Source organism: Amblyomma americanum, chromosome 1 (genome assembly GCF_052857255.1).
Source record: "Amblyomma americanum isolate KBUSLIRL-KWMA chromosome 1, ASM5285725v1, whole genome shotgun sequence".
NCBI classification, from domain to species: domain Eukaryota; kingdom Metazoa; phylum Arthropoda; class Arachnida; order Ixodida; family Ixodidae; genus Amblyomma; species Amblyomma americanum.
In genome coordinates, this window is record NC_135497.1 from 173,706,787 (window position 1) to 173,767,734 (window position 60,948).

The window sequence follows — 60,948 nt, forward strand, 5'->3', positions numbered from 1 at the left end:
ACCTTCGTTTTTAATCAGCATAGTTTGAACAAATTTTTGGTAGCTTAATAGTTTGAAGTATCGAGGTGTCGAATGCCTGACCAGAGCCGCCGCTGTGGCTGAGTGGTTATGGCGCTCGGCTGCTGGCCCGAAAGACGCGGGTTCGATCCCGGCCGCGGTGGTCGAATTTCGATGGAGGCGAAATTCTAGAGGCCTGTGTACTGTGCGATGTCAGTGCACGTTAAACAACCCCAGGTGGTTGAAATTCCCGGAGCCCTTCACTACGGCGTCTCTCATAGCCTGAGTCGCTTTGGGACGTTAAACTCCCATAAACCATAGACCAAACCAATACCTGACCATTGGTACGTGGCCATATATATATTTCCCGTTCATGGCGCGCGCACAATTTGTCCCTAAACGTAATGACCGTTGGATATATTGTCTTCATCTTCAAAAGACGTCGCAAATCTCAAAAGTTTATTATAGCGACAAATTTATATATAAGACTGCTCAAAGGGAGCACGGCTACAAAACCACCGCCGCACACACGCGCTCACTCTTGGCGCTCTTAATTCAGTTCCAATTATAGGCTGACCGAAAGTTTGAGCTATAAAAGCGAGCGCGAAACAACGAGAATTCACTGTGTGAGCATGTGTTTGAGGAAGGATCGCGCATAAAAGGTTTTGCCACTAAACACACTGATCATAGTGCTTGCATGCGGCACAGCGAAACGGTGATATCGATATGAGATGGAATTCCGCATCTGGTGCTTCTAGCCCTCGCAATGAAAAGAGGCAGGATTAATTTTTCCCTTTTCAAAACAAACATCCAGTAGAACCCGCTGTTACGTTCGCAGTTGCTGCGTTTTTCCCGGTACGTTTTTTTTTTTCTTCGTATGAGCCAGATCGATAGTCCAGCTACCACAAAAGCCCCTACAACTGAAACTCGATCGCCTATATCTGTTACATAATGCAATTGTTGCATAATTCCCTTGTCGTACGTCGCGAAAGTCATCTCACGATGGTAGTTTACACCGTCCCGGAATTCGTTCAATGCGCGCGTAATGGCGACGCCGGCCAGAAAAAGCGAGGTTATACACGTACTCTATATAGGCACTTGTTCGCCGCTGCGTTCGGCGACTTCTGGAAGCACCTAGGCCAACGCCAACACACTTACAGACCATGTGATTTTTTGTGCGTCTGTTGGCACAGTTACATCGACGCTAGCGCGAACGACAGCACAAAAACGAAACTATGCCGCGGCAGACGGCACAAACAGCGCTGTACGAAATACACTTGCGTGGGTTTGCTCCGACAATTTTGTTTTTGCCATCCGCTTTATTCTTGTCGCCTGCACCTTAAAATACACAATTTCTAGATTCCAATATAGCGATCATTCTATGGGATTAATGCAGCCAGCGCGATAGCAGCGAAGAAGTGCACGCGTACCGCATCTTCGCATGCTCCAGGCATGCTCCCTCTTCACTGCTAAATCCCTTCCACAGACAGCTGCTCAGGCTAACCGAGACTCATCGCAGTGCGTTTCTGAAGGACGGTATTTGCTTATGTCAGCTTTGGCTCCCTTTCCCTTATATATATCATGTTCATTCTATTTGATCGCCATTCATTGGGGGCTTTGCCATCCACTACCATTTTGTTCACTACCTCTATTAATGTTTGCTTGGATTTTGGTCCAAGCTTCTTTATTAATATAATTGGAATACCATCTGGTCCTGTCGAGGTGTCACTAGCAACCTTCTTCCCTTGTCGTAACGCGAGCGCATGGTTGCGCTCTCTGGAGGGCCACTGCGTCCGACACGGCCACGCATCGAAGCGAAGTGGCAGATGACGCGAAGCGCCACGCCCAGGTCCAACTTCTGCGCCACTCGGCTGCGATGAGTGGCCGTGTCGGACGCAGTAGCCCTCCAGTGAGTGCAGCCACGCACTCGCGTGTTCAAGGTGGACGACCCTGTACGTATGGGACCGCTGCTCGCTTCGACCGACGAATGCCTTGGGGACTGCAGAACCACGTACTGTGCCTGATCGTATTTCTGACCATTGCCACACGATGTAAAGAATTCACATTACTAACTTGCCTATCCTCTGCGCAAATCAAGGCGAAAGCTCGGAACGGATGAGCGCACATATGCCCACTCGACTAGCCCATAAATTACGCGAAATGAAAGCGTATTTTCATACGGTCAATTACGACAAGATTTTCCTGAGAAAGCTTCGAAAAGACTCATTTTTCTGGAGCACCTTCGAAGGCACAGGCACTACACAAGTGCGAGCACACAAACCACACAAGCGTCCTTTCACAACGAATGTGCCACACCACACGTCCAGAGCATCCAGAGGCCGACCAAACAAGCAAGTGATGCAAAACGCCCGCACGACCGCAATGCACAAATCACAAATGACGCCAAGCCAATCTATAATCCATGGGTGAAAATAACGCTTTCGTTATTACGACCAGGTCGGAATAGCGATCTGGCTTGGCTTTCCGTTATTTTCACCTGGTCGAAATAACGCCGGCCCCCTTTAAATCGGGCGGTGGCTCAAGCCACCTAGCCATGACTTATGAAATTTTACTCGTCTTGCTTTTAGCCTCCATTCATATAACCTTCGTTTGGTTACTTCTACCCGCTTAAAATCTACTTTCCCTTCACTGTCCTTAAACCCCGATGCCTTGGGTAAACAGTCCCGCTGCTTTCCACTGTAGGGTGAAGCCATTTATAGAAAAGTATCAGATGTTCAGCCGTTTCCTCCTCCTCTCCGCACGCAATGCACAATGTGTCTATCTCGTGGTACCTGACTCTATATGTCTTAGTCCGCAAAACTCCCGTCCTGGCCTCAAACAACAAAGAGCTTCCCCTACAATTATCGTAGATATTTTCTTTGGCAATTTCCTGCTTCAAGATCCTGTATGTTCCCAGTGCCGGTTTCGTCAGCATTCCTTTTTTTCCGCAGAGCTCTCTCTGTTTCTTTAACCTTTTTCTTAACCGATAATTGCTGATTTGCCCCCCGACTGCTGTCCAGATATTTGCTTATCAATTTTCTAGTTCGCTTTCTCCATTTCGTATCAACATTCTTTATATACAGGTATCTGAAAACTTTCCTAGCCCACTGCTTTTCCCCCATTTTTCTCAATCGTTCCTCAAATGCTATCTTACTGCTAGCCTCTCTGCTCTCGAACGACACCCATCCCATATCACCCTGTACTCCCTGATTTGTTGTATTGGCTTGTGCTCCCAAAGCTAGCCTCCCTACTCCCCGTTGTTTAATTTCTAGCCTTGCTTGAATATCTGGTCTCATGCTCAGGACCGCATTACCAAAAGTCAGGCTAAGAACCATCACCCCTTTCCAGATCCCTCTTACCACTTCATACCTATTGTAATTCCACAGTGCCCATTTTTCATGACAGCTGCATTCCGACTAGCTTTATTCATTACATATTTTTCATGCTCTGTTAGATATTCAGCACTGTTATTTATCCACACCCCAAGATACTTGTACTCATTCACTACTTTTACCACGAACTCCTGTATTCTATGCTCGCAGCCCTCTTCATTAAATATCATGACTGCAGATTTTTCCCTACTAAACTTGAAACCTAATCTACCTCCCTCTGTACCACAAATATCTATCAAATTTTGCAAATCTTCCTTGTTGTCAGCCATTGGCACTATATCATCGGCGTATATTAGTCCCGGTAATGACTGTTTAATCCATTCCCCTTGCTTAAAAAAAAAAAGGTTGAAGCCTAGTCCGCTCCTCTCTAGCTTGGTCTCGAACCCTTGCAGGTACAACATGAACAACAAAGGAGACAGAGGACATCCTTGCCTAATCGATCCCCCGCTGTATCTCTACAGGCTCTGATACATTTTTTTCCCATTTTATGAGCACTCTGGTACCTTTATATATATCTTTTAAAATATTAATTACACCATCTTCCAAATCCAATGTGCCCAGTATGTCCCACAGATACTCTTGAATAACGTTGTCGTAGGCCTCCCTTAATATCCAGAAATGCTAGCCATAGGAGCCTGTGTTCTTTTTCAGCAACTCTATACACTGCGTCAATGAAAACAGATTGTCCTCCAACCTCCTTTGTTTCCGGGACCCATTCTGTAGTTCCCCTAGCACCCCCTCGTTCTCCACCCAAGCCTGCAATCTGTCCTTTATAATCTGCATCACCACCCTGTAAACCATAATAGTCACTGTTATGGGACGGTAGTTACTTACGTCAGCTTTGTCCCCCTTTCCCTTATATATCATGTTCATTCTACTTAATCGCCATTCATCGGGGACTTTCCCATCCACTATCATTTTGTTCACTACCTGTATTAATGTTTGCTTGGATTTTGGTCCTAGCTTCTTTCCAGCAGCAGCGCCACCAAACACCTGAAGTACGAGTTACTACCCGAGTAACTCTGGTTGCTAGGCGACGGCACAAGATCATACGCTGAACATACGTATGGTGACATAATACTTGGTCGGTGTTGGTGACCGTATTGCTTTCCCACTAAATCCCACATATCTTTACGTTTCAACAACAGTTCTGAAGTTCAATATAGCCGGAGTTGCTGCTGTTTTTGCAAGATATATACCAACATTTAGTTCTGCTTTTATACTACAGCACAATAGTTCAAATACATGGCAAGGTTTGATGTTTTGCACTCACCTGGAACAGAGTTCCATATAAACAAAAAGCATTACAACACCAGGCTTTGGCATCTCTTCTATGCATTCACCATGTCTATATACTAAACTCATTGGCATACACCCAAATGCAGCCATGCAGCTACAAAGGAAAGCTATACAGCTTCCATGGAAACTTTGTAGTCAAAGAAAAAAAAAGTTTAGAATATTAGAAACTATGCTTCTATGGAAGCATAAGCTACAACTCTATGCCACAACAAGCTGAAAAGCCAAGCCCAACACAACCCCAGGCATGTGCTTCACTGTTGTATAGTGACTACAGATAAGCGATGACAAGCTGCACCTGACAACAACAAGCGAACAGTAGCAGCAATGGAAACATCGCATTTCATTCTGAGCAGTTTTTTTTTTTTTTTTTTCAAAAAGGTGCTCACAGACATGTACAGGTCCACAAGAGCCTTCGTGCAATAATTAGAAGTTCACTTAGCCTGCTAACAGTTTGATGGAAATGTTAACACGTGATTGCTAAGTAGACATCATCATCTTAGCATATGTCTACTGTCAAGAAATCGAATGGCGTAAAAAAGAAGGCTCACCAAGCAACAATAATGAGGCACAAGTTTTGTTTGCAGAAACTACGTTCGGATTACGCTCATCACTGTTCCTTTACTGCACAATGGAGAGTATGAGCAGTAGTCGCATAGAGTATTTCTCTACTTTACAGCAGATAGCAATTCTAGACAATTTAAACAAAGATAACATCCTTTCAAGGTGTTCCTTGTTTCCCTACCTCAGAGCCAATTTGCATGAACACATTTCCTTAGTGCTGTACATCTTCTGCTGAATTACATCAAGATCAAAGATGACATCCACAAAACAATGCCAGGAACAGGAATTAGCACATAAGTATGTTAACAAACAATGCCTACTTCCATGTCTTCCAAATACTGAGAAGAACCACTGCACGCTTCTGTATAGTGATAATGGAGTTTATTTTCAAAAACAAAGGGAAAAAAGACATCACAAAACAGAGACGTGGTTGACCAATATAAAAAGAAAAGACCCTAACAGCGCCAGATATTCGCAGTGCGCATGGCAAATTAAGGAAACAAAAAAACTTACAAGTGAACACACTTCAGTTGAAAGAGCAAACAAGTGCTAACTAGAGATGTGCAAATGTTCTACATTTCAGAATTTGCCAATAGTAGGTGCTTGATCTGCCTCATCAGATGCACCAAAAGGAGATGCCAGCCATTGTGAGCTGCCACTAATTTAGGCTTGGCACTCTCAGCTCGGAAGCAAAGTGGAGCACTGGAAAACGCACTGGAGAAAGCAAAGAACACCCAAACAAGCAATCAGGCACAAGTGCACAAGTGCTCCTACTGCACTTCTACCAAGGTGATTGAAAAATGTGTGGAAGATGCTGCATGCATGGAAATGAAGCTTCTAGACCCCACCGTAGTGAACAGTAGTGGGGCAGGCAGAGCTACAGCACGTGTGAAATCCTGCAGTGTTTTCATGTGGACACACTTCAAACTGTGCAGTTTATATCTGTTAGAATCTAGAAAGCACCTCTTTTCATCTACAAGAGACAAAGGAAAATTGGACGGGACACTCAAGCTCTGCCGTAAGGTTATGACAATATCGTAATGGGTTAATTCCCATATATGCAGATGGTCATTATCTACTTTACATTCATATATCCCTGGGAGTCCTCGTACCCCTCCTGGCTCAGTGGTGCAGCAGTTAAGCGATGCTCCACTGCCCTGAGATAGCAGGAGCTTCCAGCAATGGGCCTTGTGCGGCCCGAGTTGCTCTTCCCAAGCAACAAATGATTAATTTAACTGCTACCTGCAGTTAGTGAGGCAGGTGGCCCACCTGCCTCCTACGTTGCTCTCTGGGGACCACCTACCAGAGCCATGCTCGCAATTTTTCGCTCACAATGCTGAAGCCGACGACACCGACACCAGATTTCCTGGACAATAGGGCCTTTAAGACTACCACGTTAGAACTGCTGCGAAAAATAACACGGGCGAAACGTTATAGACAGCCTCCATTTCATCATGAGGTGATGCGAGAAAGTGCAGAAGGGAAACTCTTCTTCAGGTGGTTGCCAAAGCTGCTGCTCTTTGAGAATTTTGCAAGCCATCTTGATGCATTTCGCCTGCAAGGCAGCATGCCATATCCCTTTGTTAGCAACCACTGTCATCACGCCTCCAGTCTAGAAAACTCTTTTCAATGTCTGGAAGAGTTATGATGAGCAGAAAAGAATGTCAGCTTGCAGAACATACTAAGCAGGTGGTGATATACTCCAGCAAGCACACTTGTCACTCCACCATGTCAATGTGCGATACTAGTCTAGTCTTCAGAGAACACACTAATGTAAAGGCAAATGAATAAAATATTTTAAATGCATGCAGTAAATGTGCTTCTGATGGCTGCATTTTGTGAAGAAAAACAAACTATAATTTAAATTCATGCCTGAGAACATTTAATTTGATTTGACCAATTAGAATTTAATATTTGCTTTGTAACCAAAAATATATTTGCACACCTCTAGTGTAGGCTAATGTTGATGGCGCCTTCATGTAAACAGAAAAACAGTCAGAATGAAAAACAAAAATTTCTAAAAAAAAATAACAGGAAAGCCCTTAGTAGAAATGACCCCTCCCCCTGTGAAGAAATCAAGCTTGTTGCACACAGTAACCTCAGTGTGACTGCATGCAGTTATGTCTTACTGCTATCTGCCACAGTCTATACTCATAACAGTATTATGACATGCACAACTTTCTGAAAAGAGCAACAGACACAGTAAAAAAAATGTACAGACAACACAGCCTCTTCTCATGTAATTGCGGTTCCCTGTGCTTGCTTATCTCAAGCACATTTTCTGTGGCAATTCATTGACTAAGCAGTTGCTCAGTTTTCAGGCATACAGTGGTGGGAATGGTCATAAGCATTTTGGAACAAACTTTGCAGCAGGCAAATTGTCAAGTTGGCAAAGTTTCCTTGTATTCTGTAGCAGAAGCTTGAGACTGACATAACGTAAAAACAAAAATTAAAACAACAATGCACAAAAACCTAAATATCCTGCAGCACACAACATGCGAAATGGGGTAGCACAGGCACTGACAAAAGCTGCAAGGAAAATATGATAAAATATCAGGCTGCACTTGCAAGTAGCACAAAAATCATTCTTTTCTTCTTTTGTACAGCCTATGGCAGATCCTTATACTAGTCTCTCTCTCCAGTTTCACTCAGTATTATTTGCCTGTTTTCAAAATCACTGGAACTTTTCAGGATTTTTTTTTTATACGCCGATGAAATGACTACACACTAATGAACTTGAGTTATGCTTGGCTTCTTACTTCAATACCCGATAACATTCGCATATATAACTGAACATCTCGCATATGCTTGGCTTTCTACGTAAGTGCATTGAAGATTGCGACCATAAATTATGGCAAGAAAGGAAGTAGTAAGGAGAAAGCACACTGTTGAGACCGTGGCTGGTGATATGGTGCCACATTAAAGTGTGCCACAGACCTTTTGTCCCATACTAGGTGATCTATAATCCATCAGTACTTGTTCCTGGCCTAGTTGGCAATTGTTGATCAGTGTACAGCACCAGAAAGGACACCCAACAAAGACTGCTGGGACAGATGTGCATTGGTATCCATCATTGCTGCGTGCTTTCTTCCTGGCAATTTACGTCATCTCCCATCTTTCGACGCACACTTAATGTTAATCTAAAAAAAAAAATCTGACACCTATACTATAAAATACAGTAGTATTGTGTTTGACAAGGAGACATGGGATGCACAAAAGACCCACGGCCGACATAACAATACCGTGAAGCAGCAGCCGAAATGTGACGACTGAAATGTAAAGCTCAGAGAGAACAGAAGACTGGAGTGGACAGCTAGGGACAAAATGCAGCGGCAGCAGCATGAAGCTCAGAGTATGCTAGGATAGATAGATGGCATGCGTAAGGATTAAAAAAAATTGGCGGTGGTTTAGCTCTGGTTAAGCCTGGAGTGATGCGATAGCTACAGCTGGCTGAGTGGAACTTGGTCACGTGACCAACCATGTGGGGAACCATGTGATCAACCACGGCACCGCGCCACCGCCATCTGCTCCACACCACGTGACCAGCCATGCTGAAGGCTCGAAATGCTACCGTAATGTAGCTATCGCTACAAAAATTAGCTGTGGTTTAACTACTGCTGTATCTAGTTAGTGAGCGAAAGCTGTGGTGTATCGGGCAGCTAGACATGGCTTGGCGTTGAGTGTGTTTCGCATACTGGACAAGCAGCGCGTTCACCCTGCCACCCTGGCAGTTGAATTAATGGTTGATCACGAGAGGTTCGTCACCCAATGAACGCTGCAGCCTATTGCTGTAGTGCAGCGTGTCTGTCACAATGTTGTCAGCGCTAATGCATGCAGCCCATGTCTCTCTCTCCACAGCCACACACCTCAAAGTGCAATTGAGGCATCCATTGACCTACAGAGTCAGTTATACACTCTTCTTTTCCTCAAAATCATTATAGAATGTTGTCAATGCAAACGCCAATGAACACCAACAGCCTATAGCTTCACTGCCCACAATGTTGGCAATGCCAACGCATGCAGCGCACATCTGGCACTACCGCCACATAGCTTAACCATGGCCACTGAGCTGAAGTACCTGGGTTCAAACCCGATTGTGGCAGCAGTTTTTCGATGCACGTGAAACGCAAGAGGCGTCCGTGTGCTGTGCGATGTGAGTACACATTAAATATCTCCAGGTGGTCAAAATTATTCCCGAGCCCTCCACTATGGCACCTGTTTCTTCTTCTTTCACTCCCATCATCCTGCCTTCCCTTAAGGTACTGTTCCAGTGTCACTGATATATGTGAGATAATTACTGCGCCACTTCCTTTCCTCAAACACCAATTTTCCGTTTTTCATGCAATGTGGTCAGCGAAACTCTCAAAACATGGCGTAGTAAAGCTTTCGCTTTAAAAGGAGTGTGTCAAGGTAAGGAAAATGCCCTGATTCAGAAAAGGGATGCTGACAAAAAAAAAACAACTCAATGCAGTGCAGCAACGATGGTAGGCAGGTGCGGAAGTCCAGCATTTCCCAAAATCTGACTGGGAGCTGCATCCATGATAATGGTGCCCCAGAAAAGATATCTGTCACATTACCGTATTTACACGATCATAAGTAGACTCGAATGTAAGTAGAGTCGACCCCCCCCCACATCACATTTCAGAAAAAAAAAACAACTTTGAGGTCATTTACGCTTGGTCTTTAATAAAAGAACGCGATAGTACTATATACTGCTATCGCTTATCGTCAGCCGCTATTGGCTGCCGCACGCGGGTGCACCCGTGGGCACATTCCAAAATGAAAATGTAATAGTCACTGGACTACCCGTCCACACCTACACCATCGTCCTCACTAGTGCTGCCGTCGTGATCGCTGCTGCGGTCCCACAGCTCGTCATTCTAACATCGCCGTGCAGCGAAATCCTGCACTTCACAAACAGCCACATCACGACATGTGCAGAACAGCTGAAAATTTTCCTAGCTGCAGCTGCCACACCTGTATCACCCGTTGCAAACGTCGAACTTGTGGCCCAGCGCGTAGTTGTTCGTTTCTTTGGCGTAAAGAATGACAGCCATCTTGAAATAGGTCGTGAATGAGTGCCGGTCGCTTACCGGACCCGGAGCACAAATGGCAATTGACAAAGCACTACATTAAAAACTTGTGAAACGCGGCCGGCAGTAGTCAAATGCGTCAGAGCCAAAGAGAAACTACGCGTCAGTGGCATCTGCTCTTCTGTTGGCTACCGACACTCCCCAGTGCCGCTGCAGTTCCGAGTGGCGATGCCGCCGCAAATGGAACAGCGGCCCTTCCATCACCAATCCGCGCCCATGTGCTGTGAGATGTCAGTGCATGTTAAAAGATACCCAGATGGTCGAAATTATTCCGAAGCCATCCACTACGGCACCTCTTTCTTCTCTCAGTCCCTCCTTTATCCCTTCCCTTGCAGCGCAGTTCAGGTGTCCGCCGAGATGTGAGACAGATACTGCGCCATTTCCTTGCCTCCAAAACCAATTTTCATTTCATTTCATTATCAACGCTTCCTTGAGCACCTAGTGCGCGGTTGAAAGTAAACAAAAAAACTTGGGCGACGCCTATTAAGAGTAGAACGCGAATGTGTTATTGGGTCGCTGCCGCTTATCAGCAACCACAATATGTGGCCAAGTGTGGGGAGTGGGCTGGTGCGGGTTTGCTGCTTATCAACAGCCACCACCGGCCACCGCGCGCAGGGTGGGGTGGGGTTGCTGGTTCTGTGCGTTGACATAGCAACTGCTCAAGGCCAGCGCCAAGAGCGATGCAATGGAGGTGCACAGCAAAAATGCAACCACGCTGCAGCATACCTGATATCTCGTTTGTCTCGCCTTTATTAATGGTGCGATGCTTTGGTTTTGATTTTAAATCGACCTCCCCAATTCGGATTTTCAAATTTTGAAAAATAGGTCGACTTACAATCGTGTAAATACGATATGCCTGCTTGGGATGCAGTCAGATGGGTCCCCAAGCTTTCTTTTTTTTTGGTAGTGTGTTCATTAGCCACTCAATGAACACACACCCTACATTGTGCAAGAATGAGCAAAAGAATAAGGAATAAATAGTTCTGAAGAAGGACCTGAAGACCATGAGTGTGGGTAAGGGTAATGGGGGTTAGGGAAAAAGATCAGTTGCGAGTGCACTGCACTGTGCTGTACATCGCTGTACTTCACAGCACACTATGATTCGAGGTGGAGCTTGCATGCATGGGCAGGTGTGTGGGAACATTTAACATTCAGTGTAGCAATGACTGCACTGCCAAGGTAAAAACAAAAATTGCACACAACCCCCAAACAGTTGCGTGGAAAAACAGCAGGAAGAAGTGCAGTGGGATTGGATTCCGTCAGCACACCCTTGTCATTGCCCTTTTTATAGCCACAGACAATTAGCAGGAGTCCTGCCTCTCCCATTAGGCCACCAGGCATAAGCTGTGCCTCCTGTTGGTTGTCACAATTTGAATTATGCACAGAGGTGGTGCCATTTCATAAATATATGTAACAACAAAATTCAAGAGGCTTACTGCACTGGCACAGTTTGGTGCAATCAGCAGAGCGTTCCCACCACTGGGTACACTGTTCAATCCACTCTAAGGAAATGTTCCTCAGACAGATCGCTAACATAACAAAATATTGATTTTTAAAAGCTATCAAAAATATACTAAATATTACTGCTACAACAGAAATGTAAACGTGGTTGGCTAAAATTCCCATTAAAACATGCCATGGATTCAACCTTGCAAAAGAAACATTGCAAAATCACGCTAATGTTAACAGCACTTTTATCAAATCCAAACAAATCAAAAATTTAAAGAAACAAAAACAACACAAGGACACAACACAGACACAAAGAGGAGGACCAGTCTGACTGGAAAAAAAACCTTCTCTATGTGGCAAAGGGCACCCAACAATCACCTTTAAACCATTATGTATCCACAATCATACCAACCACTTTTCTCTCACACCACAGATAACAAAAAAGGTTTGTAAAGGAACAATAAGGGTTGTAAAAAGAACAATAAAGTCACTGCGAGATTGGTGGCAGGCATGAAAAGCACACCTCCTAAGTCAAAAATAATATTCAAAAGTTTCTTGATTTTGAAAAATTCAAATGTAACAAAAGACAAGCACAAATATTGATCTGTATGTATATGGAGCTCACATGCACATCTTTGTTGGCCTATTTTCATTGCAGGTCAACAGTCTATTTTAGCTCTCTGACCATTAGCTGATAATTTGAAAACCCTACCCCATTTAGTGTAAATTCTAACCATAGTTTTTCTGTACCAGACATCCATTCCTGTTCAAAACAAGGCTCCTGAACACTGTGGATCTAGGGGAGTTACAACACCCCACAATAATGCATTTAAGAAAAAAGAATAATAAGCAGGAGTGCAGGTATGCATTCAAAAAACAAAAAAACCTACACCTGTGCACTCACAGGTAGCCCATGAGAGAACCTATGCTGCAGCTCTATGAGTGACACAGAGCAGTCATGGCAGGTCCTGGTAAAAGATAATGCTAAGGGCCATAAACAAAGCTGTAGGAAAGAAAAAAAGTCAGGACAGGTGATGGAAAGGCCAACTGCCTCATCATAGAATTCCCTCAAAACAGGGAAGAAGATAAGCCATAGCTTTAGACCACTGAGGCATGTCACACAGCCTGAAGAAGGGCAATTGTGGCCTGAAAACCATATAGACAAGAGTCACTGGTGACTGAAGAGGTCCCCAGCTGATGGCAAGGGAGCCAGACCACCGGTGACGCTTGGCAACAAGGTAAGATCAGGCAGGTTTTGCAGATGAGACTTCAGCTCGTTCCTGACGTGTGTCACCTTGTGCAGCTTGTCTCGATGCTCCTGCATATGCAAGTCCCAACCATTGTGAAGCATCCCAAGCCTGTATTCTCTCTAGGTTCTAGTAGACGAATTTCTCTTTCAAAGCATCTGCTTTAAAAGCAGTTATTCATCTACCAGCCTAGTTAAGCCTGAATACCTAAAAACATTGTGACCTTAATATAATTATGATTAACTGTAATTTATACCACTTGAAAGTAGAAGGCTAGGCAGCTGTCGCCGTAGCTCACTTACTAGAGCAATGAACGCGACATGCAGAGGTTGTGGATCCCACCAGCAGCATGTAGTTGTATTTTCTTCTAAAAAGGCAAAGAAACCCCAATTATGCATCCCCCGTTTGTTGTACAATGCAGGTCGTCACACGAATTAACATGGGCCCAGTAAGGCCCCATAGAGATATTGAATTAAAAGTCTCGATTATATCCAGGGCCAGATTAAGAAAAATGAGGGCCCTGGGCTAATGCGCATGCAGGCCCCTTTTCCCTATAGACCTCCTTCACCCCGCGACGTCACGAAGATGCGGTGCCGCAGATGTCAGCAGCGACTTTCGCATGGTAGGCAAAACAGGATCCGCCAGCGCGTGCCTACCGCAGCTGCAGCAGCTACTGGCGGCTGTATCATGCCTGTGCACTGCAGAAGCAGCATGCATTGACCAGCCGCATCACTGTTAGATCCGCGTAGTAGCTTAAAAAGGAAAATTAAATTAACCTCTATAGGTTTCTCGCAGATAAATACCGCATTAGGAAACTGGCCAACAGGGAATGGGCTGCGGTAGTAAAGCGCGAAGTCTGGCAGTCGATCAGCGCTGCCATTCAATGTACTTAATAGCATGCAACTTACTGCGTCCATTCACCTGAACATCAAGATAGTGCGCTTATAACTGCGCAAGGAAAAAAAAGCACATATGTAGCTGCACACATACTTATCACCTTGAGCCGGTGTGCACGGGGCGGTGGCAGGTTCACTCGCCCCCAAGGAATGCGTTATTTTGTTAATAGCAGAGCATGTTTTAATGGCGCATTTCATGGCATTTAATATTTACTTGAAAGTGTTTTTAATGTGAGCGACGTAATTATTTGATTCGAGTAGAAAAAAGTCTGGTAAGTTCAAGTTCTTGCGCGGTCACGTTGGCGTACTTAGAATAGCGCACCTTAAGTGTGCTAAAAGCCACATGCTTTTTCATTGCATCATGCATGTGTCATGTTTCATGATGTAGTACATGATCGCGAAGCTTGCTTGGAAAGAAGCAGCCGCAGGCATGCTACTAACAGACACGTGGCGAGGTTGAGAGGAGACACAGCAATAAAAAGTGTTTTCTTTATTTATGCATGCGATATGTAACTAAATTTGGTGCAAATATGAAATCGCTACGCTAGTTCCAGTAATGCGTTTCATTTTTAGCTATACCTGGTGCAGTTCTTGGATAATTATAATTAACACCCTCGTCAAGTTACCTCAAGGTCTTAAATAATTGAGTAGAAAGTGAGAAAATTTTTTTATGCCAGCATGTTCACAAAGCCCTGTTCTGTATGATGACTCTATTAGTTCATTTTTAGATGATCAGTACTTATGCATGCACAGCTACGTGAAAACATTTCTTGCAAAATAACTAACATATAGTACTGCACATGTAGGAAAAAAAAATCGAGGGATTTATTACACTCCTCAATTTCTATTTTCTTGCGTTAGGAAATTACGAAGGTGTGAGTGATGCCAATCGCAGAAAATGTGAAAGGTCAGAAAACGAACCTTAACATTTATTTCCTCGTTTTTGGCATCTTCGCTTGCGCTTTGGTCAAAGAAATACGGCCCTGAACTTAAAGAAAGCCTCAAAGGAATCAAAAAAGTTTCCTCACAATTTTCGACGAGCACACATAAAAAAAAAGTAATTTATAAATTTCTACTGAATATTTTACTATAATTTTTCGTCACGAAACAGAAGATCCCAGGCCTAAGAAAGAAAATAATTCCAGAAATCAAACCTTTTCACCAAATCGACCAGTTTTACAAGGGGAGAGAGAAGTCGGCCTGACTGGTGCCTGATCCCGCGGCTAAAAACAGCGCTTATACGCGAGACAGAGGAGATAGGAGACACGACGCTGCCCCCACTTTGCGCACAGCGCGGCAGGTACGTATGTCAGCAGATGGTGAGCGCACGTCTGCTCTGCCAAAACAACGCCAGCAATTCCTCTCACTACTGTGCTGAAGTAAAATCATTCTGGCTAGAGCAAAGTGCCAAAAACTTCTTAATTTATTCAATGCCTAGCGTGGAAATCAACGGCAGAAACGCTTTCCGTTTACTACTAACCATACATACAATACACAGTGGCGAACTATTTCTCTGAATACGCCCACGTGGCCAACGCGAGCTCGTGTACTTCGAGAAATTACTAAGTTGAAAGCATCAACCACTGCTGTGATTCGCAGAAACTGAAAACGCGTCTACAAGCCTTGAAAACCCCCACTCAACACCTCTCCGCGACGCCACTCCGTCCTTTTGCCTACCGCGAGCCCGCTAGCGACTGCAGCGCCACCTCGTTTGTTTACAAACATGCAGGAGGTCTATACTGATCGATGAAACGATGCATTTGCCCTCATCCTGATAACATTGATTGGTACTTAGCGTGTGTTCTCTCTCTTCGAAGGTATCAAAGAGAGGTCGCAAAGAATTAGCAAAGCCTTCTAGAGAGCTCAGCAGGTCTACAGCAGTTGAAATGTCTAGGCCTAGTTTTCAAATAAGCTACGCTCGTTTTGTCAAAGCGCTCCAAGGTTTCACTCCAGAAAATCGCCATGAATGCAGTCTAGTTTTGTCATTTTGTTGAAGAGAGTGCACTTCGTTCCTAGTGTCACCGTTTTCTTCCTTGTTCTTTGATATAGCTTCAAGGCAACATAAGACTGCATTGAGATTTTTCAGAATGGCCTTACATGATTCAGCGTGTCTTGACCACCTGGTCTCAGACAGACTTTTCGAAACAACCTGCTCGCCAGTTCTGCCCATGCTGTCCAAAAGATACCTCCTTTGCTTAGGTGAGGCAGCAAAGAACACATACAGACTCTGAATTACAGTGAAAAATTTGACTGCCTCAAGGCAACTGTGAACGCTACACGCGCCAACTAAGTTCAGTGAATGACCAGCACACGGGACGTAGACTGCCAATTCGTTCAGGTGTTTGATTTGAGCTTGCAGTCCTTTGCATTTTCCTGACGTATTACTCACATTATCATAAGTTTGCCCCCTACAATCATCAATTGAGATGCCACTGGTCGTCAAGAGGGTCATCACGGTATCGAAAAGATACAAGCCGGTATGCAATTCTATTGGAACAAATCCAAGAAAGCGTTCGTACACTTTCCCATTTAAATAGTATCGTAAACAACTGACACTTGATCAACATGAGTAAGGTCTGGAGTCGAATAAACAATTAAAGAGAAGTATTTTGCGCGTTTCACTTCGTCAACGAGACGTTCCTTGACAGCCTTCGCCATATGCTCGATAAATTCATCACAAATGGTTTTTGACAGATGGTTTTTGACAGATACGCTGGGTGACCTTTTCCTTTGTACCCATAGCGTTTGATGTGCTCCTCTAGAAAGGGATCAAACTTGGCAATGGTCTCAAGCACTACCATATAATTGCCATTTCTCGGTGAACCAAAAATCTCCTCACTGCCCCTAAACGCTAGGTTGCGCTCAGCTAGAAGCTTAACTGCAACGACTACGCGCTTCAACACCTCTGTCCAGTAAGCGGTCTCAGTGACAAGATGCTTAACCAGCTCCTTGTCAATTGTGCTGCTCGAGTTAGAGCGGGCGAGCCATGCTGCCACGCAGTTCCGGTGCTCGACACTATTTTCATGTGCGCAAACCTTTTCTTCTGCTCTTTTCAAATCAGAAAAGCCGTGCGTGGTGAAAGCACTGAGGTTGCTTGAAATCGAAAATAGTTTGCACATGAAACAGTAAATGGAACCTTTGGACTCAGGGTACATTAACCAGTGACGCTCGTACGCCTCCTCATTTACAGCCTTTCGCACGAAAAGATGAGGTGACATATAGCGTTTCTGAGTTTTGTATTGCCTTTCGGAAGACGGAAAATTTTCTGCCCGATTTTGAAAATACAATGACCCTCTCTCAAGGCATACACTCCGAAAGCTGTCAGTAATAACATACGGCCACTTAGCAGGGTCACCTCAGAGAATCTCGCAATGTACCTCTTGCTGCGGGGTATCTGTACTTCTCTGTTGCTGCAACGAAAAGCCGTCTCATTCTCCCTCTCAAGGCACACGTTGTGGGTGAGAACATGATTATTTGAAGCCAAACTAACAGGAAACAAGTGAGTCGGTTCTTGGAGTGTTGTTTCCAGGCGCTCGTCAGTAGAAGGAGGCTCATCAGGGAGGTTTGGCACCTGTTGATCAGCAGTAGTAGAAATCGGGTGTGGCGGACCAGACACCTGGAGATCTGCGGCAGGGGGCCGGCCAAGTAGCATAGACGTTGCTGACTCAGGAACAGGACAGGGCTCGGTTAGCGTCGGTTGCTCAGAAATATGGACGACCGAGGTTGGCATTGTTTTCACAGGATCCAGACAACCAAGATGAGTCAAACCTTGCTTCTTGCCAGGAAACCGTGGTGATGGAGTTGGCAAGCCCTCCACAGAAGCACAGTAGGTACTATTGGTAGTTTGACACGGACTCTGGGTAGAGCGATCATACTGCTCCGCGGAAGCTGCATTCAGTAGGTACTTTGTCATCTTTGGTAGTTTCTTGTCACGCTCTTCTCTTTCTGACTTCGCCTTTCGTTTAGACGCACCACTTTGATGTTTCCGACCGAGCATTTTCGCATAAATGGATGCTAATTGTTCACCACACCGGGCACTTCGTCAGTCCGACACGACCACAGGTGTCCAACGGCGGCCGTCCCGATGACTGGCGCACGCTGCCTGGATGGTCTATGGCTGGCCGAGAGTGGTGCGTCCCCTGGGAGCTCCTCAGCGGGCGGGCTTACGCAAGCTTAAACGGCGGCTCGGGGCTGAATCACAGCCCGCGATTAACTTCTTTTCATAGACGCGCGCTGCATCTGTCTGTTACTAGCACCAAAGCAGGCGTTCACATGCGCATAGAGTTCCTTGTACAAATTCCCTCCTTCTCCGTACAAACTTACTCCTTCTCCCATTCCAGTCTCATCTTCCTATTGGCTAGGAGCAATCGTCTGTTCTGGGAGGTTCTCGATTTTCTTTCATCCCGTCGACGCCGAGCGCGAGAACGACGAGGAGAGGGCGACTTTTAGTGCGGGCGAAGTTAAGCGCCCTCCGTCGCCTCTGAGTCATCTTTTTCTACTTCTTTCTGGAAAGTTCGGCGGCCAGTCTGACCTACTTTTTCCGTCGAGCGCGCACAAGGGTGCGCAGCCACTAGGCAGGAATGGGCCCTGGAGACAGGCCTTTGTGTCCAGCTCTCCAACTTCCCCCTTCACTCTTCCACAACCCTAGCCCGAACAGTGAACATTCCATGCCCCACGGCACGCGGACAAAAGCACGTGTGACGTCTTCTTTCCTTTCCTGCCTAGACTCTGCCATCAGACTCATCGTCATATACTATCGGACTCATCCTCCCCAGCCCAAATTACCATCACGGTAAAGAAAAGTCGAATGGGAGGCACTGTTGGGTACTGCAGCACATCCTTTCTATGAGAAGGACAGCGACGGAACTATTTGAGAGGTGGAGGGTGGTGTGGTTGTGAGGAGGGGCAAGGGAGATTTAGGTCCTCATCCCACATTACATGCTTTAGGTGTTTCCCCCTTGCCCCTCCTCTCCAGACAGCACTGGACAGACGGACTGACAGGAAACCACGAAAACTCTTCCAAGCAAACGCACCTCGCTTCGTAAGAAAGAGGGCCCCGCCGGGGTGGCGGGGGATTCCTGTTTTTGCAGCTCGACAAGCTCTCCCCAAATGATCAGGCTAAACGCATGCTGTTACATTAGGCGGGGGCCCCTCTGCTCGTTCTGGTTTTCTGGCTTCATACATGTCGCTCAAAGTTCCGTTGCCCATGGTTCCATATACTAAGCAGGTTAGAATAAATGGGCCCCCTTCTCCTACTGTCCGAGGTGAGGCCGTGGGCTGCAGGCCCCTTAGCCCCCCCCTTAATCCAGCGCTGTGCACATTCACGTGTTTTTCACTCTTCCATCTGTTTTGAAGCAGCGGGAGAGAGGGAGCACCACGCAGTGACGTTACGTGGTGGGCATTGCGGCGCACACGCCAGAGACATGCAATGTTTGAAATGCGAGAATAAAGGCCAAAACTAGCTGTGCCAGAGCACCAAAGGTAATATTTTTGATATTTTAAAAAGTGATGCAGTTGTTACTATTGGCCAGCTACAAATCTCCAATTTGAACTAGGCACTCAAAGTAATAGCCAAAAGTTAACTATTAGAAATTAATTGATCTGTTTACTAGTTAAAATGATTAACCTGTTTTCTGATGCCTGCCAACAGCAGTAATACAATGCCACAGAAACCACGTCTATACTTCAAAAAACTTATTCTAAAACTTCTGGTTCACCTAGATTCGCTGAAACAGCTCGTATAAAGATGGGACACACTTTGTCGCAACCAGACATATGTGTTAACAATGTGTTAAGTGCGGGTGCGGATTGAACGGGCCAGCCATAACACATTTATTTCAAACACCAGAAAACTGCCCTTGCTAGCTCGGCAGGTCATCACATGAATACCGTACAAACGCTTGTAAGGGCCGCCCCCGTGTACGGTCTGCACCCTGTTTTCCCAAAGGAAATATTAAAAAAAAAAAAAGATCTGTGTATGGGCTACACCCAAACTTTCCACGACACACGCAGGAACCGCCTTCGAAATGCACGCGCTGTGGCCTCCGCGATTAGCTCCGGCTGTGAGCAACGGTCGCGGAGGCCATGCATGCGCAAAGGAGCTTTCAGGTGCTGCCCACAGATGGTGCCCGAGGCTGCGGGTCATCATCATCATCATAAACTTTTCCTCCGCCGCGAGCTTTCGCTACCCATATCGGCATCTGTATCACCAGCTCCAGCCTTTTGTGGTTGTCAAAGGCACAGGAGTCGTGGTCGCGTGTTAGTTCGCCGTAGTTGTGGCTTTCGTATGCTGCCGCCGAGCGCTGCAATTTTAGCACAGCTGGGAGTTTGCTTCCGAACATGGCAAGCGTGCGGCGGGCAGGAAATTTGACGTAAAAGAGAACTGCGTCCAACGATGGTGCAACCAAAAGGATGCACTGAGGAACACAAGCTGCAAAAAGCGCGCTTTATGAGGCAAGCCATGCAAGTTTCCCGAACTGGAAGAATAGATTCTCTGCTATGTGATAGAAGTGCGGAAGAACGGCTACGCATTGACAGTGGACATGCTGCTTGACTTCATGCGGGATGAGCGTGCACCAGAGCACAGCACTAGCTCGGAGTCTGAAGACTCCGCGAGTGACGACTGAACGTAGAATAAATGCCGCTCATTCCCCGATAGGTGTGTCTTTACATAAATTCTTTTTCACAGATTGCGCGTAAGGGCCACACCCCGAAAATTGGCCCTCGAATCTGGGAAAAAAAGTGTGGCCCTTACATGCATTTATATAATACAACATGCTCGTATTGTTGGCTCCAGAATATTTAGAGCAGGAAAGAAAAATAGAGTAGAATAGTTAAGAACACCAGCACCATTGTAATCAAAGGCTGATAGGCATATAAAAGGTTGTCTGCAATTAATACACTGTAAACTTCCCAACAAATGAGTGAGTGCTACAGTTGAACGCCTTTATAACGAAGCGCTTGAAACTTGGAAAATCCTTTGTTACACAGGTCGCTTTGTTGTACAGGGTGCGACAGGTATTTGAGAACACACATTATAGGCGACGCTCCATCGTCTACATCATAGTTAAAAATCCTTTTTCGCTGCAGGTAACCATAGCAGAACTTCAGCTAACTCAGGAAGTGAAGAGGCATGCAGTTATTGTGTCCTTGGCTGCAGATCACCCTGATTTAGAGATCGCAACATTCTTGAAGGTTGCCCGATCGTTCGTGTTCAAAGTTTTGGAAAGAATTGCAGGCTGGCAGGGGTGATATGGGTGCTGTTTCCCAAAATAAATGACATTGTCGGTGTTTTGACACTCTTAGGGCACCAGAATTACTCAGTCGCGTCCAAGGTATCGCTGATGAAGACACTGGCAAGTTTATAGGTACCCTCGCCAAGGAGGTGGAGGAGGACGAGGTCACTGTCAGATGTGCAGTTCATGAGGAACTTCTCTAACTTCTCCACAAGTCGCATGTTATGCGGAGAGGACAGCTCTTGTCTGAGAAAACCAAGAGCCGCCCGACCAGAGCCAAGTGCCTTCTGAATAAACTGAAGCACCCACAGAAGCCTGGAATGTTGTGGTTTTTCTCCGATGAAAAAAGCTTCATCCAGGACCAGAAGTTGGACTGAAAAAATGATCTGTGGCTGTGTAAATGCCCCGAGGATGTTCCAACTGTCATGGGCACAAAATTTCCAGCATCAGTGATGGTCCTGTGTGTCGCAAGTAGTGAAGGAGACATGATGCCTCCATATTTTCTCCTTCAAGGCGCCAGGGTCAGTGCTGTTGCTCATACTGAGGTATTGAACATGGTTGTGAACTCCTGGATTACTGCAGTAGCACGTGGGAGGCTGTACGTTTTCCAGCAAGATTTCACACCATCCCAGACAGCCCATACAACTCAAGAATGGATTGCCAAAAATCTCCACGACCATGTTACTCTGAACATGTGGCCTCCCCAGCTTCAAACAATGCCACTGCAGCTCTCAAAAGAGCTGTTGTTGATGCATTGGCTAATGTTCCCAAGACACATGTCATCACTGCCTGCGGTCGGTTTCGACATCGTGTGGAGTCTATGATTGCTGCTGATGGTAGTTTCATTGAACGATGACATTCACTGCATGAGCTGTGTGTCTGTTTGCATGTGGACACAACTTTTTTCCAGAATGCTTGTCGCACCCTGTAAAAATCACGCACCGTATCACATGCAATAGACGTCAACAAAAGAAAACCTTTATATAGAGTCAAATCCCGCTACAACGATTGCCATATAGAGTCAAATCCCGCTACGACGATTGGCACGACAACAAAATTTCCGCTACAACAAAGTATTTCAGATTTCCCAGTATTTCCGATTATTTTCCCCCACAACGAACCAATTTCGGAGTGAGGTTCCACTTCAACGAAACTTTTCTAAGAAAGTGGCAGATTTTTTTTTTGCGCGTCCACACGTGCCCATATCTCCTTAGGCTCCACCAAAAACGGCTGCCGAAGACAGTTTGCACTTTCAATAGTGCAGCTGACATTCCCTGGAGAATCAGAATTAATGTGCAGTCATGTGCAGTCATTTTGCTGACAGACACACGCACTCAGTGTACGCCGAGATGCCTCCATGCAGCGCTGTCTAAGTACGGGTTCACGCACGATTAAAGCAAGGGTGCTTTTAAAATGCGTTTGGAAAAAAATATTAGTTTTGATAGCAAATCTAGTGGGTGCGTTTATTACGCGATTCTGAGATTTTTAGAGTGCCAAGAAGATCGCCACGACGCTCATTTCAAAACGGTGAAAGAACAAAACTGACAAATTTTTGTAAAATAAACGCTGTTCATGAACTATCCTGGTCCAAACTGTCAATGTTCTGGCCCAATTTCATAACAATGAAGCTTCCACTTCAACAAAAATTTTTTGCGGGTCCCGTGAATTTTATTGAAGTGGGATTCGACTGTAATGTGAACTGAAGAGACACTTAATGAAAGAAGTCACTAGTTTTCTTCCGGACACTTAGCCCAATGGAATGTGCAACTGCAGCCAACCTTATTACAGATGTTCACGGCATGCTCCGCGGCATAACCTAAACCTACATCTACCTAGGTACACCCACAGAGCATCGAATGCCACTATTCCTCCTCTTGTCAAAATTTTTGTTTTGCCTGCAGGCTCTTCATTATGGCTACGTTAGTCGGCCTCCGTCGCCTTCCCGTTTTTGATGGCTTCGATGATGTCATCATTTCCGAACAGATCATCACGTAGCTGTCAACCCTCACACCCGCTGCTGTATTGCAAGAAGTGGCATACGGGTTGAGTGATTGCTATGGCTGTGCAGCAGGATTGAAGGATTGAAACAGTCATCGTCATTGGCACGCTCGCTAAGTGCGCTGCTAGCGCTGTCCTGAGCTGGAACAAATCCAGTCTTCCGCATGATATTACGCATGATGTATGGCAGCACGTTCCACCAAGCACTCTTAATCATCTCAATGGCTTGGCAAACATTTATCTGATTTGGCAGCTCAACCTTGTGCTCGAGGTTTAGCAGAATTCGCTGCAGCATTCCCGTGCAGTAGTGTGCCTTGGCAGACCATATTTATGCCTTAATCTAATCGCTGCAACAGGGAAGTGCAATTCGGTAGCAAGAAAATTACATTCACGTGCTTTAGCACTGGGATCTTGTGTGTTGCACAGCTATCGACAACAAGAGCAATCTGCAGCCGCATCATTTTCTCCACCTGCAAAAGCAAGGCTTGAAACAACTCCACTGTCATCCAGGGTTTTTTGTTGGCCACTATTCAGCCAGAAGGCTATGCAAGCCTTTGAAGCAGCATGGTTTCACCGACCGTCCGACCACAAGCGGCTTCAGCTTCTCCGTGCCTGCAGCGTTACTACAAAAAGCACGTCAAGGCTGTTTAGACTTCTTGCTACTTTTGCAGTGATCTGCCTTCGCGGAGAGTTTTCTCAGGAAGCAGTTCATAAAAAGGGTAGTTTATCTGGGTTTAAAGGGTTATATATCTTGTGGTCTGCGTTCCTGCAGCACATTAATCAGCTACAGCTTGCACCTATTGTCAGCAAGATCACGCAACGCTTGAAAACGATGCCATGGTGGTGTTTCAAGCTCTTCAGCCACCATCTGGTTTCTTTGAACTTCTCTTCAACACCGAACACACAAGCAAACTCCTTGGCTTTCTCACAGAGCAAAGGCCCACTGAGAGAACTCTTTTACGCACGCATGTCTGCGAACCACATGGAGATAGCGGTGTCAATATCATCTACTTTCGTGACAGGTGCGTCTCACATTGTGTCCCTTGCCCTTTTTATCCTGTCCTTGTCTTGAAGGAAAGTTGACAATGCAGATGAACTGATCCCATGCTTGTCTGAAATTTCTCACTTTATGGCCACTCATGACAGCTATGACAATTTGCAACATTTCGTCAAGGGAGAACTGTTGGCACTTTGATGTTCCTGTATTGCTTAGATTCATTGCGGTGATCACCAGACGTTGCAATAAGAGCTGCTCCAAGTACTCGGAGAAATTAAGAGAAAATGGGTAAAACCACGTGTGCCCAGCTCAGTTAGCCACCATGCAAATGTATGCACACGCACAGTACACAGTCCTACTCAGTGTAGGGAGAAGGAAAGTAACTGCAAGCACTCGTTCAAGTTTGTCATTTCGTGAGCTCATGATTGGATCGGTGCAAAATGGCCCGCTGCAGCCGCTGACTTTGTTGATGTGGTTGCACTTGTTCACAGTTAGCCGGTGCTGCTTTCCATGGCTACAGCTCACTACAGTTTCCTACAACTCACTACAGCTAGCTACTTAGTACCGCCACCGAGCTGGAGCACAGAGATCTTTGTGCCTAGTTTTTGCTTTCTTGCCAGCAGGCAACTACTGCCACTCGTCAAAATGTTTGGCCATTCGGCCCGCTGTGTATTGTTTTTTTCTTTGCATTGGTGTGACAATTACCATGGCTACTATGAAGTTCAGATTCTCCTGCACAATTTTTGCCGTGCCGTGGTGTGGTGGTATGGTGTGCTCTGCAACTTAGTTGCAGAGGTGGCTGCGAAGGGAAATGGTGGTGCCGCTAAGTGCGTTCGTTGTAAAGCAATAGATCAGCCGTCGGGGATACCTAAATTTCTTCGTTGTACAGGTAAATTCATTGTAGTGGTCTTCGCTGTAGTAGAAATGTTGACTCTATATATGAAAGATAGGAATTCGGTCGGGACATATGAAATTCTTCAGTATACAAGTAATTTTATTGTAAAAGCATTTATGACTGCATACAGTTGAATCCAGATACACTGAATTCGAAAGGCATTGTGAAATAGTTCGATGTACTGATAATTCGATATATAAAATATGCCAACAGATAAGCTTATCTGTAACATAAAAGCAAGAATACGCTGCATTGATGCTAGTGACACACTTCTTGCAAAGACATGCCACGTGCCGGTGTAGTGCTAGCAGCGCACCGCTCAATAGGCGGTGCTAGGCTTAACCTGCTTCACACTGAAGCAGCAACGGCTGTTGCCATGCATAGATCTAGGCAATGCCTAGCATAATATGTCTAATCCTGTTACCAGTATGCTACAAATCAAATAACCACTCATTAATATTAGGTTACACTTAGTTCTAGAATGCCTTCAGCAGTGAAGCACGCCAACTGAGGGCCACTGCTCATTAATTCGAAGTCATTGAGACTGCAAAAATATTCGAATTAACAGAGTTTTTTAATTAACCGACCGCAGCAAAAAAAAAAGGACCCATGCAAAAAATTTCATTGCGGGAACACGCTACCTTTACTGGATGAACTTTGCGATTACCGTATATTGGCGCGTAAAAGTAGACTCTCCAGCTCGTAGCCCTTGTTGGCCAGAAAGAAAGTCGACGCATACCCCCTTATCATCCTGCGTGCTTCGTCCCGCCGCCGCATTTTGTTTTGTAGTTTCCCGCAGGTTGGCATCGCGGCTCACGCGCAACTGAAAGCAACAAACTCGTAATGTTGCAGTCACAAGAACAGCAGTCTGAAGCTAATGGAGATCAAAATCAAAAAGGTGGCGTTCCACCCTGCCCTACGCCCATGTGTGGCCTTCAAATTGAACTGCCCATGGTCCTGTAAATTCGGATTCCGGAGTGACAAGCCCTGGAGATTATAGGAATTGCCCTCACGCTACCCACCTCTTGTCTGAGGAAGCAATCACCAGTATGAACGAGCCGGATAAACGACGCACAGTTAGGATTCCGGAACCTGTTAGTACAGCATAGACCGCTTATGACGCATACCGCGGGAGTCGGGAAAATCCATATTATAAATGATACTGCACTGTAACCAAGACGTAGCTTTTTCATGCATTCGCGTTTTCAGAACGGCCAGCCTACCTTTCAAAGTGCACCTGGCAACGCATCGGACGCAGAACACTGCAATCACAGGCAACAAAGAAGTTTATTTGATTTTTTTGTCGAAGCGTTGTAATGAATGAAACAATGATGTTATTTTAGTCTGGTGCTGCGACTGAACTGCATTGCTAATGGCTTCGTCTTCAAAAACAGTGAGGCACTTCAGCACTTGCTCACTGAGGTTTCTCTGAGTGTAGTAGAGGCGCAGTTGCAACCGTCGAGTGCATCTTTGCACGCAATTTGTGCTGCACTTTCACTCTTTTCGTCAGGCTCATCCTTGGATAGAGGATCATCGTGACCGCGCACCGCTGCCACCACGATGCCTTCACCTGTGGCGGCTACTTCACACATAACGCTGTCGGGGTCGGCAATGACAACGAGCTTATCTCGTGCCGGTCCTTGAAACGCTGAATACAGCCGTTCAATGGGTTGAAACCATCATGCCCCACAATGTTTTCAAGGCACCTGGCCTTGGCTTGCAATATCGAACCACTGGCAGGAATGCTCTGGGCCCAGACCTCGCGAAACCGTGCAAACAAAGTGGCGACATCTTCGTACTTCAACGCACGAATCCACTTCCTTGCAAGCAAAGCGGAGTCTTCCTGTATCTGTTGTCACAGCTTGTCACTGTTCTTCCAAACGGCGGACACAATAGCGTCCGTGACACCATACTTTTTTGCCACCGTAGCCTTTTTCAAACCGCTCTCAACGTGCCTCACAACGCTATGCTTGGTTTCGAGAGCTTGCCGTTTCCTTGCTTTCGGAGGCGCAGACGCCATCGGAACTGAAGACAGTCGAGGCTGGTAGACTTGCTCATATTGTCAGCTGACTTGCCTACGTTGTCAACTTTTCGTTACACGCAACGCCACACATCGCGCTCATGGGCTCAAGCGTGACAAGACGCTGCCATCACGTGCTTCCTAGTTTTGTCCAATCAGTGTGCCCAACGGAGGCGCATCGGAGATTGAGAAGAAAAACGCCCGCTTTGGGACTTTTTTTTTCTATCTTCTCCTGCCTTCAGCCTTGTGTTGAACCACGCTGACAACGCTCCCCCGCCCCACCTGTTGCCCCCTTCTTGCGCAATCTGGGAAGCACGCTCCTTGCGCCCGCCGGACCCATGGGCCCCCACTGGTACGCGGGCCGCCAGGCTTTGAAGAAACCGCACTATACGCGGTCTTCGGTTATGCGCTGCCGCGTATTAAGCGGTACGCCAATACACTGAACTTTATGGAATCGAAGCGGTTGTCACAAAAAGCCACATACAATGTGGTCCCGCATTATAAGCGGTTACGTTATAAATGCTATGAGCTGTATACGAATTCACGACTTTTTTTGACTCAAGGAAGCCCATGTGTCCTGCCGGGAATGGCCACTGTCACGAAGCGTGTACAGTAAAAGCTCGTTAATTTGAGCTTTGTTAATTCGAACTTACGGTTAGTTCAAACTGACGCCCGGGTCCCGGCATAGCCCTGTGTATTTCTATGGGAGAAAACTCCCAATAATTCTAACAAGTTAGCATTCGCTACAGTTAATTCGAACTAGGAGCCCCTGGCTGACACCACTCCTCGCAGATAGAAGTTGACCCAGAGCTAGTACAACGCGCTGCAAGTTTACTAGAGATGTAAAGAGAAAAGAAAAAAATCCGAGTGCACAAGGCTGGCGGAGCCCGTGCTCCGGTGCATGCCGAAGCAGGTTTTTGCTACCGGAGCACTCGCTCACGCCGCCAGTGCTTCAGCGCAAGCCATTCCAGGTTTCCATTGTGCTGCTGTCACTGAGTCGTGATCACGTGAGGTGTACACAACGCAGTATGGTGGTTCGGGCGCTGGCGTCATGCTTTTCGTTGGTGCCGCGAGCTATGTGGGCAGCAGTATGGAGATGGAGCGCTCAAGTGACGCTGATATAATTGACGCAGCATGTTATCAACAGACGCCACAGGGCTCACGGGCGGTGAGGACAGCTGACAGTGATGAGTCCGACTGCCGCGACGAGCCTATGCCCTAGCCAAGTGCATGAGTGCATGTGAAGTAGCATCTGCGCTAGATGTTGCAGCACGCTATTTCTCTGCCAATGAGAACTCTGACGTTGCTCTTGCGTTGAGCTCTTGGGCAAGCTGCAAATGATGCTGATGGAGTCTCAGCAGAAAAAACACAAGCAGATGGACATCACTGATTCCTTCTAATTTGGACATCACTGATTCCTTCTAATTTTGACAACCCTTCCCCGTAAATAAACATGTTTTGGAGCATAAAGAGCATCCTATATTCCAGCACTAAAGCTCGCTGCTCATGCGAATGCATTTTAGTATTGTTTCTGGCGCATAACTGGCCGATCAATTTATTTCATTTGCCATTAGGACCACATGAATTTAATTCTCAGAATCGCCTGCCACAAACTTGTAGTCGCACCTAGCGCGCGATAATGAGTCTAGATGTGACTGCTTTGGATTCTGTAATGCTGTTCATTCCAGCGCACATTCGATAATTCGAACTTCGCTTAATTTGAACAATTTTCCAGTCCCCTTCAAATTCGAATTAATGAGCTTTTACTGCATCACTGGGCACTCGTCCAAAACTACCTCGGACCATGCGAATAAGTCGACTCTGCATATATGTCGATCTCGAATTTTAGGACGGTAGTTTTTTTTTTTTTTGTAGAAAAGTCTACCAAACCCTCTAAAAAACGGCATACTACTCAAAGAAATGGCGCAGGCCGGCATTGTGCGCAGTCAACCCGTCGCGGGCACATAACAAGAATGGTCGCGACGCTGGACGTATTGACGATGTTAGGGTTGGGAAGTGCTTTCGATACGATGCCAGCACCTCCGCCATGCCGTGACGCAACGATGAGAGCATGCTACTTTGAAACTGGTATCCACACGTGCGTTGCAGTGAAGCATGTCTTCTCTGCAGGTGCATGCTCAGGCGGTTCGTGAACCATACCAATTGCTTTTTGTGCCGAGAGTATGAGGCTGGGGTGCTTTGCATTTCAGGCATCGGTATTACTATTCGGCATTGCTCTGCAGCACCATCTCGCAGCTCCGAGGGGCCATCGCTTCATCAGCTTACGGCGAAATCGGGATTGGACATCCTCGCACAGCACCTCAGATCTTTAAATTAATCGAGCTGATGCGCGCCTCCACTTTGAATTATCTGGTCAAATTCACATTAATATATTACAGGACCACAAAAATTCTTCGTATTATCTGAGATTTCCATTTATCAGAGTGAATTATCTCGCTTTTACTGTATTCAGCAGCTACCACATGTGTGCAAGTTGAAAAAAAAACTTTTTTTATTCATTGCAAGAGTAAAAACAAACATGTGAAGTGTCACAAGGCTATCAGTGCAGTACATATGGATGGTCCTACCTCAAGTTTCTGTTCTGCCAGAGCCATGAGCTCCCTCTGGTGGAAAGTGAAGTTAGCAAGCATCTGGGAGACTTGCTTGCGGTCTTCCAGCTCCTGGGTTAGCCTGTTGTTGTACTCAGCCAGCAGTGAGCAAGCCTCCTCCACTTGAGCAGAGAGACGGTCTGCTGCCTGCCGATCTGCATAAAAGCCAAAGATGAACTTTGCCTAAGGTCTAGCATGAGCACCTCAACAAGGCACTCACTACTCAATCATTGACCTTGCTATGACAGAAACTTATGCCAGGGTTTTTTGAGCTACCTTTTTTAAATATATTAAGAGTAGAACAAAACGCATGCCTGAACATATGACCAGCAACTTTAAAGCTTGACAATCAACCAACTGCACAGCTGATTTAAACATGAACCTAAAATATATGCTCCTAAACAGCACTGAACTTGTCACCAATCCTGCTAACCAAATCCCCAATTTTAAATTTCATGTATTCATACACTATGGTTACCAGACAGAATTCGGGAAACCTAATGCATATTAACATGATGGAGTTAAGGAGCCCATGTCACAAAAAAGCCGGCGTCAGCGTCGTTCACCGTGAGCGAAAAATCTACAAAAACCCCACACACGAGTGACCTATATGGGCCACCTAAGTCACGTGACCTTGCGGCGTCATCACAACCTGCCCATTGTGGCAGGTGGCAGTTAAATTAATGATCGGTCGAGAGAGCTCGCACAAGCTTCATTGGTGGCAGCACCTGCCATCACACGGCAGTGGCGCATCGCTTAACCTCTACACTACCGCACGAGGAGTGGCATGAGGATTCTCAGGGTTCTACGACTGCGAAGTAGAGAATGACCAATTCCACATATATAGGCATGAGCCCATTAATGCTATCATGTAATACCCTTAAGGTAGACCTTAAGTGTCCCCTCCAATTTTTTTCCGTTTACGTACAACAATGCACAGTAGACTCTTGTTAATTCAAACTTCAAGGGGCCAGAGATTTTTGTCTGAATTATCAGTAAGTTTGAATAATCAGAACTGCACCCTAATATGAACCAAGACTGAATGCAATTTGCTGCATTGATATGTAAGCATAAATACAGTTTATTGGATCTATTTCTTTATGCAAATATAGGTAAATGCTTTAGGACAACATAATATAAGAGTGAAAGGCAGTGATAAGCTTGTTTACTCAAGTGCGCTAAAAAAAGTTATCAATGATGCACTGGTTTCTCAGTAAAGTAAAAACCTCAAGGGACAAAAAAAGAGGACCAAATCATCTGAAGATTGAAAAGTCGAATGGCTACAAAAAAAACGTTCTGAAACTGTTTTGCACAGCAGCAAATTTAATTAATGAAAAGATAGGCAGCGGTCGTCTGCTTTTAAGTGAAAAACAGTGGCAATGGCAGTTTTTCGCAATCCCATCATTTTGAAGTCCATGCCCACTGTCGGGAATACCAAAGCAGAACTGCTCCAAAACAGTAAGGCCTTCCACAACCTCCTTCACAGGTGTGACGCAGTAGCGGTGCGGCCTATTTACATGCGGCGAAGTCTATGTAAGAAGGCTTCACTGCACAATGAGCAGATCGTAGTGAGTGCCATTATCGATGCACAGGACCATGCGAACGGACGGGAGAGGAACGCACATTTGCACCGGAAGGGTGAGATGCCTTCTAAAAGGAAAAAGAAAAAATACCAGGAACGTGCGAATTAGCGTCCGAACCGACGTGCAGTTGGGCTTGATTCGTAGGCGCGTGTCCAACAGTTGCAATCATCGCGGCCTAGTAGCAAAGCTCAGAAAACGAAACTATGCCACGATGGGGCAACTACGATTGACACAGCCCCCTTCAGGCCGCGTTCGAGCTAACCGGTTGAAGGGTTGGGGTTTTCAGTTCATGCAGCTCCGCAAACGTTACTCATCTGACCTTGGTCGCCGCTCTTTTGCGCGCCGGGAGTGTTGGAGCAAGATAAAGTTTCAAATAACCGAATTTATTAGAACTCACGGTATGAATTAAGCAGCTTGAAAATGCATTGAAAATATAGCCAGTCAACCAAACGTTTGAAATTTGTTTGAATCAACCGAAAGTACGAATTATCCAAGTTTGAATTATCGCAAGTCTACTGCAGTTACATCCAGATGTAACGAACCTCCATATAGCGAATTCCTTTATATAACGAAGTTTTTCAATTCCCCAACGTCGCCCCCATTGAAGCATGTGTATTTGAGACCTCCATGTAACGAACATGTAGCAGCGGTTGATCTTGATATAACGAACTCTCTAGGCTGGCTATCTCTTAGCTTGTGCTGAATTACGAAATTTGGCAGAAAATTTTCACAATGATAAAGCATGAACTGACATGAGAGGAACGCCAATGATAGCAACGAGTGACCGCAGTTGTGATAATGCGTTGTGCTCCAGTTCTGTCTGAGCATCTCCGTTGCTTTTGCTTTTGGAATGCCATACTGCGCGGCACTACAACAGTTCATGATCAAAAGCAGAAAAAAATGATAGAACATATCAAAAATGAAACGGCGCAAGCAGTGCGCGCCCCTCATGGCCGCGTAGTTGCTCACGTGATTCTGGCACCGATAGCTCTCGCACGTCAAGAATGTGGAGCGGGGACGGTGGAGAGTGCCAGTGACGCAAGGCGAAGATTCCGTTTTCTCGGGCAAGAGCGGCAGGCAGAACGAAAAAAAACATGCGGAAAGAAGCATGTGCCTCCGCAGCCGGTTTACGGCGGCAGCGCGACTGCGGATGCTCTTTTCTAGCTTGGCTGTGGTGCCTCTGCCACTCTCCCCACCCCACTCGTAGCGGCGTCCCACGAGCCGCGGCGGAGGAGGCGGCGGCTGCCGTGGCAGTCGCGCGATCGTGGAACATTTCTCTATGTTTATGACTTCGAGTAACGAGATTTTCTGTAAACATATTCAAGCTGATTTCATCTACATTTATTTCTTACTTTGGTTTCCATTCTGCACTGCCCTTTCGGGTCTTCTCGCGAAAACTGCATGTAACGAAAACCTGGATGTAACGAAAAATGCCGGACTTTTTCCAGCTTCGTCATATCCAGGTTTAACTGCATGTCCCAAAGGGCAGCTATGAATGAATAATACCCATTCCACACATGCATGAGAAATGCCAGTAAATGCTTAATGTCTGAAGTTTGTTAATCCCATTATTTTCAGAGTTCGTGCTGCACGTACAAATTTATTGTCATTGCACGTATGTCGCAATGATGATAGCGCCTAAAAGCAAGTCAAATACTGTAAAGCCTCATTGATAAGTTTGTTTTTTAAATGGCGGAAAAACGTATTATCCGAAAAAATGTAAGATCCAAGCCGCCTAATTTTGAGAAATGTAGCTTTTGAATCAGGTACAAAAACATTTACTGACAATTTCACTTCATAAAAATGTCAATTAGCATTTTTTTTAGCACAAGTTTTAGCAACAGATCCTTTTATAGTGCTCGCATAATTCAGTCCGCTTTCGCTCTGTACTTTGCAACACATCCGGTTCGTCGACGGCAACAACGAAAGCAACCAAACTCTCTTCCTCTTCACTTTTTTTTTTTGTCAAATGCTTCGCTCCCTTGCACATAAGTACTGCGGGGAAGCAACCGTGGAGACATTGTCGCAGTGTTCCTGCTTTTTAAGCTGCATTCCCTAGACGCAGCCCGGTCGTACGTAAGCGCATCGTTGTAGTTAGTAGATGCTTCGCCTCTTTGCCCTTATGCACCGTGAAAAAACCTCAGAATTTCTCCTCCTCATGTCGCGTCCCAGCACGTTTGTCTCAAATGCTAGCGCGCCGTTTTTATTTTTGTTGCCGCCTTGCATCTATGCACTGCAGAGAAGCCGCTACAGCAGGTGACTGCCGTTGCATTCTAGCTCTGCACTTCGCGTGCCCTCGCGTTCGACAGACTATTATGTTTGTACAAGTACGGTTGATCCATTAACCTATTATGTATGTGACCACAATTTGTGCAAATTTTAAAAATAGTAGCCTGGAAATCGTGCTATCCGGGAACGTATTAACCGGGAGAAATATATATAGTGTAACACTACAGGACATTTTTAATGTTCGCGATTTTGATCGTACGAACTGGGAATGTATCAACAAGGTTTTACTGTATAAACAGTGCTAATGAGCACAAAATCTTGAGAATGTTCTCCAAATGTAACATAAAAATTATATTGTACAAAAAATGTCGCTGTCCTTGGTTGTCAAGTCGAAGGCTAGCCTTAAACTCAAGTGTCAGCCAGTGGTGTCAGCACATAAGCCGCGAGTAAGTCTGAAGTGCTAGCTGAAATGGTGCCATTTGCATCGAAAATGCAGTATAGGTGCCTTATCTAAGTGAAAATTATTAATAAACAATTTGCTACTTGATAGGAAGCTGATACTAACAAATTTTCCTGCTTTTCTGCGCGTGGAACAGGATAGAGAGTAAGCATTTCTTGGACAAATTAGTTGTGGTGAATGCCATTAAATTTTTACATGTGGCACTTCGAATGCCATTAAAACTTGAGGCAGTAAGCACTTACTGGCATTAAATTTGCCCATGTGACACGAGTTTAACGTTACATATAAAAATTTGGGAGCAAAAAATTAGAATCAGATGTTGGGTGTCGATATCTCAAGTAATGATGATGATGATGCAAGGGCAGCTTTGGCCAAAGAGCGCCATGGCACAAGGTAGCTTTCATTGCACAAGGTGGGGTCAAAGACCCATTTCCCAAGCATTTCACCCTAAAGAAGCAGAGCACTAGGCAGGGAAAAGCTTGTACCGACTGTACCACCGCTGGGTACCCAGCGGCACTGGGGATTGAACCCCGCACCTCCCGCATGAGAGGCAGATGCTCGAACCACTAGGCCACCACTGCGGTCCCATATCTCAAGCAAGATTGAGGGTAACTGTACAATAGCATTGGGTTTTCAGCAGCATTATTCATATTTATGCCATAGAAAAACTTTTGAGTAGAACATGCATGGCATTGGTCATTACTGTCATCACAATAAAAACCGGTTAAGCAGGACAAAGGCTTCTGCAATAATCTTTATTTACCCCACTCCTGCTCAAATGATTGCCCGTTTGCTCATCTGTTCAACATACTCTTGCTTTTATTCATACTTTCAGTTTTCAAGCCTGCTGCAATTTTTGTTTACCAATGTCCTCGGGAATCACCATCTCCGTGTGAACCACTCCATGAGGGAGAAGAATGAAGGAGGGAGAGGAAGGTAGGGTGATTGGTTTGGTTTATGGGGGTTTAAGGTCCCAAAGCGACTCAGGCTATGAGGGACGCCGTAGTGAAGGGCTCCGGAAATTTCGACGTCCTGGGGTTCTTTAATGTGCACTGACATCGCACAGTACACGGGCCTCTAGAATTTCGCCTGCATCGGCCGCCGCGGCCGGGATCGAACCTGCGTCTTTCGGGCCAGCAGTCGAGCGCCATAACCACTCAGCCACCGCGGCGGCTGGAAAATAGGGTGAGAGAGATGGTTTGGTTTGTGAGGGTTTAACGTCCCAAAGTGACCCAAGCTATGAGGAACGCCGTAGTGAAGGGCTCTGGAAATTTCGATCACCTGGGGTTCTTCAACGTGCACGGACATCGCACAGTACACGGGCCTCTAGAATTTCGCCTCCATCAAAGTTCGACCGCCGCGGCCGGTATCAAACACGCGTCTTTAGGGTCAGCAGCCCAGCGCAATAACCACTGAGCCACCACGGCGGCCCCTTAGGGTGACAGAGAGAATCACCATAGTGGAAGGCTTTGAATTACAGCATTTACTCAATTCTAACGTGCCCTCGATTGTAACATGCACCAGATTTTCATGCTTCGATAGAGAAATATGAGGCCACAGGATTGCCACTGGTCCCCATATACAAGATCACCTTATCATAAAGAGTCAGCATTTTCCACCTCGTTCCTTCACACCCTTGTTGCGTCCTCGGTGCAGACCTGGGCAGCGCGGCAAAATGCTGCGCTTCCATAACATCATGGTAAGTTTCTCTTTTGACGTGAGCCATGGCAGCGGTGCCGAAGTCGAACTTGGCATGACGTGCTCTTTACACGCGCTGCTAGCCTGGCCGCCGTGAATAGAGGCACCCTAACCTGGTAGAGCGCTGAGACGCTCGTCTGCTCTGGACAGGAGTGTCAGCCGCAGCTGTGCGCTCGGCGCAGACCTACCCGGCTACGCCAGTGTGTGCGTAGAAAGCACCCACATGCAAGGGCTTTTTTTTTGAACCCGCATCTTAAATTTGGAGTGCCTTCTCAACCAAGCCCAGCCTTACTTGACGAACACTTCAGATGCTCGCGAGGCCTCTCGGTATCCTAGACAGCGGTAGGCAATATTGATAATACCGATGTGCAAGTACCAGACCACCATTTTTGTGACGCCGATGATAATAGGGTGCTGCTGGGGTAATTTCATTTTTGTGCCTGATATTAACATGCATGAAAAAAAGTGCGCATTAGAATGGAGTATAACTGGATTACCTAAAGATGTCTCCCATGATTTGACATCACAAAACACACAAGTTTTTGCGTTTTGCCTTCACTGAAATGCAGCCACTGTAGCCAGGATTTTGCACAACCACATTGCAGAAGCCAACCACTATAGCCACTGAGTCTATTTAATGAGTGACCTTTCAAACTGCAACAGTGTTCCTTGAGTGCTCCCTGACAGCTCACCTTGAATTTTCTCCAGCAAAGAAGCATCTGAAACCTCTGGTGGAAGGCTAGCTATGCGTTCTCGAACAACTGCATCAGAAGAGGCCGTGTTCTCCAGGTCTGTCAATGCCTTGATGAGGACCCCTGGCTGCAACAAAGGTGTTAAAAAAAATTTACCATTACAAAAGGCCGCAGCTGTGCAATCAACAGAATGTAGAATACACCCTACTTCATGTTAAGTTAAATCAGGAATGTGAATTTTGAAGTAACAACAAAAGATCACAGTTTACAACTTGGCTTTTGATTTTTCAACACACAAAAAGATATCACCAGTCCAGATTACTGATCCAGAAGCAGCTGATAAACTGCCCTGTGAACCAGAACTGATCCAGAAGCAGCTGATAAACTGCCCTGTGAACCCCAAAAGATAGTTAAAAAAATGCCTTTAATGACTGCCTCAAATAAAAAACCCAACCACTGCCAAAGGCTATGATACATCAGCAAACAAGTTTTTTGTAAATTTTTAAAGTAGATTTTCGAATATACTGAAATGCAACTTGAATGAAATTCATAAGCCCTAAGAGAAAACTATGCTAAGAAAGGCGCATAGCAACCCAACATAAGCACTGCACAGAAAAATGATTTGGCAATGCAAACTTTCACTACATCAAAAGGCTTCTAAAAAAGAAAGAAAGGTCATATGGAAGGCTACCAGACTAAACTGTGATTCACATGAAAGCCTGAAAACTAACCTGTGGAAAAACAACAAATGTATGAAGATAGTCTCATACAAGGCGATTCCCTAAAGCTTACCCTTGAGCCCAAACCTTTTATACAAACAAACAAATGCAGTATACCTTACTTGTTAAGTGTGACATGCTTAGGAGCAGTCACCTTTGAATTTGTCAATATTTTCGATAATATTTAATAATGGATGCTGAACTATACAAGGTAGGAAAGCATTTCTTACTACGCATTTTTAGACTTAAAAGCAAGCAAAGGACCATGCAGTGAACCATGCAGTGAAACTAGCCTATTCCATCCTTGTAGGATTTTTTCTACATCCAACACTGAATAATTTGCCTGAAGCATGATAGGAGTACAACACTAGTGGAGATCCCTTGTATTTCCATTTTCCTATTCTCACAATTGCTTGAGTGCCTAATGTGATCCTTGGGGGCTTGGGTGCCAAAATGAGCGGCGGAGCCCGAGAAAGAGAACACAGGTAGTGGTGGTTGCTGTATCTGCGCAGGTCTTGCTGCCCTCTTCACATTTCGGAGGTCATGAGCACAAAATCAAACATCACCGTAACTATCGCTGCACTGACATCACTTAAACATGAAGAGGAACACGTCGCCAAAGTTACCTGTGCTGCAAAGCAGGCGATAGCACCTGAGATTATGCTACTGACGGAGCCCACGAAACATGCAAAGGATGCACGGTGGTTGCAATGGCCGCGCGGGCCGAAAATTCAAAAGGTATAGAGAGACAGAGAGACCTTTCCTCATTTCAGAACCTTCTTGTTCTTTATCTGTCCACCAAGTGTAAGCAAGTTTCTTGGAATTAGCTGGGACAAAAGTGGCTCGCTTTTTCCTCCCCAGGTGTCGCCGCCACCGGCCGATTTCGCAAGTAAACTGCAGTGCATCGGCACAGTTTTTTAAAATGCAGATCCCAAAGGTTAGGGCTACACCACCATTCATTTTAAAATTCAGTCCCTTCCAGTGCCGACCTCAAGAGTTTGAATCGAGTGGCGTGAAGTTTTCAAATGCATTCTGCTCAGCAATAAATGCACTTTTTGCTACCTGTCAAACATTAACCTACCCAGAAAGAGCCGCAGAATCAATTTTTACTAAGAACAAAAACTGGAAACAGCTGCCTTCAGTGCCTTTTTACACCGATGATTTTATTTATATAACATGGTATTATCATACAAAGCCAACCAATTATTAAAAACTATATTTCTACCTGCTCACACTACTAAGCGAAAACAGATTCAATAAAAAGAGATTAATTTCTGTGAGGAAAACATGCAATCTCTGTTGTGTTCTTTAGCTTGGTACACATTTCAGGGGCATATAATCATCACGGTTTACTTTTAACTGCCAAGAATTGTCTACTTTTAACTATCACTAAGTTTACTTTTTAACATGCCAGTGTAACAATGATACATTTGAAGGAGACATAAGCTAATCAGGACAAAAAAATCAATGAATTCAAAGTTCTTCTGTGGCACAAATATGTACACTGCTACTCATCAGCTGTTGAAATGTAAGCAGAGAACATTGCTAATGCATAACATGACACCAAGGCACTTTGTGAACCCTGACACCTATGTGTCATTGAAGAAACATATGCCATGCGAGAGCTGTGTGGCACTACATTCTATGGCAACCTAGTGATTGTTGCAGTACACTCTGTTGCTTTCGCAGCACTGCATGGGGTCGACAGGGTATAAATACCTTCCTAAGGCGGGACTACTTACATCTGGTGGTTCTCCAGGCTTCTTCTCTGCATCCTTATCGCCATCTGTCCCCTCAGATGTTTCCTCGCTAGAATCTGAAGGCTTCTTCCGCTTCACCACAGGTTCAGGGTCATTCCACAAAGGTGTGCCCTCACGAGAGATGGGAGCATGGCCCTTGCGACCACTGTACACTGAGAAACAGAGAAACATTCTTAATAGTGGAAGATATGCATGCAAAGAGATTGGCACCAAAAAGTAACGTGGAAATATTAATTTGGGAAGGTGAAGTTATGATCCCCTTGCAGACCAATTCCCCCCCTCCCAGAGCCCACTAAATAAAATTGGCTTAAGGTGTAGAATCTATTCTAATTTTCGCTAACGCTACAATTTCTCAGTTTTCTTCTACTAAAGCCCTACATCCTGCTTCACTATGTCCTCACCATGAAAATAGTCTATGAAAGAACAAACTTCTTCACTTGGAAATGAGTGCAGAAGGCCTCTTGCACAATAAAGGCGCAGACAGAGAATATTGTGCGAAAATCATTCACATCCTAGGAGCTTGTCATAACATATGCACAGGTTTGTCCACTTTCATTCCAGTCATCTCTTTAACATTATGTGTCACTATCAGAAAGGGGTACTATTATTTCTCTATGCACCTATATTTCTATGCACCTATATAAAGCCGGTGCTCTACATGCAACATTGTTCATACAAATATAAAACACTATATTTATTGCTGCCAAGCTTGACATCACCTTCAACCTTGCCTTTGCATTCAGAAACAACCAATATATGTTTGAAGACACTGAACATCCGTGCAAGTTCTAAATCTGATTTGCTCAGCACTGTGCATAAACTTTTTGGGAAGGGAAAGCAAGCTATGCATTTTATTCTTCATTGCTTTCCGCTAGTGATTCAAGTAAGGAGGAATTGTTCTACACCCAAATTTGAACATGCCACAATAATACTCGCTGTTTAGAGCACAGGATGATGGGATTTATAAGACAGTTCCGAGCACAATGCACAGCACACCCCTCCGTAAGAATAGACAAGCCAGAACAAAAATGTGGCACGAAATGTGGCAGAGTTCTGACCTGTGTCTTTCACTGCATCTGTTTCAGCCACTTTGTCCGAGAGATATTGGCCAAAGTCAGATATCTGGTGGCTGTCAAAAACACTTCGCTCTTTCCACACACTGAGGATTCTACGTAAGCCAGCATGCGTTTTTTGGTCTGTATCCCTCCTGTAATGCAGTGAAATTTCAGTGAATGTTATCCCTGCACTCTTGTGGGACACACAAAGTACAGACTAGTGAAACATGCAATAAGAAGTATAAAAGCACCCATTTCAAGCCATTTGCTACACCTTATAAGAGACCAGCCACAACAGAAAATATCTTGAAGCACACTTCTAGCTACTTCATCCTACAGCAGCCATGTTTGTTCTTATAGCTATATGCCATGGTTAAAGACTTCCTATATACAAAAGGTCTCTTAAATGCGCAGGAATGAACTTCCAAAAGACGTCTGCATTTTCTGAATACAAAAGCATGGCAGTATTGTTAAAAAGCCTTCTATGTATGCATGAATATTTTTTGCCTCACGATTACCCTATATGAATGAATAATAACACTTCCTGAACTCAACTCTGATTACTGATAATCAAGGGCCCTAATTTTCTGTGGCAGAAAATTTCAAATTCTGTGTACTGAGAACAAAGAATCTGCAATATTCCACAGGAAGCCCTCCATGCGTTAACGCATGCAGCCTTTCAAGCAGCAGCAGCCATGTGCTTCGTCTCAATTGACCAAGATCATTAAGAAGCTAGCTTTTTCTCGCAGTTCACAAGCCTAGTGGGTGAGCTCGCTGTGGTTATCTAGAACAACGAAAAAAAAAAGAAGGAAATTGCACTATATTTCTAGCTTGGTTCCAAACACAATAATGCGATAAGGCGAGGTGCTTTCTGAAGCAGATGATTAAAAAAAAATTCTCAAGAACACCCAATTACCTCATCTGTCTGCAATGCGATAGCATTAGAATCTGTTGATGCGTTTACCGGAAGCTGATTGGATTTGATTTATGGGTGTTTAAAGTCCCAAAGCGACTCGGGCTATGAGGGACGCCGTAGTGAAGGGCTCCGGAAATTTAAACCACCTGGGGTTCTTTAATGTGCACTGACATCGCACAGTACACAGGCGTCTAGAATTTTGCCTCCATCGAAATTCGACCACCACGGCCAGGGTTGAACCCGTGTCTTTCTGGCCAGCAGCCGAGCGCCATAACCACTCAGCCACCGCGGCGGCCCATTTACCGGAAGCAATGGCACTTGCAGCCTGGTGACATCCCTTCCCTCCAGCCAATGGAAGAATTTAATGACCAACACCACATTTTTTTCCTGATGAGGCTTTCAGTGCTATAGCACTAAGAAACTCTATATATTTGTGCAAAGAAGGCAACATTGATTTTGGCAGACGTCAGTACCGTGACCCATCCCAAAGAAGTGTGCGGGTGCATTGCTGCCAGAACCGCAACGACTGACGTGTCTGCTTCCTTGACTGGATGGAGAAGCTAGTGTGTTACGGCACCAGCAGGACGCCATTCGTTACCAGATTCTACGGTTTAAGAGAAATTAGACAATTAAATCAATAAAATTTCCATGATTCACTGTTTCTACCAGCATCCAAAAACATAAAAAAGGGTGTGGCTGGTAACTCATAGTTCCGCAAAAAACGAGATATCCACGTAACTGTCTCAAAGAATTAACATCATTCAAACAGTACCTTTTCAAGCAAAAAACCCAAGGCCAGAAATACAAACACCTTGTGGAAGGAGAACATCAATTCAGCATGCCAAATATGGTTTGCCTGTCAAATATGGTTTGCCTGTTAGAGGCACACCCAACCTTTTTGCGTTCATCTCTGTCATATTTACCTCTTCCGTGTTTCATCTCCTGTACAGTCTCAAAAACATAGTATAACCAATGCCTGAACATATGCACAATACGCAGCAGACGACACAAGCAAGGTGACAGTTAACATGTTTGCACATGCACCTAAGTCCCCATTTCCTCAATGATTTCAGAACATAGTGGTCTTTTTCATGTAACGTGCCATCACATGCGTCATTAGATGTTTTACACCTTTATAATTTAAATTTTTAATGTGTTAAGGAGCTACCAAACAAAACAAGTTATGATGCTATGGTGGCAATGAAAAGCTCTTGCTTTATACAGATAGAATCAGGCATGACATTATGATTAAAACAAGAAATCCTAATTTCAATGCAGCACATCGGTAGTGATATTTTGGTACTACAAGTGTACACCACCATGTGACTGCATTTAGTATGCATAGCCTAGTTGTGTGAAAAAAAATACTACATTCTGTAATGCTTTTTGTCTTCTTCAGTGCCTCATCTGGTGCAGAGAAACTGCATGTTGAAAAACAGCACTGCCTTCGCATCAATGGGAACGGTGAGATCCTTCAATCCTTCACAGCAAGGCAGTGCATATCACGCTTTAAAAAAATAAAGACAGGTATGCATTCAAATGGAAGCAATGAGACAGTCATGAAGTGATGTCACATTCCAAAATGAGAACTGCACAGTCCAAGCAAAAGTTGTTTTGTTGCAGCAAAGCCAGCATTTGTCATAGATTTAGCTGGTAAGCAATCACTGTCATGCTCACTTACTGTTTCCAGCATTGGAAAATATATAGAAGTCTGTCCAATAGTTTAAAAATTCTATGACATATTCAACTACATTTGATCAATGCGCAACATCGGGAAGCCAACTTAATTAGTTTTCAAAAATGTTTTCACGCTCGACATCTCAAACCACAATGCCAATTTCTGTATTTTCCCACATTCGATGTTGAAGGCGTTCAATTTGGCAATATAATGGCCAAGAACCTAATATTAAAAGGTCAATTAGTTAATTTAGTTCAGTCATTTAATTACAGATTATCACATAAAAAAAATCAAACCTTGCTACACAATCCAATTGCACAGAAAGCAACCAAGTATTTTTCATGGCTTTTGAAAGAAATAATCGAATAATTCAAAACACCCGGTTAACAAGTAAAACGAAAAAAAAAAAAATGCTGAGGTATGGCATGAAAAATGAGCACATAATATAAGAAAGCCATTCTATGGTAACATGCTGCGCACACTTTAAAACTACAGCATGGTTGGCCAGCCCTTCTTCTATCTCCGTTACTTGTTTGGAAACAATTAAACATGCAGAAATGTATAAGTGCCTCACTGGCCAGTTTACACAACCCCAATACATGCAATAACATCAACATGTTTTTTTGGAAGAGGGGGCTGACAGACTAAACTTTCCGGCATTTTTTCGGGGTGTCTCCGCATAGAAGCAGGCTGTACGCCTACAACATCAAAAAGGTGTGGTTCTTCAGCAACAAAACATGTGATGACTGAAAGCACTGCGGTGAGGGTGACAACAAATTAATCCTGCGTCAACATGTGAACAGAAGCACAGGATAAATACCGATCACCAACTGGAATGAAAACATCCATATTCGATATATACAAATGACTGTTCTAAACAAAAATGCCAACTAGCAGTACATACAAAAGCTGTTCTGTTGCTATTTTACTTTTTGGCTATGTTCAATGTTTAATTATGGATCAGTATTAACCTGCCCACAGTTTGCCATCTTAGTTCTTTGTTTGGCCAGTGCTTTTCAAAGGTTCAGTGCAGCTTTGGCACAATGAATGGCACCAGGCACAGAATGTTTACCAAACCTATGAGGGTCACAGTCCTACCCAAGACAGCAACAAAATGCAATGCATTTCAGTTATAAAAATCGTGGCTAGCAAAAGAAACCAAATTGACAAAGGTGTCCAGTCAATCTAAGCTATGAGAGCCTGGTTGCAATCCATAGAGAAATAATTAAAGACTGACCTCACAAGGATAGGTCATTGAATTATGCACTAAGTGGCTTAAACATGCAAACTTATGCTAAAATGAATTGTAAACAACAATCAAAATGCACTTCCTCAGGAGCTTCTGCACTAATTTACAAAAAAATCTGCTACATACAAAGAAGGAGCAAAGCCTGCAATGACTACTAAACACATTTTACATTAATATTTTAAACTACAACTAAAAACATATTGATACTTTTATTACATGGCAATGTACTGTTGCAGCCATAATAATGAGCCCACTTTGGCGATCACACTGCTATCGCGCCTTACCTAGTGAAAATTTGGCAGCACTTAATACACATGCTGGGCACTGGTGCACTCGCGCATAATGAGAAGAAACTGTCCTATCTCATCTGTCTGACATGCAATACTAGTCAAAATGCCGAAGTATGAGCTGCAACTGTACAAAAAAAAGGATCCAAGTTGCTTTAAACAGTGTTTTGTAATGCAAACATAATACATTAATAATAAACAATAAATTGTAAACAATGCAAATAACACAAATTAGAACTACAAGATGGAATTTTTTTTAATGAGACTGACAACCTTTGGCCTGGAACTGAGCTAGCTGATTTTTCTTGCCGTACTTACAACAGCACAAATGATGATAGACAAAGAAAGGGCAAGACAGCATGGCGCTATTTCTCCTTCCGTGCTGTCAAGCTCTTCCGGCTGCTACAAAAATCCTTGGGGTGCTTAAAGACACACTGAGGTCAGACTGCAGTTGGCCTGTATTGATAGATTACCGCGTTCTGATGACAAAGAGGGCACATTTACTCAAAACAGAGTTTTTATAATCTAGGAAAGGCTGAAAAATTAAATACAGGTATCACTGCCACAGGTCATTTTCCCAAGCAAACTGCAATGACACCAATACGTTTTTTTTTTTGGTTGCAAGTCTCCACAGTTAGGCCATACCATCATTCACTTCCAAATGGCAATCAGAGTCCTTTTCATTACAGACGTCACAAGTTTGATTCGAGCGGCAGCAAAAAGAACTGTTACATTTTCAAATTCAATTTTTTCGGCAATAAATGTGTATTTTGCTGCCAAACAAACATCAACGTAGGCACAAAGAGCCAAACGACCATTTCTACGAAGAACAAAAATCGGACGGAGTTGTCCTCAGTGTCCCTTTGAGCATGAGTACACGTTCCACCAGGTTCACACAATCAATGGCAAGAAACAAACCAAAACCAGCCACCAAAGTACAGAAGCCAAAGACGTACACTGATATGTGGGCAAAGGCTTTTGCCAATACCGTTGCAAACTCCTTGGTGAATTCAGGCCCCTTCTTTTTGCTGTTCTGAATGACATCATTTGCGAGGTACATAAATGTCAGTTTCCGTGCTGGTTTGGCTGAAAAAAAAAAAAAAAACAGTCACAATAAGGCGCAATTCTGGACGTGCTGTCACTAACCAGAAACCATTTCCTTAGCCAAAGAAGTAGGCAAGGCACCTATAACTGACAGATGGCATAATACCTTGACACAAAGGCTACGTTAGAATTTTTACCACACTTTCGTGTTTTTATTTTCACATACCCTCACAATGTAGGTCAGAAGAAATAAAACTCTGAGAAATTATAGTGAGCACAAATTCCCACAACTGTGCTTTTAATATAGCATTCTCACTAGAAACATGGTTGCCAACCAACTCCAACATACACACCGTCAATCACAAAGTTGCACTGTTAAACAGGACACTTTTCTGAAAACCACAGTTTCAAATTTTTTTTTTTAAATTACTTTGCAATGTTTTCTAGTCACAAAGAAAAAGACATGCAATAAACATTAGGCAACACAAACCCTTCACTGTCCAACGTTCAATTCTTTGTGCCATGAGCTAATGGAGATATTCACCTATGTCAAAGTGCCCACCATCTCGCAGGCTAGTGCCGATTGGGCCTAGTTGTTACAAGTATTAGGCTATTATTGGCTGTATTAGCCCTTTTCAGACAAAGAAGTAGAACATTCAAACCATTTGTCTCCTGGTCCTGAAAGAATGAAACGTGACGTCTGAAAGACTATGGCCAACAGAAATCTCTAATACTACATTTGTAGACTCACGACATGAAGGAATGCAAAAGTTTGAAAAATCACCAGAAAAATCAAGCCAAATTTTGAGCGGAATTGTAGGTTTTCTGCTGCATATAGAAGTATTATTTGGCTTAAATGTTCATAAGAACGCAATCTAGCTATTGAGTAAGTATATATACCAAGCTCTAACGGCACTGCACAGCCTCTAAAACATCTGCAGAGATTTATCGCATGCATGAGTGCCTGCAATATCGATTTTACACAACAGGACTAGTAAGACAAGTGGTCTCATTTCACAGATGACCATGACCCTATAGATGCTTGATTTATGTGCCACAGGCCTCCCACTGAAATTTTTCTTCTGTGCCTTGAAGTGCAAAACATTAATTACTAAACTAAAAGTATCCTACTGGTAAGCTATGACCTCTAGTGACACTCTGTTACTCGCAGAATGCCCCAGGTCATACCCACCAGGTCCTGTGATCATCAGTTAATGCAGTTTATTTCTCCAGAAGGTAACCGTAGGTGATATATGTCGAAGATCCTGAACGAATTTATTGCACACAGCCTCCCAAGACATGAAAGCTAGATTTTTATAACTAAGATGTGTTCTTATTCAAATTTATCTAACACAACCAATGAAACACCATGGTATGGCTGCTCAGTTCATATAAAACTCAAATCAGGAGTCATGGGATTTGCAACTAATTATAAGCCAGGCTTGCAGGGATGCTTGGAGAACTTAAATCACCTCAAAACTGTTTTATCAAGCCTTCTAACAATGATGCAACATATATGCATAAAAATGACAATGCCTACTGCCTTAAGCTTTCACATGGCACAGCATATACAAACTTATTGGCACTTCGATTGATCCCATTTGTAATTTATTGAATTCGTAGAAACTAGTTTGCTCCTGAAACCTTGCTTGTAGAAAACAGTACACTTATTGTGTTTGAAATGCATCTTACCAAGTGACAACAATTTACCCATAACTTGCAGTCATGACAAGGCATTTCTATATCTTAAACAGGACATGTGCCATTTTCTACCAGTACTTCAGACGAATGAGCAGCCTCTGGTCATCTGAGAACTTTACCATAGGGTGATCCGCTTTAGCGGGAAGCTACATGGACATGTGCAGTTGGCCCCTAGTGGTGCATACCTGCCAATGCATAAGCACGGATGGGTCCCTATAAGTAAGTGGATCCCACTAGTGGAATGTGGATCACACTTTGCTAATACTCATTATAGCCATTAGAGACCAGATCATCATGAATATTCCCCCCAGTATGTAACAATGGGCTCAGGGGAGAAAGGAAACGCTGGCAACTGCTCCTTGAATGGTATAATTCCACTCTCTCAAAGGTGCAGCACCAGAGTTTCAGGCTGCACTTCACAAATCATCTTAGCTCTCTTTATGGCTCAGAAGCAATTATGGCTCAGGATACCTCAATGCCTCACCTTGGGAAGAGCATAAATAATTTTCATCCATTTAATTCTGAGTACAAAAAAGCAAAATAAAAAGTGAGCCAACGCTGAGGCAACGATCGAATATCACGCGTTAACATACCTAACATAGGTCACCGGTTTTAATCCCTGCCGCAAGCTAGGCTTTAACTTAACTAGTAAGTTTATGCTGCACGAAATGCTGACTCGTATGACACCATCCAAAGCATTCTGTGGCAAAAGGTTGGTCCACAAATTTTACACAAATGTCAGGATTAAGTGGCCAGACTTTGACACCTGCCAGACAGGGATATATATACCGGGTCGATATAGTTCAGTTTTGACTTGTGACGCTTGGGCTTCACGCTGCCACCTGTTATTATTTTATTTGTTTATGTGACCCCTCAGTTAGCATGGCAACCACTGGGATAAAATGTTGTTGCTATGGAAGCCACCATCTTGGAGTCTATCCGTGGTCCACCAGCATAACTCGAAGGCTCGAAACGCGACCAGTGGAGCTAATGCTCTAAACAGTTATTAAAAGCAAGGGATTTCAACTGCCATCTCGTGCTTCCAAGAACACAGTGTGTACCCACTACGCTACAGCACAGGTGAGGCAGTCAGTATCTCATAGTTTTATTATCTGTTCTCATAAAAATGAAACACCTCTTTTTTGCTGCTAGGTGGTACTGTGCCCATGATAGAACAATCATTTCCTTGCATGCTCAAGTGCAAGAAGGCACTTTCAGAAACAATGATTTAGTTCTAGCAAAAAGCTTGCTCACAACAGCGAATTGTGAGCAGCTTACAAACACAGTGAACTGTATGAACAAGAGAGGTGATGCACAACATTTACAGGTACACTTTCAGCAGAGGAGTAGCCATGTATGGACTGTATGCTTCATCTATGCAAATGAGAAAAAGCTACCTTCTATTCTAGAACAGCACAACTCTTTATAAAGTATGTGGCAAAGTATGCTATTAATTCTCTCTTTGCCCATCAAAACAGACTTGGGGACACAAGAAGAGACCATGTCTTTAAATTTGCCAAAGAAAACGAGCAACAGTGCACCCCACACATACGCCATTTCATCACAGAGACCAAAATGCACTAGTCAGCACGCTCTACTCCTACATTACTAGTTATTCCACACGTGAACCATAAGCAGTTCTCCCCACTTCTGTGCTGGCTCAGGTGGCACATTTTTGTTGCACCCACAGTGGTGACTTGGTGACTAGAGCGTTGGCTGCAGAGCCCACGATTATGAGATCAAACCCGAGTCATAACAGACGCATTTCGGTGGAGGCGAAACGTAAGCCACCCATGTGCTGCGCGATGTCAGTGGACATTAATGAACCCCAGATGGTTAAAATTAATCCATAGCCCTCTACTATGGCACCTGCCAGGGCTGATAAATGTCTTAAGGTATGATGCCACCCTTCAATGAAAAATGTTTATTAGATCAAATGAAATTCCTTTTACTATCTTGAATTGTTAGACATACCATGTTAATGTCATCAGTGGGTAAAAAATCTGAAAAGTGTTTTGTAATTTTTAAACAATGTCTTACTTTGAAAAGTGCTAAATTTGCCTCACGCCAACAGTGATAACTTGCAAATAAGCTAATGTACATTACAATGCTTAGGCGTTTACACAGGTCTACCTATTAGTTATGCAATAGACTAGAATAAAGAGTCCGATAACGTTGCAGGCAATTATAAAAAAAGAAAGCACCTGACCGCGGCGGCCATGTTTCGATGGAGGTGAAATGTAAAAAGGCGCCTGTGTGCAGTGCGATATCAGTGCACGTTTAAGATCCCCAGGTGGTCGAAATTATTCCAAGCCCACCACTATGGCACCTCTTTCTTCCCTTCTTGTTTCACTCCCTCCTTAAGCCCGTTTCACATGCAAGAGAACCGCTCGCGAACTCCGCCGCCGCGGCGCATACACCCTCTCTCAAGCGGCGGAGGAAGCCCCAGCGGCTGGAGCAGCGAGGTTCGGGCAAGTTGGAAATTTTCGCGGCGGCGACGCGGCAGCACCGCATCTCAACCAATGACGGCCCGGCATTGCCACGCGAGTTTGTATGCCGCACGTACGAACTTTTGTTTAGGAAAGAAATTGTATAAAGTGCTGTTTAATGCTTAAAATGCAATAATTATATTTATTTAAATAAACTGTGAAAAGAAAGGACAAAATTATGCTTTTATATTACGCTTTTTTTGTGTTTGCAGGCCACCAAAACCGGTTGCAGGCGCATATCTTTTGCCAGCAACATTGGTTTTCGCAGTGGTGGGAAACGCGGAGCGGCGATGCATGTGAAACGAAAGGTCGCGAACCGAACCGCTTCGCAGCGCCGCGCCCGCTGCTCGCCAATTGGCTTGCATGTGAACTGCCCTTTAATCCCTTCCTTTACAGCACAGTTCAGGTGTCCACCAAGATGTGAGACAGTTACTGCGCCATTTCCTTGATCAAAAAACCATTTTCATACATGAAAATCAACTTTCCACAGAACATGGGTACTGGATAACAGGCCACAAGATAAAAATTATTAGCGGATTTCGATGATCCTGGTTCATTGCATGCCTTGTATTATAAATGAGTACTGTTTCAAGAGAAAATATTCACTAAAAATATCCATGTCTACAAACATAAAAAGAACAAATCTGCATTCTGAAAAAAATAAAATTCAAGATTAAAAGTTCTATATACACAAGCATGATGCACGTAACAATGTAGCCTGTAACTTTTGAACACCACAAGACGGAATCATATTCGTTCTGAAAAAAAAAAAAAAATAGAGGAGCATTTGGGGTTTAAAAATATATACTCAAGAATACAAACAGCCTTTTTTAAAAGAATATTGCCATTTCAAGTTCCCTTACATCTTAAGGACATTAAACTCTGCACACCATACCGTATATTTTTTTGCAGTGCTTCTGCAGAAAACGTCAGAAGGCCGGACCTTCAGCTCATGCTCAAGCAGAAGATCCTGCCTTCCAATCCAGCCTACAGTAAATACAGACTCATGATACTTGATATGGAAAGCATTCTTTCTCTTTTTCTCTACAGTAGCTGAACTAGTGAGTAAGCACCTCATTAAAAACAACAGCTTACACTGCAAGGTTGTTCCATTTTCAGGCACTGGAGGTGCCTTCGAAAATGAATGAATAAGCTGTTTGTTTAGAAAGGGAGGCTCGAGGGTGTTTGTTGGGGAATTGGGCTGTTAAGGAAAGGAAAATTAGGGACCTATTAGATACATGGGGAGACGAAATGAAACTGGCTTAAAAACGAAGCACTCTGACATGAAAGTCAAGGATAGGCTTTTAGGCCCAGCATCAGAAATGGACAGTCATAGGCAGCATTAAACAAATGCTACAGAACTTATTACACCCAAAATCGTGCATGTAATTTAAAAAGCACAGTGGTGATGCATAGAAAAAAAATGGAATTTTGTCTATGACCCCTTCTCTAACCATCATCACAGCACATGATGACATTAAATCTGGAAATTCGGTCTGAAAATAATCGCATTAAAATTAAAGGAATTTATCACAGCCATTCCGTGCAGCTTTGCAGCATGAGCACAAGAGATGCCCTAGCTCATTTCTCGAAATCATTGCTTTGTAGTGGCAAGTACAGTAAACAGCAAAAATTTATGGGATGCATGTTCTCAGCAAAAGAATTTACTGTAGCACTGCCTCGTGGCCCAGTCACCTGGTATTGTTGAATGGAGAAGACACATCCCCTCGTACCTTCAGACATTTCAGGCGAATGGCTTGAGTGACTGCACCTGAATAATACCCACATGGCATAAACTTTTGCTGCTGACAGTACTTTCGGTTCCAGTTTTGTCAGGCAGAATCATAATCAGCAGGAAGACAAAGATGCTTAGAGAAAATGCTAATGCGGTGCAATTTTGACATTTGAGCTTCAATATCAGTGTGCCATTTGCTTAGTTAAATTCAAAGATTTGTGAGCTGCCGTCACTGTACTGCATAGTTCTTGCTAATCTTGGAAACTATTTGCATTGATCCACGCATTAAACTTCGAATTGCGACTAAAAGCTAAGGAACTGCTCTAGTTCACGTAGGCATGCACAGGTCTCTCCATAAAAGGGGGGGGGGGGGGGGGTCATGGTAGCACCCGTCCATGTCTTTTGGGTAGCAGGGTACAATATGGTACAAAATTTGTGCCCCCTCCCCCTTGCACCTCCTCTGCACATGGCTATGCTCGTTCATAACTTTCTGCCTGCATCACACTTTTACACACAGGAGTGGAGAGGTCCAGATTAATTTCAACTGCACGGAATTCTTTATTGCAGACCAAAATTTCAGTAGACCATGATTTCTGCACTTTGCCTCCATTAAAATGTAGTTGCCATGGCCAAAATGAAAGCTGCAAAGTTGTGCTCAGAAGGCAAATGACACAGCCACTTAGCCACAACAGGTATGCCTAGGATGTTAAAGGAAATATCCTCCAGCAAGAATTTTTTTTAATGAGTTTTGTGGAAGCTGAGTTATCTGTAGCTAAAATTTGAATTTCTGCGTTTTCGCGCCTTGCTTTCTCCTCTCGTCACTTCTGCACACTGAAATGTCGGCGCTCCCTCGCCGGCCCCACCCACTCGGCCCCGCCACCGGCTGCCGACGCGCGCGAGTTTCCCGGCGGACGGAGCTTCCGGCCACAGCCAACCCGCTGCGGTGGCTCAGTGGTTAGGGCGCTCCGCTACTGATCCGGAGTTCCCGGGTTCGAACCCGACCGCGGCGGCTCCGTTTTTATGGAGGCAAAACGCTAAGGCGCCCGTGTGCTGTGCGATGTCAGTGCACGTTAAAGATCCCCAGGTGGTCGAAATTATTCCGGAGCCCTCCACTACGGCATCTCTTTCTTCCTTTCTTCTTTCACTGCCTCCTTTATCCCATCCCTTACGGCGCGGTTCGGGTGTCCAACGTACGATATATGTGACAGATTCTGCGCCATTTCCTCCCCCCCCCCCCCCAAAAAAAAATATTATTGTCCAACGATATATTGAGACAGATACAGCGCCATTTCCTTTCCCCAAAAACCAATTATTATATTATTAAAAGCCACAGCCATGGTAGCTGCGTGACGTCAGAAAGAGTTGTCACAGCGGACCGATGATAGCCCTCCACTGCTGACATAACGAGCGCTGCATGAAGCGCTGCACGCGGGTTTGGGCAGAAGCCCGGCACCGCTGGTCGTTAAGAGTTATAGAAGCGCAAATTTTCAAAAATATATTGTAAATGATCGGCTCGCTTTTGAGGTCTTGTACGCAGCATGAACGCTCGATGGTCTATACTCTACATAATGCAAGTGTATTATAGCCAACCTCAAACATCCTTTTCAGAGACCCTTTAAAGGATACTTGCAAGTGTGAACAGTTAACAGCTAGGAAGCTTTGGTTTGGTTTTAAAGGGGTTTAACGTCAAAAAACGAACAGCTAGGAAGCATTTTAACAATCCTTTTGATAGTGTTAACCACAAGACCACACGAATTTATTGAAAAATGAATAAAGTTCACATGTCTGGATATTACACCAGTGCTCATCTAAACAACAAAATTTGACTATAAATAGCAGACTGATTGAATACAAGTATGTTTCAGGAGTCTGAAAGAATCTAACCAGTAGCCAACTCTCAACATGTATACGTAGATGCGAGCGACGGAGGAGGGTGCGAACATGAAAAGTCGCCGGGAAGGGCTCAACTTTCGCGCGTGATTGTGGGTCCTCTGCTGCGTGTAGAAGTGTATTATTTGGCTCGGGTTTTCATGACAACACAATGCAGTGATTAAGCGAGTTGATGTGCTTTCCTCCGAATGTGTGTCAGAGCCCCTTTAAGACAGAAGGGCGAAAGACGGGACTTTATGCATTGAAATACACAGCAGACACCGAACTTCCGTGACATGCCGCTCAATTTCCGACGGCTTCACTAGCGTCCACTTCGGAATGCGGGAATGCGGCATCAAGCCACCTAGTGGGGATCAGTGGCGCAAAGAATTTTCAGAGCGGAGCAGCACATTTGACAGGTAGCGCCATCTGGGGTACTGCGAGACCTACCCCAGCTCCACCTCCAGGTTGCCTCGCAGTTCGCCAGATGGCGCAGCCTCTCAAATCTGCTTTCCGGCTTGCCTCGATGAAAATTCTGCGCACAGGCTAGTTTTTCAACTGTCACCACCGCCACAGTACGAGACCACTCTCCCAACACGGCGGAAGAAACTGCTATCGCGCTGGCCATCGCTGACTCACGTACGTACGCGCACAGCTCTAAGCGGCTCCAAAAGAGCGATACAAAATTACTCGGAAAGTTTTATCTGCCACCCTGCTGCACGCATCCTTCGCGGCTGCACTCCCGACCATAAGATAAACCTAGTCTGGGTACCCTCCCACGCGGGAAACTCTGGAAACGAAGAGGTCGACCGACTAGCCCGATGCCTAACCAAAAGGGCGGCCGGCCCCGCGGATCCAGACGCTCTTGCTGAGGCTACCCAGACATTTGCCGAAATCAACCTATTTATTATTATCACAGAGAGACGAGGCGCCAATTCCCGGCTCCCCACCCCGACTTAAAGAGCGCAAGCCACCATGCTCCGCAGGTTGCACACACACACTCGATCCTTAGCCATTCTAGATTAGCACTCATCACAGACGGGGAATACTAAGGTGCCTCGATGTCAGCACCGGAGGGAATACGACCCGGCCTGCCAAAACTATCCAGGGAGAAATCGCCACCCAGGCGCATATCCTCTGGGGTTGCGCGAAAAACCCGCCCCCACGAACTTTACTGCCAGCTCCCTCCGAGGAGGGCCGGGTGAAACCAACTCCTCAGAAGGCCAGACAAGACCATCCAACTAGCACTCGTTTCGTGGGCTCATGAAGTCGACCCCACCTGGGGGCCATGTACACCAAGCCCACCTGTCCTAAATCCCGACATTCTATGGCAATAAAGTTGTTTCTCTCTCACACACAGATTCTGGGCAGTCCAGGCAAGTTCCAATATTAAATTATTTATCGAAAGACGCAGACCATCATAAGCAACCCTGTGGTCTGTGCTTGAGCCGAAATAGGCCGGTGGTTTGCGCAGGAGAATTTTTTACAACCCGGACAGATAAATACAGAACACCCTACAGGACACGACAACATGACATTAAGAAAAAAAAGAAAGAAAGAAAGACCCGCCGCGGTGGCTCAGTGGTTAGGGCGCTCGACCACTGATCCGGAGTACCCGGGTTCGTTTTTATGGAGGAAAAACGCTAAGGCGCCCGTGTGCTGTGCGATGTCAGTGCACGTTAAAGATCCCCAGGTGGTCGAAATTATTCCGGAGCCCTCCACTACGGCACCTCTTTCTTACTTTCTTCTTTCACTCCCTCCTTTATCCCTTCCCTTACGGCGCGGTTCAGGTGTCCGCCGATGTATGAGACAGATACTGCGCCACTTCCTTTCCACAAAAACCAATTATTATCACGTTAAAGATGCCCAGGTGGCCGAAATTATTCTGGAGCCCTCCACTACGGCACCTCTTTCTTTCACTCCCTCCCTTACGGCGCGGTTCAGGTGTCCGCCGATATATGAGACATACTGCGCCACTTCCTTTCCACAAAAACCAATTATTATTACTAAGAAAGAGCGGTTATTTGATAACTCGCGAGGCAGTTCATTGCTTTTTTAAGCTAGGACAGGGGCTTTGAGAACAAAAAAGTACAGGTCCAAATTTAAAGTGGATATTTTGTGGCACTTGGCTTCGAGTTGCGCAAACTTCGCCCCGCCATTCCCGAGAGAATAGCAACGGACTGTACTGCTGCTGCAGGGAAGATAGAAAGGAAGTGCACGGGCCTGCCTACTGGCTCACGCCGAGCCACGCTCGCTGCCGCCTGCCGAAAGTATGAGAATTAAAGGATAGGAGAAGAAAGATATAAAGAAAAGGCGCCGCGCGCTAATAGGCCCATAGGCCCCAGGCCGATCCCGGAGGCAGTGCAATACCAGAGTGCGTCTAGCACTCCGCCATATTCCAAAAATAAGTTTAATATTAATCTTGGGTCCAAGGACCAGCAGCAGATATTAAATCAGGAATCAGGTAATCCTGCCCTAGCAACAGACACAGAGAGCGCTGGGATTTTTTTGGGAGGGCGGGCGAGTGGATGAGAAAATCGTGACATTGACGAAGAGGTGGTTAGAAAATAAGTGGAGGAAGTCAAGGGAGGGGTGAATTTGGAGAGGAAAAGGTAATCAAACTAGACATTTCAAAAGCGAAAAAGAAGGGAAAGGAAAAAATTAACAAGGGGAAATTATAGGATATGGGTGTGCAGCTGCCTCCCGATAGGAAGGGCAATTCCATTATCACCCATCCATCTTTTCTGGAACGCAAATCAAAGCGCTGAAAATGAATCCATACCTTTAAAAGTTTAACATCTGATTATTTAGCTATTTAGATAACCAAGACCTACAGCCTTGATGTCTTAGGGCGCACTATGCTTAGCCTAAAAAAGAATATTTATTATTTATCTAAAGGGTATTCTATTATCTGGACAGTATGCAAATAAATCGAATGAAACAGACTGATAATGACAAACCACGTTAATAAGCTGGTCAAGAGGCTCTGCTATTTTAAGCACCTTCAGTTTAACAAAAGGTGGGTTGCGTACTGCTTCGTTATGCACGAGAAAAAGAGGTAAAGTTGCCCACACATAAAAAAATAAAGTGGGGGACGGGCGATAACTAGAAGCTTAATTCTGCACTGTTATAAGCTTTAGCATAACAGACCCCGTCCAGTGGGGCGAATACATGCGCAAATAAAACCACGGCCTCATTTCCGACGAAGTTCGTCGTAATCCTTTCAAGGCCTACTGATATCTTTGAAGTGTGCCAAAGTGGAGGCTGCCAATATATCACAGCATCAACTCTGGCATACTAAAAAACACTCGGAAGCCCGGGAAAATTTAATTAGAAGCTTTGCCTTCCTCCACATACAAGCTCACGTAACTGCAGGTCACGAACGTGCCCTCCTCACCTCTAACTGCCAGCTCGTTCTGCTAACGCACTCACAAAGGTTTTACAGCGCTGCAAAATACGACGAAAAAAACCATACGACAAAAAAAAGCATGCTGCCGGCTGTCACACATACGCAAGACGCATTCCCTCGTTAATCAACGTGGTGACTTTAGTAAGAACTGCGAATGATGCACGTATTACATGCGTATCGGCAATAAAATTTGAATAGACTGCACAAGCGGTGCCCAAGCACTCATGTAAAAGCAAGCCACATCATCCTTGTAAATAACTACGAACTGCAATGGACACCAGTGCCAAGAGGATCACAAGTTGTAGTTGCCTCGAAAGCTATGGAACACACGTAGCACAACATGCACAATCGCAACTATTCGTCTACCTTTTTTGAGCTCCCGCAGCCAGACGTGCACAATAGTCTTGTGATGCTTCCGGTGATGAATTAGCCACAGTGATAATGTCTGGATACTCTGCTGCGAATTATTTAGCTCGGCTAGCTTCCGTTCCAATGCAGACTCCGTGAAACCAGCCATCTTTCTGAATGCGACGGCGATCAAGCCCAACAGACACACATTTCGAACAACGTTACTAGAACAAACTCGGTTCTAAGCTCCGCGAGCTCCGCCCTACCCCCGGTGGCGGTCGCGCGAACATTCGGCGCAGCAGTCGAGTCTTGCCTAAGCCTTGATGCGCGCGCCCCCTCCGCCGCTCCGTGGAGCACGGTGACTGGGAGGGTGGGGACAACTGCGTCGTCTGCTACGCCGTTCGACATATGTGTCGGAAGCGTGCACGGGCTGAACGCGCTTCATTGAAAGTGAGCTGCTTTGCTCACGGAGCGACACATATCAATATAAATAGAGGGGGTATGATTGAAATGATAAAATGTCATACTTATGGCGAAGTCAAGGACCCTTTTGGCTGCATATTAAGTTGGGAAAGAGCGTGCGCTCGTATCCCGTGCAGCAGCGGCGCTGCGGTCGCGTTAGGATCGCTTCTTCTGGGATCGTCTGCTACTTCTCCGAGCGCTTCGTGCTGAACGGCGGAAGCAAGCAGCTTTTGCATCAATGTAAATGCCATAAAGCAGCTCAGAACAGCTATTTGAATGCTATTTACACACAAAAATGAAATAAAAGCCGCGATTGTAGTGAGTGGACAAATGATTAAACTAGGCAATCGGCTTGAGCCGGCTGATGGGCGACGGCGGCTGCTTCGCGCTGAGGCTTCCTACGCTCTCACTTCGGCGCGGCCCTCCTAACACGAACCACGTTCGAGACGGTTTCGCGTTGTCGCTTCTGATATTTCTAGTGCATACCTCGGTCGGGTACATTTCGACACACGGCTGCGCTTTTCAAGCAGACGTGCCCATGGTCATTATATGTGCATGTAAGCCAGCTCATGCATACCACGGTCGGGTACATTTCGACACACGGCTGCGCTTTTAAAGCAGACGTGCCCATGGTCATTATATGTGCATGTAAGCCAGCTCATAAATTGAGCGCAAGAATGTATTTACAAAACGACCGACTACTACGTGAAAAATGCACCCTTAATCATCTTTCGGAGTTGCAACTGCCCTTTTTATGTGATTAGGCTCCGCGATGATACCTTGCTTCCAGTCGGTAAACTCGTCTCACTACTGGGATATGTCCAACTTTACCGCCGCATTTACTTAAAGGATGCCGGGTGTACGTAGACCTCCTGGCTTAGAATTAAACTGTTCTGAACAGCTCGAAGGAGGCTCGTATTGGTGGAAGAGAAATAAGCTCAGCTCAATTTCAATGCTTGAAACCTTATTAAGGTGCATCTTCATTGCACGAATTTCTTTCTTCGATTTTTATCAGAAAATTGTGGCTCTAATAACTTTAGAACGAAACCTTTGTTCAGGTTTGGTCCAGTCCTTTCCTTTCCTTTCGCGGTTTCGCTTCTCTCGCGCACAGAGATTCTTCCTTGTGCTTTTGCATGGTGGGCACAAGCTTTGCTGAGAGAGCCCAAAGCACTTTGTGCTCCTCCACAAGTTGTGGCTCTTGAGAGCAGTTGTTGCGGCCGCAGTGGACGGAAATAAACTGCAATGACAACCCGTGCACACACTTAGGTTGTCAACATAGTTTAGAAAGGATGACACGACACTTTTTTCAAGCTTGAGAGCTGTAGCTGGTTCCCCGAACCGCACTCGGTATATACACACGAAGGAACAGGCTTTCCCCTTGAGCTAACAGCAACAGTGAAGTCTTTCTTCACAACCACTAGCCCTGTCAATCGCAACGATACCGCTGCTTACAGCAATTTTGAAGAAAATAACTTCCTCGGTCACCAGCTCCACATATTTTCCAGGACGCAAACTTTGAGCGCCCTTAGAACGCAGGAATCCAAGTTGCTTCATTCTACCACAAATCTGATTTGGACGAGGTCCCAGTATTCCTGTTTCCGTTTCGGGGGTATCCTTCCAGGGTTCGATGCCTTTGGCTTTGAGAGATGCACAGGAATATTTGGCAAAATTCGGGACACCGCGCCTTGCTTAAGAGTCCACCTTCTTCGTGGAATTTGAACAGTGCTACCGTTAATTATGTGCTCGTAGCAAGTGATGAGGTCCTCCGGTTAAAAATATACATCGCAAATGTACGTCTTCGATGTTACCTCGACGGCTTTTCGCGGAATGGCAGCTGCCCAGGCCCTGAGCACTTCGGGGTCATTGGGAGGTTTGAAGATGTGCCGCAGATCGGAGATGTTTTCTTCAGAAGCATATATATCCACTTTGGCAGCTGGGTGCGCTGCACGTCGGCATGTTGATAACGCGTCAAGCTTTGCTACAGCACAACACATTATCGTCACGTCACATTCCTAAAAGCAACACAGAAAACCACATTGACAGTGAAATAACTATTTTGAGCGCGCACCAGCGATCGACACCGAAAAGATACACAGCAAACAAAGCACTGAACTCGGCTGGCGCGGCGGCAGTGGGCGACGGCCTCTCTCCATACCAATCTCAACTAAAACCCCTTGATATTGAAAGTAGTGACACTCTCCGCGCGAGGGAGAGGGGGCATGAGGCTCTTGGGCGGGGATCGTCGGCGCGAGCGGACGTGTCGCTCCAACACCACCTAGTCTAGGTGGTGTTGGTCGCTCGCGGCTCCGCTCTTCGCCAGCGGGGCGAGGAAGCGACGGGGAGACCCGCTCCCGTATTCTCGTGCCGTCCAGGCCGCGGAGTATTCCTTGCCCAAGCGCGGGCGAACATTCGCTCGGAACCTTGGTGGTGAGTCGGACGACCTTGATTCATTAGCGCACCTTGTTGCTAGCTGGCGTTATTGTTGCTGTAGCAATAAATGCCTGTTTGTGTCAGCCAATGTGTCGTTCCTTTGTTCGCTCAGAGCAAGGCCCGCCGTGGTTTGCGTACGCGATCACGGGATGGGGTCCGGGCGGCTTTGAACCGTGTCAGCCGCGACTGAGTGGGGAGAACGTATTTATCTCCCAATTAAACCCCACAAGTTATCATAACAATTACGCCTGCGAAAATTCAAAGCTCGCTCTAAAAAGCACCTTTTCTGTGACTCGCTCCTCAGGTGGCATCAGGTCTCGGAATAGCGGTAGAGTTGCGCGCAGTCGCGATGGCGGATAGAGCGCCTTAATATCTCTAAAGATTAACACCCCTTATAATCCCTCAGACATACGATGGAATAAAGCCGTTAAAGCTACCACGCTAGAGCTCTGTGGCACAAGGGAGAGAGACTGCCGTACACGCTACGAAAATCAACATGTTTTATATTCTGCACAAGGTCAGCAGCACGCGTATTTACTAGCAAAAAAAAAAAATGAACGTCGACGATACAAACGTTTTTCGCGGAAACCCATTCTGAGATTCAGAAATGAAAGTGACTATAATAGGCGTAATCCTCACGCCAACAGACGCGATTAGAACACACAGAGCAATGCCATCAAATGGAAAGATTGGCACGTGAAACGACGCACAATGATCAGCGAATGAAGCAATATTATCAGCTTCCTGATTATCTCGCAAAAAGGTTTTAAGCATGGTACTAAATGAAGGCACAGCGCACGAAAGGCGGGACTGAGAAAGAGACAAACACAGCGCTGTGTTTGTCTCTTTCTCAGTCCCGCCTTTCGTGCGCTGTGACTTCATTTAGTACCATGTACCGACTAGCCCAGACAAACACCTTATTGCAGTTTTAAGCATGCTCACTAGGTTAGGTACCACGAAATGCACGGGACTTCGCCGAGCACGGTGTGCTTTGTCGGAACAAAGTCCTTAAGCGCGATGTTGTGGGTCCCCTTTGTTATTCGGCTGATGTCATTTTTTCCTCGAGCAATCGCGAACAGCACGACGCCATTTTCACTCCGGCTTGTTCACTGAAATGCACCGCGATCGGACATAACGCGGCAAAAAAAAAGTAGAGTTTGAATTGTCAGCGCGTAAGTCCAGCGCTGGATTAAGGGGGGGGGGGGGGGGGGGGGCTAAAGGGGCTGCAGCCCAGGGCCTCACCTCGTAGAGTAGGAGAAGGGGGCCCATTTATTCTAACCTGCTTAGTATATGGAAGCATGGGCAACGGAATTTTGAGCGACATGTATGAAGCCAGAAAACCAGAACGAGCAGAGGAGCCCCCGCCTAATGTAACAGCATGCGTTTAGCCTGATCATTTGGGGAGAGCTTGTCGAGCTGCAAAAACAGGAATCCCCCGTCACCCCGG

The 60,948-nt window shown here is 45.1% G+C and overlaps 1 protein-coding gene across 2 annotated transcripts; it reads right to left on the reverse strand.

Annotated features, from left to right (window-relative positions):
- Positions 1–12,018: 12,018 nt before the first annotated feature.
- Positions 12,019–56,896, reverse strand: LOC144114211 (regulation of nuclear pre-mRNA domain-containing protein 1B). 2 transcript variants are annotated; one of them, XM_077647801.1, is made up of 7 exons: positions 56,628–56,896; positions 44,971–45,100; positions 39,888–40,036; positions 38,812–38,981; positions 36,351–36,477; positions 29,668–29,843; positions 12,019–13,109 (listed from the first exon to the last, which is right to left on the reverse strand). In XM_077647801.1, the coding sequence occupies exons 1-7, from the start codon at positions 56,776–56,778 to the stop codon at positions 12,960–12,962; spliced, it is 1,053 nt and encodes a 350-aa protein (XP_077503927.1). In that variant the 5' UTR covers positions 56,779–56,896; the 3' UTR covers positions 12,019–12,959. The 2 variants fall into 2 exon arrangements, with proteins under 2 accessions (XP_077503927.1, XP_077503928.1); XM_077647802.1 differs by lacking the exon at positions 56,628–56,896 and adding an exon at positions 50,944–51,014.
- Positions 56,897–60,948: the final 4,052 nt, after the last annotated feature.

Excerpts from the sequence above, each read along its gene's own strand:
- LOC144114211 (XM_077647801.1), bottom strand. The coding sequence starts at position 56,778 with ATGGCTGGTTTCACGGAGTCTGCATTGGAACGGAAGCTAGCCGAGCTA. Across the intron at positions 38,982-39,887 it reads AGATGCAGTGAAAGACACAG|TGTACAGTGGTCGCAAGGGC; the intron begins GTCAGAACTCTG and ends TCTGTTTCTCAG. Across the intron at positions 29,844-36,350 it reads TTTGCTGGAGAAAATTCAAG|ATCGGCAGGCAGCAGACCGT; the intron begins GTGAGCTGTCAG and ends GCTTTTATGCAG.